Consider the following 72,089-nt stretch of genomic DNA (forward strand, 5'->3'; position numbering starts at 1 on the left):
GTCTGGGAAAATTTCTTATAGATTTTATCTTTTGGGGATCAACTCTAATGCATTTGGCTGAAACGATATGACCTAAAAAGGCTATTGATCTTAGACAAAATTCACACTTGCTGAATTTGGTGAACAACTGATGATCTCTAAGAGTTTCCAAAACAATTGTCAAAGGATTCGCATGGTCATTCTCAGTACGGGAGTAAACAAGAATATCATCTAAAATCACTATGAAAAACATATCAAGATACTTCTTAAACACTTTATTCATGAGGTCGATTAAAGCCGCTGGAGAATTGGTTAGCCCAAAAGACATGACTAGAAACTTAAAGTAACCATAACGGGTTTGGAAGGATGTCTTTGAGATATCAAACTCCCTTACTCTAAGTTGATGATAGTCGAATCTAAGGTATAACTTTGAGAAATATCTTGTACCTTGCAACTAATCAAATAGGTCGCCAATTCTTAAAGAATAGGTGTTCCCAAAGGTGACACACTGGGCCTTATAGAACCTTTGTCTAAAAGATGTTTTTGTTGCTCTTTCAACTTCTTAAGCTCTGCAAGTGCCATACGATAGGGGGAATAGAAATAGGCTGAGTATCAAGAAGAAGGTCAATCCCAAATTCTATCTCTCTATCAGGAGGTAAACCTGGGAGATCTTCCAGAAAATATCATGGAACTCATTAACAATGTTGGCTGATTGAATACTTAGAGCCTCGGACCTAGTGTCCTTAACTCGAACTAGATAATAAATGCAACGTTTAGATATTAGCTTTCTATCTTTGAGATAGGATATAAAATAACTCTCGGGAGATACTGAGCTCTCGGACCACTCGAAGACTAGCTCATCCAGAAACTAAACCACATAGGTACGACAGTCTATAGACATGTAGCAGGAATAAACCCAATCCATACCTAGAATAAGGTCAAACTCAACCATGTCCAACTCTATCAAATAAGCAAGTATGACTCTATGAAGAATAGTAACGGGAGACTTTTTATACACTTGTTTAGCAATAACTAACTCCTCCACCAGAGTAGGAACTATGAAAGGCTCAGGAATCTTTTTGGGACTTATTTCAAAACTTACAGCTATAAGTGGTATCACATAAGAAAAACTTGACTCGGGTTCCAATAACACATAAACATCAAAGTGAAAGACGCAAAGCGTACTAGTAACAACATTGGGAGAATCCTCCTTCTCTTGATGAGATGATAAGGCATAGAACCTATTCTGGTGCTGACTACTAGCAATACAGGAAGAAGAACTCTGAGGAGAAGCTAGACAGGGTAAAGGAGTTGGGGTACTATTAGGCTGAGTCTGACGTCGCATATCTCTGTTCCTCTACCTAGAATGTGGACAGTCTTTAAGTCTGTGGCCCAACTTGCCACAACCAAAAAACCCCTCTTTTTGGCCAAGCACTCATCGGGATGGGTCCTACTATACTTAGCATAGGGAGGATAATTAGTCCTGTTAATTACACTATTCTGGGAATTGGACATAGAAGGCTTGTTCCCTTGCTCCTACCTATTTCTGGGCATGGGAGCACTAGCTGACAAAGGAGATGGCATGGACAAATGGCTCTAAAACTGTGGATGATTCCCACCATGGGACCTAGCCTGACCATACTCACGCTGCTCGGATCTAGCCCTCTTTTTTCCCCTCACTCTATCTCTTTCCCTTATCTTGTCTCCCTCTATTTTTTGGGCATGAATCATCAAACTAACAAGTTCCATGTCCCTATTGAGCATAGCAGTGCTATATTCTTTCAACACCAGTCCAGATACTCCAGTCACAAACTTACTCATACTAGCTCGAGTGTCAGAAATCAAATCAGGACCATATTTGGCTAACTGCTTGAACTTCAAGCAGTACTCCTTAACAGTCGTGGAGCCTTGACTTAAGTTCATGAATTAATCTATCTTTGCTTCCCTCATCTCTAGCAGGAAGAACTTGTCCATGAATGCACCTTTGAACACCGGCCAAATAACGGGAGCTTTATCTTTCCCTCTATTCTTGTTCCATGCAACAACCCTATCATAAGCAATGTCCCTCAATCTGTAAGACACCAGTTCAACACTTTCTTTCTCTGAGACATGCTTCACTTGGGTGATCTTCTTTATCTCCTTGAGATACAACTGTGGGTCCTCACCTACCTTCGACCTATAGAACTTTGGAGGGTTCATCCTCACCAAATCACGGATCCTAACAACGGCGAAATTACCTCCTTGCAGAGGTGGAACTGTGGCCTAGTTATTCTCCTAAACATTTGTGGTAACTACTTAGGAAAATGCCTAAAAGGACACCCGAAACTCAGTATGACACAGTCTCATTAAAGGGATCAACAGGCTCGGGTTGCTCTTTATTATTTATATGGGTATTCACTCTTCAAGGAGGCATTTTCAAAAATAATAAAGAATGAATCAATAGTTGGGAGAGACAACTGTAGGCACGATAGAATCTAAAAGAAAGAAATAACGTTTTCCTAAAATGTCTTGTAGCCTCTATCTCATAGATATGACGCGCTACACACCGATGATCAATACTCTACTTAACGCGGCTTGTCAGACTCCCTAGGACTCCTTAAACCTTAGGATCTGATACTAAGTTTGTAACACCCTGAAATCCTATCCCAGAGAGTCACACAATGCTTAAGGCTACAAGTAGCCCCAAGCTAACAATTTGAGCCCGCTACTTTGTATAAAGCTTACTTAAAGATAATGAGAGCAAAATAAGGAATCATATCATATCATGTCCAACAAAAATCCAAATGAGTACAGTAAAAGTAAAAAAAATACTACAAATGTAAATATACTGACCATTTAGTCCGACAAAGCCTCTACTACTCAACAAGCTAGAGAGACATTGGGAAAGATTCCCAACTGACTCGAACTGAACAGAAAGCAATAGAAAAACTACTAAAACTATTGAAGTGTCTAGAGATAGATCCTCAAACCATGAGGAATCACCACAGTAAAGGTCTAGATAATGGTACTCGGGACCACTGGCACTTCTGGGACTGAGCATTTGAACCTATATTATGAGACAATATAGCACACAGACATGTATGTGGATCAGCACTTGGGAATGCACTAAGTATATGGGGGTGTATGAAACTAAATACCAATACAATAAATCTTAATGGAAAACATACATAGTTTTAGATGAATCACATAGCTAGAATAAAACTCTCATAAATCATTAATAATGAAACATGTAGTATAATTCACGTGAGCCATTACACTTTATTCTAAATCTGTATTCATTCTTTGATCTCAAGCTTGTAAACTAGTTGAACACTTAAAACAACAACTTTTTGAACATGCACTTTAGTCTTTTGAGAACAAGGAACTTCCTTGAAACTCAAGGACTTAAAACCTTAATAACTTGAAGACTTGAAACTCTAGAAAACTTGGGACTTTCTTCTAACTGACATAAACCACATGAGCTACATGGAGTCCAACATCTATCCCATGTTGGGGAGAGCTGTTCTATCCTTGCCATCAAAGTAGAACCTTTTACTTTTAGGGATTCCTAGCTTAACCCACCTGGGGTAAATCAAATCCTACGGTGGGTGATAGTTTTGGGGCATGATACCTTGAAATCAAGCCCAACTCTTTCTAAATACTACTCCCCTACCTAAGCTCAGAACTTTTAAGAAAAATCCACCTTAAGCAACTCAGAAATATACAATGGAGGTCAACTATGTTTCCCTTTAGCTTAAATCAAATGGTGTGGATTTTCTTTCTTAGCTTAGGATTAAAATCAACTCTTTTCTTGAAAATTTGATAGGCTATCACCAAAAGTCTTTAAAACTATAATAGCATGGAAATATCAATACACTTCTTTAAATACTTTAGAAAGTATCAACAATTCATTCTTGGACTTAAGTCATATATATTCTTAAAGGATCATATTTCACAATAAAGCTTAATTCATGACACCAATCTTGGAAACCCTTGAAAATATCACATCAATATAGGAATGCATAACTTATAGCATGAATTATCCATTCAAATCATAAATAAGCAAAATAATCATGCAATTCAAAGCTTGAACAACTTATCAATTCATATTCTCCAAAATAATATAATTTGGGTATAGATCCACTTGGAAAAATATGAAATTCATTAATAAAAATTGAATCTTTGGGCACAAGAACGAAAGAAGTGTTCTTGATCAAATCCCACATACCTTGAATTAGGAGCTTTGGATGAACTCTAGCCCTTGGGACTCTAGTCATCCACTTGAAATGATATTCTTGTTGCTCTTGGTTTGAGAAATCTAATTCTTGAATCAATTTGAAGAATTAATGGTGAACTTAGGAGATTATTGGAATTGGGTTTGGATGCTTACGGTTTTTAATTTGAGAGAATTATTGAGAAAAGTTGTATAGAATGCTTGGAATGATCTTGGATTAGGTGTTTGGACGATTTAAGGGGCTTGGAAAAAGTCCAAAGTGCCCTTTTTAAGTTCTGTACGAAGATGGAAAGATTGTGGTGGAAAAACCCACTTTTATAGGTTACCGTGATGCGCCACTATCATAGTAGCTCACTGGAATTTGACAAATGGGATTCTGGGGTTACCGCAATGCAGTGCTATCGCGTTGTCCTACTGGTTGGGACCTAGAACTTTAGCACGATGCGACGCTATCGCAGAGTTCCACTGGAAATTGAGAATTGTCAAATACACCCTTTCCTTATCACGTCAAGCACTAAAATAACGTTGTTTTACGACTAGGACTTAAATTAGGGAAATTCTCTTTGGTTTAAACAATACTCACTTAGGAAGTCATTCCTTAACTTTCGCGAGGTGAAATTAAGATTATGAAAAGTTTGGGGTATTACACTTTGTCTTTGGGAGATCACTATATTAGAGACTATGACATTCTAGTGCCATAAAGCATATATGGTCAAAATCTCCCATTTTGGTGGCTAAGTACCTATATTCAACACAACAAGGACCATCCTCTGTATTTTCACACCAAAACCATGCTAGGAAAATCATATAAACTCATGGGTCAATGTCAAAGTGGATTTTGGGTTAGAAATAGGCAAGAAAATTTTTTGTTCTAAGCTGGAAGCTACTCTCAGATGTGGAGATCGCAGACCCTTGACCGTGATCATGGTATTTGAGATGAATTTCGACCCAATCTGAAATAGTACCAAACACTAGGTTTAGATACCAATTTGTGTTCCAACTTATCAATAGATCATTATTCTCATGAACTTAAACCCTTAATGATTGATTGTGCTCTTGAAATGTGAAGAATTTTACAATGAGTTCATTGGAACATTCAATCAAACACATGGTGTACACATTAATTACAACTTATTTAGGCCAAATTTTTGGTACTCAAGACTTCCCTATTGGTGTGTACATCAACTACAACAGCTTACCATACAAATAATCACATTCAAGCATCAGTTTCCAGGCCTACTCCTGAAGTAAAATTTTTAGGACAATAAGTGATACAATCAAGGGAGTTACACATATATCATAGTGTAGGATGCACTGAGATGCAATGAGCAACTTGATTATTTAAAAAATTTCTACTTTTGGATGAATTTTTTGAGAGAAAAGTGGAGAAAAGAGTGTGGGAGGACTGGGAACTCAGATTGTCTTTTAAGCTAATTTAACCACGATTGCGATCAGATTTCCGTGATCATAGTAACTCAACAACTGTGATCCCGGTGGCATGGGCCTGTGATTGAGGTACCTAAGACCAATTTTGGGTCCTCTACACTCTCTCACTCAGTCCATAACATAATAATTTCACACATTCCCTTTCTTGAACTTATTCCACACACACTTCAACACTCAATTTTATAGGTTATGCATACATAAAAATAAAATCTACTCTATCATGCATAAATAAAATGATACGTACCACTTTTGTGGCATGATGGGATGCTTCCCATATTTTGTGGCAAGACACCTCTTCAAATATCACTTGTGTTTCCACTTAGAAGGTTTGAATATCCATCCCAACTTTTGCTCACTTCTAATTGAGCGACAGAGTGACAGGAGATTCAAATTTTCCAATATGAAATGTGATACAAATGAGGACATGGTGATATAGCTTTTATCTCACCCTTTGAAGACTTGAATATTTTACACAGTTACACATCAAAATATTTATTTGGCTCCTTAGTTAATGGTAGGAATATCATTAGTCCACTCGTTAAACATCAGAAGTTGAGCTCCTTGGCCTTTGAATGTGGCGTTTCCATGTGCTCTTTTGGAATGTCAAACTCCAAAATGTGGGGATGGTGCTCTTTCTCCCCAAAATTCATTACTTTCTTGGGTAGGTGGACTTTTGTCACATAAACTAAGGACAATGTTGAAAAATGGTTTGAAGCATGTCTATCCTTTAATTTCAAAATTTCATCCCTATTAACATCCTCACCCCAAAATGAACTAGAGTCTTCATAGGGGATTCGATTGGCTTTTTTTTTTGAGTCTAGGAATATTTCCTCAAATTTGGCATGTTCAACTTTATGAAGTTTGTTTGGTAGGGAAATCTCTAAGGATTCTTCACTACCAAGCTCATAATTAACCACATAGCTTGGTCTTTCTTTTTGATCAGCCTTATCTTGGAAAGTGGGCAAGGTCATGGTATTTGAAAGATTTGTTTCCTTTCCTATTTCCTCTATATTTAGAATCACTCTTCCAAATGCCTTATTAGATTGATGCATGTGGTGCACTTCCTCCTCTATTGTAGTTACATAATCTAAAAGAGTTTGAAACATTGCTTCGACTCTATTGTATCCAGTATGTTGCTCTTTGTTTTCCGCATCATGACACCTATCAAACTTATAAGAAGAACTAGCATTTTTGGTAGCATAACTAGGGGAGGGAGTATTTGTAAAATCACTCCAATGTCCATCGGAACCACCATACAAAGAATAATCATACTCTCAATAGGATTGAGATGGTACTTTTGTCTCTCTTCGAGGAGCATATCCACAATCTTGATTAAAGTGGGGTCCTTCCTAATATGGACATGGATCATCAAAATAGGATTTCCAACTACCAAAATCATATTCATTTGAAGATTCCATATTAACAAGAAAATAAAAAACAAAAGAATATCACAAACAAATATTTACAAGTTTGAAGCAAAGCATGTAAGCTAAAATTTCCAAACTAACTCAATACACCAAATTGTTCCCTGGCAACGATGATATTTTTGATAACGTTCAACTCACACGTCAATTTAAGTACAAGGAGATCGTTGTTAGTACTTTATACAACTTTGAGTTGGGGTTGAATCCATGAGGAACAATGTAAGTGGTGATCGAGTTAGTTCGAAATGAAAGCTTCTTGCTAAAATCAAACCTAAGATGCAAATTTTTATAGGGGGTTGTTAAATGTTTCAAAGGTCTAACTGCTTTCAAACTTCTAAAGGACTAATTCAAGGCTACTAATTATTAGAATATAGTCAATTAGGAATGGATCATAGGGTTATGTTTTACTAAGGGAAAATAGTATGTGGGTACATAAAAATAAACTTTTAATCTTAGTTAAAGTATGTGTGGGTAGGCACGGTTAGGGATTTCAATACTAGCCTTTCAACAAAGTACAACACTATTAGACGGATTCTTTGAAATCATCGTGGGTATGGTCAACTAATTATTACAAAGCCTCAATTAGGCATCCCTATTTCTAGGATGAAGCCTATGATATAGCAGTTCCATAAATTATTCTTAATTCTAAGACAACAAAAAGGGAATAACTATTATCTAATCTGTTGTTCACAAATACTCATGTCACCTATATCCCTTTTTCAATGATAATTGTAGGATCTAGGTTACCTATATCCTCTTTGTCGAGGATGATGTAGGTGTTTAGGAAGTTTTAGGCTTTCACCCACAAATTCTATTTTACAATCAAGCATTTGTGAAACCCAACAACATGAACTAACAATCGCAACCCACATTCACTTTAACCCAATTCTAACATAGCCCCAAGAGAAAGAACAATCTATACATAAGATTAATAAGCAAAGATATACCCAAAATCTCCATCAATTTGATTTATTTAAAGATAAAGAGAATGCAAATCAAAATATTACGTTCAAAAAATCATCAAAGAAAATTGCCAGTACTCCACTTGGAAGCTACTCTAATATATTCTTCACCCTAAATTTGTACAACAAAAATGTTCTCTTTAAATCGGAAACAAGATAGTGGAAAAGTTCCACAAAAATTGGGATCCCTTTCAATGAGATAGGTTTTAGCCTCTTAAGGGAATTTAGGAAAAGCTTTGTGCATTTACATTTCTGACCCTAGGCTGTATTTTTTCTAGGCCGCAATCCGAGAGCTTATCCATGATCGTAGCTACCGTGACCGCTATCAGAACCTTCTAATTGCAGTACTTTGACCTAGCTTCACTGATCGAGATAGAGGTCCTCTGACTGTGTTCACGGTAGTCGAGGATTGTTTCTACTTCAGGTCTTCTAGCTGCACCTCTTTTCTCATTTCTAATCCTTTTCGCTCAAATCCATATCTTTCCATATCATGACCTATATTCCTGCAAAATGTGGAAATTAGTGCAGTTAATCACAAATTTGTCTTACTTATAATCATTGTAATATGAACACATGTTAAGTGAAAATGGGTGGTAAATTTGCCACTCATCACCTCTTATTGCCAACTCTATAAGTCTCAATATATGCTCACTATGTGGCCATCGCATGGTCAATAACTTGAGAGAAAGTAGACCCAACTACTATTAAATGCTCTGACCAAACAGAGTGGCAAGGCTAGTCCCCTAATAAAACCACACACCATCTTCCACTCTAAAGATATAACATAGAAATATGCCTAGCCCTCTCAAGAAACCCAATTTTATACCCTAAAATTGATAAAGAACTCTACTGAACACCGAAAACCCTAACCCAGGACTAGGAACTTCTCCATGAACCAGAAGTTATCTCTGACTATGAGTTACTCATAAAAAATCTTGGAATCCCTAATACTGAATCTTGAAAGGTTGAAGTAATCATGAGCCCTACTGGATCCTGGGTTGGCCCTAAATTCTCCAACCGATGCTGAAGATCTTTAACATCCACCCCTAACTCCCTAGTTTACTGCTGAATTGAAGCTTAAGAAATATGGGCCAAATTTCAATCGTCATCTATCAATAACCTCGTATTATCCATCTGGGACAAAGTATAGTCAAAGAATGTACTTGAGGCTCATAGAAATACAAACATACGATAAGGAGTCAAGAACAAAATTTCCTAAGAATGCCATATTCCTTCCAAAGATAGGTTACAGATGTCTTTGCATTAATTTATAGGACTCTACTAGACTCTTACCTCTTGTACCAACACATCAATAAACCTGGCTCTAATACAAATTTATCACGGCCTAATTTCTTAGGTCATGATGGCACCTACTATAACTCACCAATAGGTAAGCCAACATGTAGTCTAAAACTACTAGTAACTGACTGCCAAGAGAAACGATAGGAAAAATGCAAAAAAATTATGATAAAATATTAATATATATAACACAACCCCAAAACCTAGTGGAATCAGTACAAGAGCTTCTAATATAACTTGAATACAAAATGAAGTACTAAATAAATATAATGATATAAACCATCTTAGAATACAACATCGAGACCAGTTTGATCTATAATACGTAGAATAGTAATACTCTGAATGCTATGAGCTTACCCAAAATTTCCAATCCATAGCTACTCCATACGAGGCACACAACAATAGTGAGAACCCGTACTATGATATGTAGTCTGTAGAATTGTAGTATACCACCCAACACATGGTACAAAGTAGGCAGCTGCCTACTGAGTTTCAAAGATAATGCAAATATATAAATAACATGCAAGTAGGAATGTAAAGTACAACCAAATGTCTAGAAACTAACATAATTAGAATAATGAGATAATAAGGATGAATTATCTAATTCTATCCATACTCAAATACCTCTGCACTATTCCTTATATCACTAGCCAATATATAATAAAAGGTAGAAGAGGAATATATAGTAGTATAAAAGGCCAAGGGGTGGATATACAACATGAAAATAAAGGAATGGAGGGATATGAGGTAATATATACATATATATATAAACTAACTCAGAGGTACAACCTAAGGTATTCAATCTAGTATCCCAACCCATCCTAATCAAGTAGGAAACTAGTGCAAGGATAATGAAGGGTCCCTAGTTCAAAAGTCAAAACATGAGATAATTATCCGTAATAAAACAATCATAAGAGAAAGGAATCAGAATCATACCCCAAATGTTAGTATAAATCCGTAATCAACTTGCCATGAACTAACCATATTAATGATAATAAAGTAACCAGCTAGTCCAAAAAAATAATACCTAAACCAAGCCTAGTAATACAAAATGCTTAATCAGCATATAACACACAACAAATAACACTCATAACCCATACCTATGCAACCCCTATAAGGCTGACAGATATAGGAATCAAATAATATGCTGGTTATAGGCAAATGAATATGAGTAAATACATGATACCATAACCGATCCTAGTTCTATAGAGTGACCCATTGTATACACCTCCTCCAGCTTAACAGCTCATAAAGGAAGGATCTACGATGACCTCTCTTCTCTAGCCTGAAAGATCACAGATGAAGGGGCCTCTAGAGGGTTCAAAAGTACTCATATACATCAACCTGGTATATGTATATATATATATATATATATATATAATAAATGCACAGACAGAAATCATGTCTAAAAGAGTGTAAGTTCATAAATCCACTGTTGGAATCAATTTTTAGGCTAAATAATCATAAAAGTGTAGAAAAGATCAGAATATCTCTCGACCAAAGTAAATAGAAGTAATAAAAGCGTAGACAAAAATCTATCCCGGCCAAATATCTAAAACATCATTTTTAATGTCATAAGTCGGTGAATTACTTATTAAGGTGGTACGACTCCCGTTATGAATGAATCAGCTTAAAAAGTAAAAATTGGGTATAATTCCCTTTTTTGAAAAAACTGTAGTAAAACTATGTTTTTAGTTGGAATCATACCATTTAGTGAGAATGAATCTACCTATTCTATGCAAGGCCATCACTAGTATCCAAGAAATACAACTACAAGTATCTAAATGTCAATAGACTAAACCACGTCCTTTACAAGGATAAATCATCCCCCCCAATCCAACTAATATCATAATCATGGCCTTAGGCCCAATAATATATATATATATATATCCGGGATAACCATATAATAATTTGGGAAACTAGCCTTATACATCGAGTTAAGTAGTAAACCTTGTACTAAAGGTGTTATAAGTCTCAACTATATCCAATATTCTAGTAACCTAGGGTAATAGGATTTTAGAAGTATAATAAGTATTTCATATTAAGGGCCGATTTATACTTCTAGTGCTTGAACTCATAATTTAGGTTAAGTCATGGTGTTCTACCCATAATCACATTGCACCATCCCTATCTAGCATGAAACATATATAATACACTATCTCATAAAAAAGAGTAGGTATATGCCTACCTCGCTACTGAACCACAAGTCCTCGAATCACTCATAAATCATCCTCTTGTACTCTAATATTTGAATGCCACCATACTATCTAAAACGTAATCTACAAGTCAATATGAGTAAAACAAGCCTTATATTAATTTATAAAAAATTAGGCCAAAATTTAGGTAAGAACGAGCACTTGGGGCCCATAAATACAATCCAAATTGGATCCATCACAAGGTCCCTCAAAGGATAAAGAACGTATGATAAAAATTTGAGCGCCAATAGTTCATGAATCGGAGCCCAAATCAACCCTTAATGTTTAGGAATTTAAGGGACTAATTTCTAAGAAATTCCCTTGTAATAGGATATAAATTGATGAAAAAATTAATTTGAAATGACCAAGTATTGTTAGGCTAGTTTACCCTAGCTTCAATGGATGATTTCCCACTCTTTCCTCTCTTTGAGCTCTCAAATTAGTGTGAAAGTGGTTAAAGAAGTAATGGGAAATCAGGTGGGGAAAGAGGATTAAACAGACTCTAGGTGCTGCTTAAGCATTCACCTTAGTGCTAAAGTACCTGCTGCTAAAGTGGTCTGGCTACTCTATACGAGTACCGCTAAAGAGGCCACCTCTACACTAAAGTAGGGTTCGCTTAAGCGAGCCCTTTACCGCAAAAATAAGACTTATCCAATAGGCCAAGGCTACTTAAGTGTCTCATGGATGCTAAACCATTGGCCACTAAAGCAACTCTATGAGTGCTATTATAGTCATATCAACTACCAGGTACCAGATTTTGCTAATTTCAAAAACAAACTCCGATTAGGTGCTTGAGATTGGTTCAGAATCCCATGCACATAAACAAACTATGCCACCATACCCAATTCGACATTTTATACTCAATGGAACCATCAAAAATTTCATATGAGATCATTTTGACTAAATATTGAGCCCACACCTATAGTTCCATTTTTTATATAATCCACCCAATATCCTAAAACGTGTTTGGAAGCATATTGACCTGAACCAAAGGTCCTTCTAGCCTAAATTAATAATTCAAAGTTGATGGCACTATCATAATTTTTATCCAAGGTCATAAAATAGGTGTTTTGGTCTGAGACCATGTCCTAAAGAATAAAAGCTCTAAAATAGAAAAATAATTCTAACCTAAATGAACTATCTGATAACTAAATCGACAGTTTTAACAAGTTATAAAAGACCTATAGCCATTATGGAAAGGTTTACAATATCAGATAGGTATGTAAATCAAGGAAATAGTCTAGACAATCATTATAAGAAAGAGAATCAAGCCATACTTAAAAGGGATAGAATGAGAAGAAATAGAGGTCCACTACACATCTAGAAATATCTACCAGTGTATGATGATCCAGATTAGGATCTCAGATTTGTTAAATAGTAGAAACAGGTATAATCATTCCTTCATAAGTTCTCTAAGGGACTAAATTTGATAACATGAGTGTAATAATCCAGTTATTAAACTTAAAAGGGGTGTTTTCTTGTCTTCCTACTGATGATGAAGATATACACCTAATAAACTTTGATGGGATTTACACTTTGTATAATTTGCCTAGAGTTAGTCAGGAATTTATATGCCTGAGGTTGTTCCCATTCTCTCTAATAGGAGAGGCAACTTTATGGTTAGGAGAGATGCTTTATAGATCTATCACCACTTTTAGTGAGTTGAGGATAGTTCTTGGACCAATTTTTCCTGCCTTCTAGAATGTTGCAATTGAAGGATAAGATCTATAATTTCTGGCAGTTGTATTTAGGGGAATTATATGAGGTGTAGTTGAGGTTTAAGAAGAAGCATTAGAATATTCCAAACCACAGAATCACAAGGAAAAACTTGCTTGAGATATTCTATGAAGCCTTGAATACTAATGCTATGGTTGTGGCTGATACTATTATAGAAGAAGCATTTATGAGTTTTCGCTGGTAGCATGCTTTGAAAATCTTAGGCTCAATCATTAAAAACAACTGAAGGTTGCATACTTGAACAGTGGATAGATTAGCCTATACTTATTCTATTGGTGCTTATAGTGAGCAGAGAGAAATAGATGAGTCAATGGCTTAAGAGGATCAAAATTGAGAATTGATATTGGCCTATTTATGAAATAATTTACAGTAATTAGCGTAGAAAAGGTAAATGTAGTGGGTGCTCGAGGTAAGGATTTAAGACATGATAAGTTAAATTCTGAGAAGAAGCTAAGTTTTGATAGAGAGATGATGGGTTATCGAGTCAAGGGCCAAAGGTCTAATCAATATACTTAGAACTCAAGGCAGGAAAATCAAGATTGGAACTACTATAAACATAGGTACAGGGATAAGAGTATAGAGCGTGATGGTGACTGAAGAAAAAAAGATGACTACAAGGATAAGAGTGGACTTTATGTTCCACAAAGAAACTAAGATGTTGAGTCTACGAGTTTGAGAATAGAAGCAGTGCTTGCAACTCTTGTGAAGGGTTCAGAGAGCCAAGATAGTTGCCTTAAAAAAATTAAGGCAAATATTTTAGGATTGAGACAAAAGGTAGAGTCACATGCAACTGCTATTAAGCATCTTAAGTAGAAGTTAGGATAGATGTCTACCATATTAAACCAGTATCCACCTATCACTCTTCCTAGCAATACTGTGCAAAATCCTAAGAAAAATAGTCATTGTCTAGATATCGCTACTTGAAGAGGTAAAGAAACTATTAATCCACCTATGACTGTATTGATAAAATGGGGAAGGATTCCATAAGCATTGAGGATGAAATAAAAAATTGGTAATGAATAATGAGGCCTCTCAGAAGACTCTAGTTATATAGAAGAAAGCTAAGACTGCTAAGACAAAGGGTAAGGACATTAAACTAACATTGAAGTCCATCGTCTAACCTCTTTCGCCTTTTTCCTACAGATTAAAATGGAAAATATAAAAATTTTATTTCTATACTAAAATAGCTAACTGTGAACATCCCTCTTATTGAATCTCTAGAGTTGATGCCTGGTTATGATAAGTTTATCTAGGAATTGATTACTAATAATAGAACTGTTAGTTATGAACCTACTAGTGGCTTGCATTATTATAGTGCAATTGTATCTCATTCTCTTAGGCAACAAAAATGGCGACCTCGATGCCTTCACAATCTCTTACATAATTGGGTCATATAACTTTGCCAAGGCTTTATGTGGCCTAGGAGATAACATTAAATTGATGCCATTGGAAGTGCTCAAACAGCTGGTTTTACAACCTCCCAAACCAACAACAATGTGGTTATTAATGATAGATCATATGGTGAAGAAGCCTGTGGGCATATCGTTTGATGTTTTTGTCAAGGTAGACAACTTTACCATTTTGTCAACTTTGTGATCTTGGGTTGCAAGGTTGGTTTTGAAATACCTGTAATTTTAGGGAGACTATTTTTGGACATTGGTAGAGCGTTAGTGGATATGGAAAAAGGTGAGCTAAAGTTCAAGTTAAATAATGAGGAAGTCACATTCAATATTTGCAAAACTATGAAACAGCTAACAAACATGAGGATGGTTATGGTAATAAATACTTTTGATGACTCTAAAAACCAAACAAATGGCTATCTTGATGAATCCTGAGTAATCAAAAACCCCAAGGCGTATTACAATGTTAAATCAAGCATTGCTTGAGAGGCAAACCAAGGTGTTTTATTATTTCTGCATTTATTTTGATTTTCTTAGTGTGATTGACATCTTACCTATGCACCAATGGTGCCACAATTATGTTCCTAACTCCTTTGATTTACTTTGGCCTAATACATTGCGGATAGTACATAGTTTTTTAATGGGGGTTGGGCTTCTTATGGGTCTAGATGTCCACTTAGGGTTTTTGTTATTGTGTCTCATTTCCTCAAATTGTGTTATCATTTTAGAGATGACATTTTTAGTATATTGTATTATTCATCATATATGTTATGTTTTTTTTTAATTATGAGAAAAATAAGGAACCTTGGTGAAGTCGAACATTTTGATTTTTTATGATGAATAAAATGATACCCTTTCTATTTTTGTTATGATCTATATGTTGTGAAGTTATGAAACTGTGACCATTGTTGAATCTTGTGATGGCATTAATATTAGTGACAAAATAACCTTAGATTAGCATTGCATGAATTGAATAGGTGGTAGTTAATAATGTAAACTTATGCAATGTGTGTGAGAGGTGTTTACTTAGTTCGCTTTGTTTGTGTAATTCAGAACATGTCCAATTAGTCTTGCCTAGGATGTAGGATAGTGGATTGGAATAAGATCATATACCATGTTTGAATAATTTCACTTTTATCCTAAAAGACCAAACAAATGAAAATAAGTATCTCTTGGTCCCAAATTTTAGCCAAAAGTGACTTATTTTCTTGTTTTATCCATTCACCTTCTCGTTTTAATTACAATGAACCTATTTTGGCCCTGGTACCTCCTTAGTTATTATACACCTCAACTCAGGAAAATCTCCAAAGTTAAAAGTGGCTATCATTAAGGTGCATAGTTGAAGATGAGTATGAAGAAGAAGTTGAGAAAAGAAAAGAATGTAGGGTTGAGTGAGGTAGAAAAAATTGAAAGAAAAGGAAAAAAAAGATAAGAGAAAAGAAATTAAAAATAGAGAGCATGAAGAAACCCACACCCAGTCTGAAAATAAATAAAGGAGAATAAAAATGTGGTAGAATAGTGGAGCCAAAAATATAAGTGTAGCATCAAGGAGGGTTGAGTAACTATCACATATATGCACTATAGCTGCCCCCAAACATACATTACAAAACAAGGAAAGTCCTATAGTGATCCGAGTCCAATTTTCCGATAAACTAAGACGTAGAAAATAAGGGCAAGCCTGTGGTATTTCATGCAAACTGTTTGAACTTCTTTGTGAGCATGAGTAATTTGATAAAGTCCCTACATCGATATTAATTATTATACTTTGAGAGTAGGGGACTTTTTTGCTGTAAGGGTACGTGGGTTGGATTGTTAGCGGCTTATTTGTTCAAGTAATGTATTTGCATACATTTTTGGTTGTTTTTTGCTAATCTATTGCCATCACTTGATTTCTTTGATGTCATGACATTGTGCTATATATACACAATGGTTTTGAATTCGTGCAAAGGATGGGGTTGAAAGTTTAAACTGAATAGTAAATTGACTGTAGTAGGGGCCTTAGATTTCTCTTAGTTAAGCATCGTTCTTGTTTAGTATATTTTAGTTGCCTGAGGACATGTAAACATTCTAAGTGAGGTTGTTGATGTTTCATGGTCAAATGACACATTATATGCCTATATCAAGGAAATTATGTAGGAACTTAGATCTTTATGATAGATAAATTATGTTTTTATGTTTGCTGTACTGAAAAACAGGTTTCAAAGCAAAAACAGAGAAAGAAGGATGAAAACTGAGCTGAGTGGTGACCCAAGAGCTGACTGATGTCGCTCAAATTATACCTCAAAATGAATTATAAAATGGTCATCAAATAAATATAGAACCCAACTAGGTTGAGGTCGATCCCATGAGGAATATGATTAGGACCTAGGTCAATATTGTTTATTTAGACTATTTATTAACTATTTTTGAAAGAGGGGATTAAAAAGAACAAGTTAATAATTTTTAATTTGAAGTAACAAGCAAACAAAGACTAGTTTATGTTGAAAAAATTAATGAGAATGATGAACTAGGACTGTGTTCCCCATGACTTCATAATTACATAGGTTGTTCGTGCTAGCAATCTATTCTTATGCTTTGCATGCAAATTCTAACAAGATGTGTATCACCCTACAATTTCTCGACCTTGGTTTAGATGAATTTCACTCATCTCCTCTTGGACTCAGAGCATCACATTACTAATCCTTCTTTTGTGATCCCATATTAACTATCCCAGTTACGGCTCAAGTTAATTAGATGAAAGTTGGTAGCTTGAAATTACTGTTGTTATTTTTTTTCTAATCTCTACCTCTCTCTCGAGCAAGTGTTGAATAAAGGTGAATTCCTAACATTAACCACCATCAAGAAAGCAACAAACTGAAGGAAATACCAATACATGCAAGAACATCAATCTAGAATGACTTTGAACTTAACCCTATTTTGTTAATTCATCATGGTTACCACAATCTTAATTGTGGGATTTAGCTACTCTTGACTTCAAAATCACAATTAGAATTCGTAGAAAAAATCGTAATTATGAACTTATAAAGTGAGTAGAGTAAACATAGAGTTTTGAATTATTAAAGAAAAACTAATAAAAATGGAGAAAAAAAAATAAAGAAATTTTTCCTTGGCCTCCACAACAGCTCCAAGAGTTCACTAAATGAAAGTTTACAAGTTACTTCTTTAAAGTTTCAACGTACTAATAATTATCAACTAAGAAATAAAAAGTAAATCCGAATTAGATTGGATTTCATCAAAAAACACATAACCGCCTTAACATTTCTATTGAGTCCAGATGTTGCCACGTGGAAATGCCCAGTCGCCTAACATAAATTTGGCATTCCAATATTTTAGTAAATTTAATCTATTAAGCTGCCTACTTGATTCTCTTATATAATTTCTTCATTTTAATTCTATGTTTGCTCTAAATTTCTTCATCTTCACACTAATTTAATTCTATAAATAAAAATATACTATTAAGCATAATCCATAAAATCAATGTTCAAAAAAAAAAAAAAAACTACTAAATATGAGGTAAAAATTGACTAAATATATGTAATTTTGGCCTTACATGAACACACTGCACACTTATACTCTTGTTAGTCCTCGAGCAAGCATTAAAACACATCTCAATTAATCAAATCTAGAGATTCCACCACTTTGATTTATACAAATAATTAGACCATATAACAATTCACAATATCAAGTACACTTTTTAATCATTATTCAAGAAATACAACCATACAACAAACATCTAACCTCATAACCTCAAAGATGCACTCTAAGTTATCAAATTTAAGTTCAGTTACCCATTCTTGTGAGAGAAAGCTAATAATATCCCTTATCTTTCATGAAACAAGTGCCTTCACAAGAAGAAATATTTCACACACTCAAATAAAAAATTGAATATACATTAAGGACTTATCTTCAAAGAACAACTCTTACACTTACCAAAAACTTATATGTATGCACAAAGTACCATAGGCTTCCCCTTTATGTACATCTCCACTGATTAAACATGCTCTAATAGAAATAAAAAGGACTTTAACGGGTTGTAATGTAGGCTAAGGGACGGGTTGGATGATTATATAATAGTGACTTATACTTCACTAAGCACTTTGGACTTTTCAAACTTCATCAACCATTATTTTCGTCACTTTTTTCTTCATTCCTATTTTCATCAATTATTTGCACAAGTAATACTCATCTTATCAAAGATATTTCAATCATTTTTTCCTTAAGATCTTTTTTCCACTTTTCATCACTTTGTAGCTATCATTGGTCCCCTTTTACACTTAACCATCTACTTTTCTCTTTGGTTTAACACTTTCAACATATTTTATGCTATAGTACTTAAGGAAGCAGGGTGCAAAAAATAAGAAATAAAAAAATGGATCAAAATAAAAATATGACTACAAATAAATAGGCTACATGCCCAAACGGACTAACTAGTGATATAATATCTTAAAACGCTAAAATTTATAAGACATATCAAAGAACACCTATTATCATATTCAAAAAAAAAAAAAATACTTTTTATTTCACTTCAATGACATGCAAGAAAAGTTCTAGACTAAGATGCAAAACATGGAATATATGCAAAAAATCTTCACCATACATATCACAAGTATCATCAAGATGGATCAATTTCACTTCTATGAGAAATAGGGTCATAGCAAACTATAAAAATAAGAATAAGGTATACATACAATGTCATAACCATGAGCCTAACTATCAAAAAGTTTATTATTTTATTTATACTGAAACTTACTAAAACATTCTGCTCAAGATTAGGTCTAAATTGCTAGTATCAATTAAAAAATCATTTCTTCTCTACAAAAAAAAAATACTCCTACAAAGAAAAAAACATACAAATAAAAAAATTATTTCCAAAAATGTAATATTGTTCAAAGAGCCCCTTTTTCAAAAAATAACCGAAAAGAAAATCAAGGGTGGACAAAGTATGCTCTACTAAATATATACAAAAAAACATAATAAAAAACTATTTTAATATAAAGAATAAAAATAATTTTTTTTTTTGTATTTTTTGGACTTTCTAAAAAAAAAAATCTATTTTCAGCTAAAAATAAATAAATAACTAAGTAAAACATATAACATACTTTATCCTTCACAAATATTGAAAGATACTTCACTCCACACTTAAAATTATGCATTATTCCTAAAGCAATAAACCAAATAAAACAAGGATTAAAGATACTTCCTGAGACCCTCTAGTGCCAAGCTAGCAACGCGTTTCTTCAATTTTAATCAAGAGTCGTGCGCTCTCCATATTTAAGTTCAAACATGCTCCTTATCTTTGAATTCACGTACTCAGACTTCCCTTAAATCTGCAAAAACAAATCAGAATAAAATAAAAAAAACAAAACAATGATATTATATAAATAAATAAATAAATAAATAAAAAGTTAAACTACTAGTAGGGTTGACTTCCACATTTCTCTCCACTTTGAACTTATGAATTTCACCCCTAATTTTTTTTTAAAATTTTCTACTTTGCTCAATGGGAGATGGTATAAAAGTAAGGGAACCAAGCAATAGATATGAGATTTTGCAATTCTTAGCCACTAAGTTAAAAATGTAATTTTTCTATTGTGGCACAAGAAATTCAAGAATATAGACATATTTTTCCTTCTCTCTACACTCTCCTATAGGCTCGGATGACTCGATTAATATCTTAATATCCAAATATAATATGAAAAAATGATTAGAATGAGGTCCAATATATCCCAACTCATTAATTGTATTATTATTTACATTCTTACATAACTCTAGTGTATCAATAAAGTATGATCAAGTAATTGATCTTACAATTTTAAATCCTCAATTTGGCTTATAAGAATATTTTCAGTCTCACACAACTCATAGCTAAATTGGTGGGCATAATACACATCAACATTTGCATTTAAATTTTCTTTTAAGTTGTAAATACCCAAATCAAACCTTTCAACATGTTGAATGAACTCACATATTTCTTTTGTGAGGAGTGTCAATGAATATATCATGCCCTCATTGTGATCCCACAATATATCTATCAAACTCCTATAGTAATGCACTATATCAAATGGATAAGGATCAATAAAATAGGAGTCCTCATCACTTTACACTTTCTCTTGTAAAGCTATCATATCAAGAAGAGTAGAAAAATATAAAAAATAAGAAACTAATAAAATTAGACAAAATAAGTTTAGTAGTCAAATAAACACAATTGATCTAACTCTCAACAGTATTCTTTAGCAACGATGCCAAAATTTGATGAGGCTCAAATTACACCTCATAATGAAGTATAAAGTAGTCGTCGAACACATATAGAACCCAACTAGGTTGAGGTCGATCCCACGAGGAATATTATTAGAACCTAGGTAAATTCAATTTATTTAAACTATTAATTATATTGGATTACAAGTCATGGGTTGCCCATGTGACCAACCCAAACCTCAACCCGACCCGACTTATTTTTTATTTTTAAATTATTTGAAAAGCAGGGGAAGAGAAGAGATAAAATTGAGTACTTGAAATTTAGGGGAACAATTGTAATGCCCCAAAACCTAGTCCCGAGATGTCACACGGTGCTCAAGACTACGAGTAGACTTAAGCTAATCCTATCTGCCTTTTACTAAGTATGAATGTCATAATAAAGGAAACATAGACATAAGAGTCATACTATATGCAGAAAACTAACTGAATATAATATCTAAAAATAATGTCTAGCACCTCAATATTGAATAATCTGAATCAAAACTAGAATTCTAAAAAGCCTCTACTACTAATATCTAGAGAGTCACTGGGACAAACCCCCAGCTGACTTGAACTATCTGAAATACTGAATCATCTAACTAGCTAAGTTGAAAATAAGTTGAATAACTAAGTCCCTGAACTATAAGGACTCACCAACTATCAGATATAGATGGAGATGCTGAACTACTCACGGTGCAGATACTGAGCACCTGAACCTATATTATGAGACAATACAACACATAGACATATATGTGGATTAGTACTTTGAGGATGTGATGACTATATGGGGTGAAATGCATAAGTAAAATATTATCTCGTCGTTATAATTTGTAAAACAATGCATGCTAAATATAGAGGACTCACATAAGCGGAATATTTAAAATACTAAAATCTGTAATCATGAATAACAAATCATAATTTGTAAATCTAGTGAGTCATAACATTTAGTTCTGAAAGCTCTTTTAATATTCTATATGTAAATCATACCGTCTAAGTGTAAAAGGGACTCATTTTCTGTATCTAAAAATCTTAAAGCTAAAATCTGTAGCTAATATCTTTTTATAAAACATAATTTGAATAAAGATGTAAGCCTTTACACTTAGTTTTTTAAAAGCATTGCTGTTAAGATTCTTCTTTTCTGAAATCTATAGTCTATAGGCTTTAGGAAGGTACTTCTAACTGACATAAACTATATAAGCTATCATGGAGTCCAACGTCTTATTCCTCTATGGGGAAAACCATAGATGGGGAGAGGTGTCATACTCTTGTCAAGGATTATAACCTAAACTAAGTGACCACATCTATAACTGTCATCTATATAGAAATGGAAATAATTTGATAATCTGTACCTACGCTAGTTATGTAGTTCTATGTAAGATAGGGCACGCTAATCCCACACTTCCTGCTAAGTGCTAAATACTACTCCCTTTCAATCTGTATGCTCACTATGTTGGAAATCCACTTTAAAAACTAGCATAAGGGTTGATACGAAACCAATTATGCTTTTATCTGAGTCATTCTATAAATAAAGCTACTCTGAATTCTGTAATCTTAGATAAATCTATAAAGTGGATTCCAAATCTTATCTGAGGATCAAATGATCAAAACTTTATTGAAAATTTGTAAATAATCTGATCATAGGATGCTTAAAGCATCATCTTTCTTGAAATATTAATATATAAACTTAGGCTTAGTAATCCATGCATCAGGTTCATGTTAAAACATCATAATAATCATGTTTGATAATGAAGACAATGATAATTCATCTCAAATTTTTGGATTTACAGCAATAGGCATGAAAATATGAAAATAAACATACAGTTCATCTTCAAAATCTCTCAAAAACTCATAATCTTGCTAATAACAATAATGGTTATGAACTCTAATTCAAATCTCATGGATATTCATTCAAAATCATATGAATTTATAATTAAAACTTGATTTTTGGCATAAGGATGGAAGATGATCCTTGTTTATAAACCCCACATACATTGATAGATGATTAGATGATGAATCTTGAATTATTGATTCCTATTCGAGTTCTTGATTATCTTGTCTTGAAAATCTTTAAATCAGTGCTTTCTTGGAGAATCAATGGAGGAATTGTTTTCTTAGAGAATAAGCTTTGGAGCTCTAGGGTTTTTCTTTAAGAGAGAATGGATGATAATAAGCATAAAGTTCTTTGAATATGCTAAATTGGGCCTTGGGAATTGACCAAAGTGCCCCTTTTAAAACTTTAATCTGAAGTGGAAAGGGAACAACAATCCCGATTAAGCATGCTACCATAATAAGCCACTATCTCGGTGGCTCGCTAGAAATAGGACAATTGGGAACTGCAGGTTCTCCGCGACGTGGAGCTATCATGGTGTACCTTTGGATTGCCATTCTGGCCACCAATACGACACGGTACAATTGAATTGGCCTACTAGAAATTGAAAGTTGGGAAATTAGGCTTGTCCGTAACATGGGGCAATCGCGGAGGTGCAATGGATTTTGACAATTAGGAATTTACCTTTCACCGTGATGTGGTGGTTGCTTGAATGGCATACTATCAATACTAAAAATGCCATAACTTCTCAAACGAGTATCGAATTTGGGCAATATTGATATCGATGGAAAGCTTATTCAATTTTCTACTCAATGGAGGGTCTAAATCTGAAAAATTCTTTATGTAACAAAAGATATTCATTTTTAAAGCTAATCCTTGACATTCTAGGAGTGAAATTAAACTAGAAAAAGTATGGGGTATTGCAATATCTCCCCCTTTGGAGCATTCGTCCTCGAATGTTCCTAGTTAAGCTGAAAATATGGAAGATTATCAGGCTATAAGCTATTATCCACAACTAAAATAAATTGTATGAATAAATCTCAAACGTAATATGCTACTGAACTAATCTTCAAGTGCATGAGTTTCCATGAAAATAGCTATATGGTTAAATCTGAGACAGGAAAAGAACTGAAAGAAGAAAGACTGTTACCTTCCGCTGAATCTGAGTTTGTTAAGAACTTTGACCAAAGGGAACTTTTTTGTTCTTTAGTCTACAGATCTGGTGATCAAGAATATATACTAGGACTTCATCGTATGAGAGGCTATTCTGAATAACTGTACTTTCTAGAGGAACTATAATGGATAAATCATCCATGCACTTCTTCAACATGGACACATGGAAAACTGGATGAACTGAGGATTAATCTGTGGGTACCTCAAGCTCATACGCTACTTTTCCAACACAGATTAAAATTCAGAAGGGGCCTACATAATGGGGACTAAGCTTCCCTTTTTTGCCAAACCACTTTACCCCTTTCATGGGTGAAACTATCAAATACACAAGATCATCTACCGTAAACTCAAGATCTCTTCTCCTTATGTGTGCATAAGATTTCAAATAACTCTGGGCTATTTTCATCTCTCTCAAATCAACTAAATTTCTCTATAGCTTCAAATACCATATCTGGCCTAATCAAAGCGTCCTCAAACACTTTGAACTAACTAATTGGTGATCTATATCTCCACTTATAAAAAGCCTCAAGCAGAGTCATTTGAATACTAGAATGATAAATTTTATTATAAGAGAACTCAATCAATGGTAAGTGCTCAGCCCAACTTCCTTTGAAATCAATAACACATGCCCTCAATATGTCCTCTAGGGTCTAAAAAGTTCTCTCTACCTGACCATCTGTCTGCGGATGAAAAACTAAACTAAGATCAACTTGAATACTGTAATGCCCCGCGTTTTGGGCTACAATATAGACCATGATTCCGATGTGTTGATAAATCCTGAAGCCATATATCCTATGCCAATACAGCATGTTAATTATTTGTGTAGCATGTGAATACATTCAAGTTTGAATTTAGACCATAGAGGTCCTTCAACTCAAGGATGAGTTGAAACTATTTTGATCGATTAAGTTTTAGTAGACGTTGTATTTTGTGTCCACTTACATTGCCTATAACTCTCTGTATATGTTTAATTAAAGAGCCTACTATATGTCAAATGATAGTTCTTCGAGTTAGCTTTCCAACGATACTAGTTTTGCTAAAATCCAGCACTCGAGCAAGAAGTTATGGCCTTTCAAAGTGATATGCATCGACTAACCAATCGCCCATGGCCACTGGAAAGCATAGGCGATAGCTTAGGTGGTGCCTATGTAAACATAGGCGATATCCTAGGTGGCGCCTATGTAAACATAGGTGATAGCCTAGGCGGCACCTATGGAGAACATAAGCGATGGAATGGGCGGCGCCTATGTAAAGATTTCAAGTGACTTAAACACTCCGTTTTTTGGGGAAAATGATCCTTTTCCACCCTTACGTAGCCCTAAAACATGAAATTCAGTTCCAAGGACCCCAAAATACTCCTTCATTCATCAAAATTGCTCAAGGATTCTCCTTAGTGTTTCAAAATAAAAACCCAAGAAACCCAAGATTCAACCGGGGGTTTTAGGAACTAATTACATATTTAGAATCCTCTCAACATAGGCTTCAAGAAGTATCTAATATTCATAGAAATCGCGGTATGTGGGGTTATCTCAAAAATCTCATGGGCTTTAAAAATTCATGTTTTTAAAATGGGTGTTTTAAAATTACGAATATGCTATGTTTTAAACATTTTATAATATTGATTTGGTCTTTAGGCCTAATTCCAAGGTGATTAGATATGTTATATATGGATATGCATATGTTTCATAATGATGATAAATTGAGAGTATGATTTACACGAAACCCCTCTTTTGATATGATATTATTTTAAGTTTTCACGTGATATGAATCATTTGAAATCATCTTCAAATACATGTCATGCAATGTCTAAAAATGTCATAATTTGGATATGGTTTTTGACTTTTAAAGAGAGGGTTTTTTTGTTCCTATTGAAATATGTTGCATATGACAATTGAATGTATAGAATAATATGATACAGATTGATTCACATGTCGGGTATGACGATACCCTATAGAGTATGACATGTGATTGATTTGAACAAAGTTTGAATGCGTTGATTTTCATGAGAAAGATGAATGCCTAAAAAAGGTGTTTGAGTGAAAGGGCTCATCGCTGGAAACCATAGTTGTCGATGCGGGTCATATGATATTGTATCCTACATGGGAGGATAATAAAATAATTAGGACATCTCACATGGGGGGATTCCCTGCGGTGTACTCATATGGGGGGTATACCGGCTCCAAATTCTAGCAGATACTTGGATTGGAGGCCTGGCTACTGAGCACCAAAGGTGGATTCCACATAGTCGTGGAATTAGAATTGTAGCGTATTCCACCTAGCTCAATCGTATTACATTGGTATTGAAAACTATTACATTATGCCCATGTGTTTTTCAAATAATTTGATATGAAACTGCTTTATAATGTCTCTCACCTATATTGTGTAAAAATATTATATTTATGTTTTGTTTTGATATCTCTACGTATCTGTACTTTTGTATTGACCCCCTTCCTCCCAGGTTTATAGGCGCAGTCTAGGGTTCCAAAAAATCAGTAGATTCCTCGAACAGGTTTGCAGAGTCACTTGGAAAGCCTTCTATATTTTGGAAGGCCCGATTATTTGGCAGTGTCTTTTATAACTTATTAGTTTGGGGTCTACTGGGGGCCTTGTCCCAGTTTTCAGATAGGCATTTATTTCAGTCATGTAGTAGAGATTTTGTAGACGTTATAGAGGTGTTGATTTGAAATTTTGGGACATTATTCCCTATTATTGCTTTCATATGACTCTTGTCCATGTTTTTCGTAATGTTATTATCTACTGTATTTTTTTTAATCATATGAATTATGTGTGTGATTACCAGACAGATAGTGGTGTTTCAAACCTCATGGTTTGGAATACTCGTCACAGCCAAGGCCCGGTTCGGGTTATGACAAACTTGGTATTAGAGCACGGTTCATGGTCCTAGGGTGTCTGCAAAATCGCATTGGGTAGAGTCTTGTTTATGCGTTTGTAGAGCACTACACTTATAAGCACGAGACTACTAGGTGTTTAGTAAATGTTCCCCTCCTTTATGATTTAGCTCATGCTTCAGAGTCTGAACTGTCTCCTAATCGATGATCTCTATTATTTCAGAAACACAGTTATGCCTGCACGTCGTATTATCGATCAGAATGCTCAGGAATATGAGGTTTGTCCCACCCATGGGATGCAGACCCATAACAGAGCTCACACTCTAAAATTTGTTCCTACTCCGAGAGTCTAGACCACTCCTCCTTGGGATCCGCGGACTAATGTCAACCGTCCACCAACTGCTCAGGGAGATATTTCAAATGCAGAATTCAGATAGTCTATTTATATGCTAACACAGTTGGTATCTAACCAAGCTCAATGATCGGAAGATGTTAGGTCTGCATCTATTACATCTGAGGCTACTAGGTTCAGAAATTTCATGAAGATGAACCCACCTAAGTTCACTGGCACTAAGGTGGAGGAAGTTCCACAGGAGTTTGTAAATGAGATGGAAAAGATATTTAATGTAATGCATGTGGATGATGTTGAAGGGGTGGAACTAGCAACTTATTAGCTCAAGGATGTTGCGAATCAGTGGTATGCTGACAGGGAGGATGCAAAAGGTGAGAGTGCTGAGCCCACAGTTTGGTGCAAATTTTTGGAAGCTTTCCTTGATCGATTCTTTCCTCTGGAGTTGAGGGAGGCCAAAAAAGAAGAGTTTATGAATCTGAAGCAGGGCAGTATGAGTTTCTAGGAGTATACTTTGAAGTGTCAAAATCTATCCCACTATGCACCAGAGTTGACTAGTAATATGAGGGCCTGGATTAGGAAATTTGCATCTGGCCTTGCTTATAACCTGGTACTTGAGTGCCAGGGGGCTATGTTGAACAAGAAGTTAGACTTTGCTCGGCTGACCATTCATATACAGCAGATAGAAGAGAAGAAAAACAAAATTTTAGAAACAAGAGAGAGAGACAGGCAAGCAAAAAGAGCCAGAACTGTGGATCAGAATTACAACCAGCGATAGAGTGGCAACTGGGGAAATAGATGGCAAAAGAAGAATCATGGAGTAATGCACAGTCTGCTGCCAGTACCCCAGCGCCCGGACCACCAGCAGATAGATGATCTCAGATTTTCCAGACTCATCATGGATCGAGAGCCCTAGATACTCAGTCGTAGGGGAGTATGGCCCAACAGTGTCGTACGTATCCATGGTGTGAGATTTATGGGAGGAATCACCTAGGGAAGCATTTTTTTGAAGGGAAAAATTGTTATACTTGTGGTAAGGTGGGACATCTTCAGAGAGATTGCCCTTCTGCTGGAGAAAATACAAAGAGGACTAGGTCCCAAGCTGCCCCATGGTTCTTCCTCCAAAGGGTTCCCCTTCAGCTATCGGGAGCGGTCGCAATTGGTTATATTCTTTAACAAACCGCCAAGAGGTGGAAGCCTCACCAGATGTTGTCATCGGTACGTTACAAATTTTTTCTCGTGATATTTATATATTGCTTGATCCTAGGTCTACTCTATCTTATGTGAACCCCTGTGTGGCTGTTGGTTTTGGGTTCGAGCCCGAAGTCATTGAAGAACCCTTCACTGTTTCTACTCCGGTAGGTGATTCTATTATTTCTAGAAGGGTTTATAGAAAATGTGTTGTGTCTATTCTTAGTAGGGATATTGTGGCCGACCTTATAGAACTTGATATGGTAGATTTTGATGATATTCTTGAGATGGACTAGCTCTATTCATATTATGCCACCCTTGATTGCAGAACTCGAAAGGTCATTTTTTTTTGGAATGAGATACTAATTGTATGGGCAGGGAGTTCTATAGAACCTAGAGGTCACTTTATCTCTTATCTTAGAGCCCGAAAGCTTATCTCTAAAGGTTGTATGTACCATCTAATCCGAATAAAAGACTCAAGAGTTGAAAATCTTCCTTTTTAGTCAGTCCCTGTAGTAAATGAATTTCCAGAAGTCTTTCCTGAAGATCTCCCAGGGATACCACCTGATAGGGAAATATATTTTGGTATTAATGTGTTGCCAAACACCCGTCCTATTCCTATTCTGCCATATAAAATGGCTCCTGCGGAACTGAACGAGTTAAAAGAGCAGCTGGCAGACCTTCTAGATAAGATTTTTATTCGCCCTAGTGTGTCCTCTTGGAGTGCACCTATACTTTTCGTGTGAAAGAAAGATTGTTCCCATCGTATGTGCATAGACTATCGTTAGCTGAATAAGGTCAGATTAAATACAAGTTTCCTCTTCCTAGGATTGGTGATCTTTTTGACCAGCTTCAGGGTGCTAAGTGTTTTTCGAAAATAGATCTTCGTTCGGGTTATCATCAGTTGAAAGATAGGGAGTCAGACGTTCCCAAGACAGCCTTTCGAACCTGATATGGTCACTACGAATTTCTAGTCATGTCCTTCGGGTTGACTAACACCCCTGCAACCTTCATGGATGTTATGAATAAAGTATTCCATTAGTTTCTTGACTTGTTCATCATTGTATTTATTGATGATATCCTGATCTATTCTAAGAGTAAATAGGATCATGCCAATCACCTCTGAATTATTCTTGAGACCCTTAAGGATCATCAGTTGTATGCCAAATTTTCTAAGTGTGAATTTTGGTTATATGATATTTCCTTCTTGGGGCATATTGTGTCCAGTGATGGGATAAGAGTGGATCCCCAGAAAGTTAAAGCAGTGAGAAAATGACTAGACCCACGACTCCAACCGATGTTCGAAGCTTCTTGGGTTTAGTAGGGTATTACAGAAGGTTTGTAGAATGTTTTTCTTTCATAGATGCTCCTCTTACTAAACTGACTCAAAAAAAGATAAAGTTTGTGTGGTCTGACTTATGTGAAAACAGTTTTGAGAAGTTGAAGGACAAGCTGACTACTGCTCTTGTTTTGACCCTTCCTGAGGGTGTAGATGGTTTTGTGGTTTATTGTGATGTGTCCTGTGTGGGACTTGGTTGTGTTTTGATGCAGCATAGTAAGGTGATAGCTTATGCATCTAGGCATTTAAAGGTGCATGAGCGCAAATACCCCACTTATGACTTGGAGTTAGCAGCCGTGGTATTCACACTTAGAATCTGGAGGAACTATTTTTATGAAGTGCATGTTGATATTTATACTGACCATAAAAATTTATAGTATGTTTTCTCATAGAAAAAATTAAACCTTCGGCAGAGAAGTTGGATGGAACTTTTGAAAAACTATGATATGAGTCTGCATTACCATCTGGGCAAGGGAAATATTGTACCCGATGCCCTCAGCAGGTTGCCTATGGGCAGCCTTTCTCATGTAGAAGAAGGAAAGAAAGAGATAGTGAAAGATATTCACCGCTTTGCAAATCTGGGAGAGCGACTCTTAGATTTTGAAGATGGAGAGGTAATTGTTCATGCGTTAGCTAAGTCATCCCTTTGTGCAAAAGTTAAGGAGAAGCAGGTTGAAGATCCCATCTTGATCCAAATCAAGAAAGATGTGGGTCAACAAAAGGTTATGTCATTTGAAATTGGTGGTGATGGTTTTCTAAGATTTCAGGGTATGTTGTGCGTTTCGAATGTAGATGAAATGCGGGAAAGAATCCTTAATAAGGCACACTCTTTGAGGTATGTCGTTCACCCAGGCTCTACTAAGATGTACCATGATCTGAAAACCTTAAATTGGTGGAATAAAATGATACATGATGTAGCTGATTTTGTGTCCAAGTATTTGAACTGTCAACAAGTGAAGGTAGAACACATGAGGCTAGGTGGTACTTCCCAAGAGATAGCCCAACCTTTATGGAAGTGGGAGATGATTAACATGTACTTTATTATAGGACTTCCAAAATCCCGAAACCAGTATGATTCTATATGGGTGTTCGTAGATCGGTTGACAAAGGCATCCCACTTTTTGACTGTGAGGACTAATTATTCGGGAGAGGGTTATGCTAAGATGTATAATGAGGAGATAGTTCGGTTGCATGGGGCACCAGTGTCCATTATATTCGATAGAGATGCGCAGTTTTCATCTCAGTTCTGGAGATCTTTTCAGAAGGGTTTAGGTACACAAGTGAATTTAAGCACAGCTTTCCACCCTCAGATGGATGGGCAAGCTGAGCATACCAGTCAGAGCCTCGAGGATATATTGAGGGCATGCATCATTGATTTCAAAGGTATTTGGGTAGATCACCTACAACTGGTTGAATTTCCTTACAATAATAGTAACCACGCCAGCATCAAGATGGTTTCTTTTGAGTCTTTGTATGGGAGGATATATAGGTCTCCGATAGGATGGTATGAAGTTGGAGAGACCCAGTTATATGGGCCTGATCCTGTTCATCAGGTGATGGAGAAAGTGAAGATCATTAGAGAATGACTCAAGGCTGCTCAGAGTCATCAGAAGTCCTATGCTGATGTTCGGAGAAGAGAACTAGAGTTTAAAGTTGGTGATTGGGTATTTCTCAAGGTTTCTCCTATGAAAGGAGTTATACGGTTTGGAAAAAGGGGTAAATTGAGCCCTTGCTATATAGGGCCATATCAGATTCTGAGAAAGATTGGTGCAGTTGCTTATGAGCTAGAATCGGCTGTAAGTTTGGGTTCCGTTCATCCGGTATTCCATGTATCCATGTTAATGAAATGCATTGGAGATCAATTCTTGGTATTGTCAGTAGAGGGTGTCAAAGTGATAGATTTCTTGTCTTATGAAGAAGAGCCCATTGAAATTTTTGATCGCCAAGTTCGAAAGCTGAGGAGCAAAGAGATAGCCTCAGTAAAGGTACTGTGGAGGAATCATAAAGTTGAAGAAGCAACTTGGGAGTTAGAAGACGACATCAGAATTATATATCCCAATTTTTTTGATTCGATGGAGGATGATATAGAAGGTACTATTACTAACTTATCTTTCCTAGTCCTTTACTATGCTTGAAATCGTGTCTGTCTGTGTCCGGCATCATCATTCGGGGATGAATGGTCCTAAGGGGGGATAATGCAACGCCCCACGTTTTAGGCTATAATATAGACCATGATTCCGATGTGTTAATAAATCCTGAAGCCATATATCCTATTCCAATACAACATGTTAATTCTTTGTGTAGCATGTGAATCGATTCAAGCTTGAATTTAGACCATAGAGGTCCTTCAACTCAAGGATGAGCTGAAATTATTTCGATCGATTAATTTTTAGTGGACGTTGTAATTTGTTTCAGCTTCCATTGACTATAACTCTCTATATATGTTTAATTAAAGAGCCTAGTGTGTGTCAAATGATAGGTCTTCGAGTTAGCTTTCCAACGATACCAATTTTGCTAAAATCCGGCACCCAAGCAAGAAGTTTTGGGCTTTTAAAGTGATATGTGTCACCTAACCAATCGCCCATGGCCACTGGAAAGCATAGGCGATAGCCTAGGCAGCGCCTATGTAAACATAGGCGATAGCCTAGGCGGCGCCTATGTTAAACGTAGGCAATGGAATGGGTGGCGCCTATGTAAAGATTTCAAGTGACTTAAACACTCCGTTTTTGGGGTAAAATGGTCCTTTTGCGGCTACTTGGATTGGAGGCTTGGCCGCCGAGCACCAGAGGTGGATTTCACATAGCCGTGGAATTACAATTGTAGGGTATTCCACCTAGCTCAATCGCATTACATTGGTATTGAAAACTATTACATTATGCCAATGTGTTTTTCAAATAATTTGATATGAAATTGCTTTTTAATGGATCTCACCTATATTGTGTAAAAATATTATATTTATATTTTTTTTTGATATCTCTGCATACCAGTACTTTTGTATTGATCCCCTTTCTCCCAGGTTCGGAGGCACAGTCTAGGGTTCCAGAAAATCAGTAGATTCCTCGGACAGATTTGCAGAGTCACTTGGTGAGCCTTCTATATTTTGGAAGGCCCGATTATCTAGCAGTGTCTTTTATAACTTATTAGTTTGGGGTCTACTGGGGGCCTTGTCCCAGTTTTCTGATAGGCATTTGTTTTAGTCATGTAGTAGAGATTTCGCAGACGTTATAGAGGTGTTGATTTGAAATTTTGGGACATTATTCCCTATTATTGCTTTCAGATGACTCTTGGACATGTTTTCCGTAATGTTATTATCTACCGCATTTCTTTTATCATATGAATTGTGTACGTGATTACTAGACAGATAGGGATGTTTTGTGCCTCATGGTTCAGAATACTCATCACGGCCAGGGCCCGGTTCGGGTCGTGACAGATACCATGTTCCTTCTGAAAGGCTCTCTAAAACTGAAAGGTAAACTGAGTACCCCTATCTGAGATGATTGACAAAGGAACTCTATGCAATCTAACTAACTCTCTGATACACATCTTGGCATAATATTTAGTTGTGTAGGACATATGAACTGGTAAGAAATGCACTGACTTAGTCAATTTGTCTACAATGACCCAAATTGAATCATGCTGACTACACGAATGGGGTAAACTAGTCACAAAATCCATATTCAACACTTCCCACTTCCAAATGGGAATACCAAATTCTTGCAACGTACCACCCAGGCTTTGGTGCTCTACCTTAACCTGTTTAAAAGTTGCACACTTTACCAAAAAATTTACTATATCTTTCTTCATACTACTCCACCAATTATTTTCCCACAAGTCACGGTACATCTTGGTAGCACCTGGATGAATGGAATAATGTGCATCATATGCTTCCGTTACCATTCGATGCCTCTAATCGTCAACGTATGGCACACACAATATACTCTGGTACCTCAACACACCATTTCCCCCTTTGGATAAAGCTTCTACCTTTTGGTCTTTAACTGATTCCTTCAGTTTGACCAAACTAGGATCCTTATCATGCTTCTCTTTCATTTTTGAAACTAGAGAAGATTTGGAACTACTCTGAACCCAAATAATCCCTTCAGCTGAATCAACCAATCTCACACCCAATCTAGCTAACCGATGAACTTCTCAAACTAACTCTTTCTAATCATCTGGCACATAAGAAACACTACCCATAGACAATACTAAGGATATCTACCACTACATTGTCCTTGCTCAGATGATACAACACACTCATATCATAATCCTTTAACAATTCTAACCACCTTATCTGTCGAAGATTTAACTCCCTTTGAGTAAACACATACGGCAAACTTTTGTGATCTGTAAACACATCAAGATGCACACCATAAATATTGTGCCTCCAAATTTTAAAAGAAAAAATAACAAGAACTAACTCAAGATCATGAAAGAAAGAGATGATTTCCTAAGAATGTCCCGTGGCCTCTTGCTCATAAATGTGGTGCGCTTCACACCCATGATCAAGACGCTAGGTAACTTGGCTTGTCTGACTCTGTAGGACTCTTAAAAACCTTAGGCTCTGATACCATGTTTTAAACTTCCTAAAACCTAGTCCTGCGATGTCACACGGTGCTCAATACTATAAGTACCCTTAAGCTAACCCTTTCTACCTTCTAATAAGTCTGAATCTCATAATATAGGAAACATAGGCATAATAGTCATACTATATGTGAAAACTTGACTGAATATAATATCTAAAAATAATGTATAAAACCTCAATACTAAATAATTTGAATCAAAACTAGCAGTCTGACAAGCCTCTACTACTAATATTTAGAGAATCACTAGGACGAACCCCCAGCTAACTCAAACTATCTGAACTACTAATTCATCAAACTAGCTAAGCTAAAAATAAGCTGAATAACTAAGTCCCCGAACTATGAGGACTCACTAACTATCGGATGTAAATAGAGATGCTTGAAGTACTCACACTGCTGATACTGAGCACCTGAACCTACATTATGAGATAATGCATCACATAGAAATATATATGGATCAATACTTTAAGGATGTACTGAGTATATGAGAGTGAAACACATAAGTAACACTTTATCTCATCATTATAATTTTTAAAATAATACATGCTAAATGTAGAGGACTCACAATAGCTGGAATATCTAAAATACTGAAATTTGTAATCATGAATAACAAATCATACTTTGTAAATCTAGCTAGTCATAACATTTAATTTTGAAAGCAGTACTAATCTTTTATCTGTAAATCATATTATCTAATTGTAAAAGGGACTCACTTCTATATCTGAAAATCTGAAAGATGAAATCTGTAGCTAATATCTTTATGTAAATTATAATATGAATAGAGATGTGATTCTTTGCACTTGGTTTTCTAAATGATTTCCTGTAAAGATTATTCTTTGCTGAAATTTATAGTCTGTAGGTTTGAGGGAGGTTCTTCTAACAAACATAAACTATGTCAGCTATCTTAAAGTCTAACGTCTTATTTCTCAATGGGTAAAACCTCATTATAGGGCGAGGTGTCATATTCATGCCAAGAAGTATAACCTAAGAAAACTGATCTCATCTGTAACTGTCAAACATATAAAAATGGGAATAAACTGATAATCTGTACCTATATTGGCTACATTGTTATGTAGAAGATAGAGCATGCTAATCCCACACTTCCTGTGCTAAATACTACTCCCTTTTAACCTATATGCTCACACTGTTGGAAATCCACTTTAAAAACTAGTATAAGGATTGTTACGAAACCAATTATGCTTTTATCTAAGCCATTCTATAAATAAAGCTAATTTGAATTCTAAAATCTGAGATAAATCTGAAAAGTGGATTACGAATCTTATTTAAGGATCGAAAGATCAAAACTTTATTGAAAATTTGTAAATAATTTGATGATAGGATGCTTAAAGCATCATCTTTTTTGAAATATCAACATATAAATTTGGGCTTGATAACCCATGCATCAGATTAATGTCAAAACATTATAATAATCATGTTTGATAATGAAGACAATGATAATTCATCTCAAAATCTAGGTTTTACTGAAATAGGCATGAAAGTAGAAAAATAAAAATGCAATTCATCTTCAAAAACTCATAATCTTAGAAATAGCAATAATGGATATGAACCCTAATTCAAATCTTATAGATATTCATTCAAAATCATATGAATTTGTAATTGAAACTTGGTTTTAGGCACAAGGATGGAAGACGATTCTTGTTCATAAACCCCACATAACTTGGTAGATGATTAGATGAAGAATCTTGACTTATTGATTCATCTTTGAGTTCTTGAAGATGAGTTCTTGATTATCTTTTCTTGGGAATCCTTAATTTGGAGCTTTCTTGGAAATACAATGGAGGAATTTGATTTCTTGGAGAAGAAGCTTTGGAGCTCTAGGGTTTTTCTTTAAGACAGAATGGATGAAAATAAGCATAAAGTGCTTTGAAAATGGTAAATTCTTTGTTTATGACGAATTGGGGCCTTAGGAATTGGCCAAAGTGCCTCTTTTTAAACTTTAATCGAAACTAAAAAAGGGTATAAAAATCCTGATTTAATATGCCCCCGTTACACGCCACTATCGTGGTGGCTCACTAGAAATAGGACAATTGGGAACCGAAAGTTCTCTGCAATACAGAGCTATCGTGGTGCACCTTTGAATTCCATTCAGGCCATCAACGCGACACGGTACAATCGCGTTAGAATACTAGAAATTGATTGTTGGGAAACTAGGCTTCTCCACGATGTGGGGAAATCGTGGAAGTCCACTGGATGTTGACAATTGGTGATTTAATTTTCACCACGACGTGATGGTTACTTGAATGGCACACTATAAACACAAAAAATGCCATAACTTCTCAACCGAGTATCGGATTTGGACGAAATTTATATTGGTGGAATGCTTATTCAATTTTCTACATAATAGAGGGTCTAAATCTAGAAAATTCTATATGTAAAAAAATATATTCATTTTTAAAGATAATCTTTGACATTCTAGGAGCGAAATGAAGCTAGAAAAAGTATGGGGTATTACAACAGTTATAAAAAAAATTGTTCCACTTCCCTAATATATCTCAAGTTCATTCTTCTTCTTAGAGAAAGAAAAAGAGTGACAAATATTAGTGAAGACATAGAAAAATAGTGAAATTTTCAAAACATTAACAAAATCCAAAAGAAGGCATTTAATTTGTGAAACAATTTTTTTTAAGAGAAATGAAGTGGACTTGGAGCAATTCATTTAACAGCAAAATCAACACCTTCTGCTGTAACAAAAAAAGGTACACACTGATTTCTAATTTTTCTCCAAATTTAATAACAATGACATCAGAGCCTGGTTTACTATCCTATTTTTCCATCAAATATCTCATTTTAATTGTAAAATTACAAAATTTAAATTAGCACACACCTTTCAGAAAATTATCTCCGATCATACGCGTCGCTAATTCTGTCAAATGCGCCGCTAATCCGGTATGACGTGTCACTAATCTCATCAGACACATAGATAATCTAGTTAGACACACCACTATTGTATTTAAGACTCAACTTATTAAAAAAATTATTCATATTTAAATGGAGAGAGTAAGAATGATATTATGCTTACCTCCGTTGCTCCATCTTGATTGAGCAATTTTTTTAGGAGAAGATTTTTTAAGAATACTCATTTTTTTTCTTTGTTTCTCTTAGGAGAAAAGTATTCTTTCTTAAGAATGGTGAAGAAAGACGTACTGCTTTGTGCTTTGTGTCAAAATAATATTTTCTTTTTCTTTTGTATTGTTGTATGGTACTAATGTTTAAGTAGTACAAGTAAGTACTAATTGTAGTACATACAAAAAAAGGTGTAAAAGTTTTACACTATTCTCTTTCATCATCTAAATAATAATAAAATGATTGGTTGATAAAAAAATGTATGAGAATCGTATAGTGTAAATAAAATAAATTATGACTTTCCATTTTATTTATTAAATAAGTGTATAAATTTGACTTGATATAATTCTTGTCTAAATTAGTTCTTAAATTTTTCATAAATAGATTTTGTCTTCTACAATTAATTGTGACATAAGTTGTCGCATAAAATGGTATAACCATTCTTATTACTTCTTGGTTCTTATTTTAGACATGGCTGAATGATGATAAACTCGAATCACTCCAAGTTGGAGTTTAGGATGTCGAGCAAAGAAACATAGTGGAAGAGCACAACGTCGAATGACATGTTTTCGAGGTTGTGAGATCATACAAAATGGCGTCCCTAGAGTGACATAAAATCTGTTGCAAAATGAAAGGTCTATGCAAAGGAAAGAGAGAAGAAACTATAAGAGTTCAAGTCTTTTAAGATGTCCCTTAGTAATACAGTTGCGAGTTTTATACATTTGTTTGGATTAAAATGTATAGAACTAGAAAACTATGTAGAAATCTCAGATTGGGAAGTTTTAGCTATTTTAGCAAATTCTCTTTGTGATCCTTGGGGTGAGAGATTAATTAATGTTTTCTACGAGATTTGGCCCAACGGGACTTTTGGGGTTTGTATAAGTTGTCTCGAATATTTATGGGATGATTTTCATCTTCAAAGTGTCTTATAACTCAAAGTTATTTAATTAAACTTTATATATATATATATAAGTTGTTTATCTCTCCTTCTATATGAATTTTATTCATTTATTTGAGTTTTTAAGGACTTAATTGAAAGCTATCATCCTAATACACATTAAGAAATTACTTTCTAATTTTGGTCAAGTATTTAGTTCGTAGATGGTGATTGGATTCCTAAGTGTCCTTTAGATTTTACACTAAACATGAAACCTTTATGTGAAATCATTTGATTAAATGTGTAATTTACAGGCATAATTAGTAAAATAATTGTGTGAATGTCTCTTCATAACAGACATGGCATCAAAAAGCATAATTATTGACTTGAACAAAGGAGAGAAACTAAATGGAGACAACTACAACATTTAGAGTCGTAAAATATGGTATGTACTAGAAGAGCAAAATTCACTTAAAGGTATTAACCATGTCATATGTATACCAGAAGAGGGTAATACTGCACAATATAGAAGAGACCTTGAAGCTTATAAAGCTTGGAAAAAGGCTAATTTTATTACATGTGGAATCATTATAAGTTCTGTAGTTGATGAACTTATACATGAGTGTGAGGAATTTTCTAATACCAATGCCATCTGGGAACACCTATGAGGAACAACAGGGGGTACTTCAATCATCCACCTCAAACAACTGACTATCAAGTTTTACACTTACAAGAAGCATCATGATCAGAATATAAAACAACACCTTAGGGTGATGTCGAATATGATAGATCAATTCAAAAGTGCTTGTCACTTTCTATCGGATGAATAACAGGTTCAGGCAGTGATTCGATCTCTTCCCAATAGTAGGAAAACTTGAAGGTTAACTTAACCCACAATGATAACATCAAAACCTTTTCTGATGTTGTCCGTCATGTTGAACTTGAAGATGAGTTTCTTGGTGTTGCTAAAGTTTCTTCTAATACCTTTATGGAAGAATCAAGTAGTACGAAATCTTCAGGATTCAAGCATAAGAAGAAGTGGAAAAAGAAAGGAAAGGGTAAAGAGACTGAAGAAGGGCCCCACAAGAAAAATAATAAGCCAAATTCAAAGAAGGGAAAAGGTTTTTCAAGAAGAAAGACAAGAGCAAGATGAAGTGCTACAATTGCCAAGTTCAGGGGCATTTTGCTTGTGAATGTCTTCAGTAGAAAAAGGTAGCATTTCTAAACGCATATCCAAGAGTTACAAATATTTCTAGCACTATTTTATTAACTGACTCTTATCCTATGTGGATGGTAGACTCATGAGCCACCGACCATGTAAGACGAGATTAAGATATATTTGTGGAGTTTCATCGAGTTTCACCTGGATCAAGGTGAATTTATGTAGGAAATAATTCATGACTTAAAATCAAAGGGATTGGCTCTTGCAAAGTAAATTTTCCTGGAGTCCGGACAATAATGTTACATGACGTCCTATATGCTCCAAAAATTTGACAAAACTTAGTATCAATGTATGTTCTATTAGATGTTGATTTTCATTTATTTTTTAGTTGCAATTGTGTAAGAATTACTCTACGTAATATTTTTTAATGGTTTTAGACATCATTATGATCATCTTATTGTTTTAGATAGTAATCCTTCAACTTATGACTATTATGTTGACCATAGTGTAATGTCTTGTTATTCTAGTAATAATGATATTGATATACTTACATAGCATGCTATATTGGGTCACATAGGTTAAGATCAAATGAATAGATTAGCAAAGGAAGGACATCTAGGTTCTTTCTCCAAAATTGAAATGCCAACTTGTGAAAAATGTCTTGCCAACAAGATAACATGTAAACCATTTGAGAAGGCTAAACGAGCCGAATTCCCATTAAAATTAATCCATTATGATATATGTTTTCGATGAATATAAGGGTAAGGATTGCTACTTCATATTTCATTACATTTATTGATGATTTCACGCACTTTGGTTATGTCTATTGGATATCTCATAAATTTGATGCACTTGAATGATTTAAAAGATATATGAATGAAGTTGAGAATCAATTAGACAAAAGTATACAGGCATTAAGGACCAGTAGAGGTTGTGAATATTTTTCAATACAATTTGAAGATCTATATATTGAATAAGACATTATCAGACAATTAACTACTTCTTATACACCTCAACAAAATGGTGTAGCCAAAAAAAGGAATAGAACATTGTTGGATATGACAAGGTCCATGATGGTGTAGGAAAATTTACCAATCTCTGTCTGGGGAGATGCATTATTAATTGAGGCCTTCATATTAAATAAAGTGCCTTATAAATTAGTATCCTTTACTCCTTATGAACTATGGACTATTAATAAACCAAACTTTAATGATCTACAACCTTGGGTTTGTGATGCATAATATTGAATATTGTTTTAGTAAGTTTTGAAAACTATGTCCAAAAAGAAAGAAATGTATCTTTATAAGATACTCAAAAAACTTGAAAGGGTATGTGTTCATTTGTGAATTATAAGATGGAAGTACAACTTAAATTAAATCATGAGATGTCACATTTCTGGAAAATAATTCTTCAAAAAGGGATGAAATAAAGAAAAATGAGACTCTTTATAAAATACTAAATTCAGATGATGAAATAATATCACCATATATGCTTGAAAATTTAATAGATAAAGAAATGATTCTTGGTCTAAGTGGCAGTTGTGAATCCCTAAATCCCATTGAAGAATCTGAACTTCAATTACATAAGAGTACCAGAAAAGGTGTACCTAAACGATCCTATGAGATATAGGATTATGTTTTCTTGATATCTCCCATAGAATTGATGAACCTAATTCTATGAGTGAGGCTTTATCGAATCCTGAAAAATAATAAATCGATAAAAATGATGAAATAAGAATTAGAGTCCATGAAAACCAATAAAGTTTGGGATCTAGTTGAACTTCCTTCTAGGAATAAAGCTAATGGGATCAAATGGATTCTCAAAGTTAAATGCAAATCAGATGGGATAATAGAATGGCATAATGCACGATTGGTGGTAAAAGGTTTTACTCTAGAAGCTGGAATAGATTATGAGGAAACTTTTTAACCAGTTGTGAAATTTACCTCAATTCACTTGCTTTTGGCTATAGTAGCACGTTTAGATTTATAATTACACCAAACGGATGTGAAGACCATTTTTCTCAATGGAGAACTAAACGAGCAAATATACATGGAACAATCGGTAGGTTTTATTGTTAAAGGCCAAGAAAAGAAGGTTTGTCAATTAAACAGATCAATATATGGCCTTAAGAAGTCTTCAAGGCAGTGGTACCTCACATTTCATAAGTGATTTCATTTTATTTCACCATGGTGGATGAATACCATTGCATCTATGTCTAAAAGTCCTGTGAAATATTTGTGATTCTTTCACTTTACGTGGATGATATTTTATTAGCTGGAAATATTTTGGAGTATGTAAAAACTGTTAAATCATGGCTTTCAAAGTTATTTAACAAGAAAGATATGGGTGAAACAGACTATATATTGGTTGTTAAAATCTAAATAAATCATTCCAAGAAAATTTTGAGTGTTTCTCAAGAAACATACATAAAGAAAAATTTGGAACACTTTTGAATGAATAATTGAAAATCCATGGATAATCCTATAGCAAAAGGTGAAACTTTAATCCTTGAAATGTGTCCAAAGACTAAAAAGGAAAAGGATGACATGCCTAGAGTTTCATATTCTAGTGCAGTTGGGGGTTTGATGTATGCTATGATATGTACTCACCTAGACATTTGTTATCTCATAAGTCTGGTTAGGAGGTATTAATCAAATTCTGGAAGAGATTATTGGAAAGCAGTAAAGAGAATTTTTTCATTTGATATAGTGTGTCGAAAAATTCGCGAGATTGGCTATCTTACACGAGAAATCACCTCATACATTGAGGAACATAAATAGGAAAGTTCATCTATCATATCATGACTTGTTTTGTAAATCCAGATTTGCTAAGAATATATATTTGAGGATTATTAACGAAAGAAACTCAGATTAAACACTAAGAGATGTCAAGATTTAGATCTGCACAATGTTGAATGATTAAAAATATTAAGACACACACCAATATAATTTGAGATCATCGTAGCACGTGTTTCATACCACATGTGATGAGAGACCAACGTGTTAATGAAAGAATGAATTCCTGCTTCTTTATTATGTGAGACCCACAAAGTTATTTTAACTTTTCATATAAATATTCTTTGACCTTGAATTGTTTCTTGAAGTTTTTATCGGTGTTGCTACTTTAGCATGTTACGAATAGCCATGAGAGATTAGACAATATGGTGTATGTCTAGGAAATAGTTGATTAGAACAGATAGATTCGAGTTGAAAGAAAAGACAATTAAAATAAATATTTTAGATTGTCTATACAACCCGAATATTACGCTAACCATATATATCAAGTGTAATTGTGTATAAAAAGTTAATCATGAACTCGAGTTCACCTCTTTAAGAGGATGAGGGATCGGATAAGTAACTACTGAAGTACTGAATGATGTCTGGGGTTTTTTGAGTATTAGAATCCTCATATTTGTAGATAATCCTTTGTACATGGGATTAGATTCCTATATATATCTTGTATAACCTCATAGTTAAAGCTCGTGATACTTACAGGTTGCATGAACTATTTACCATATGAATAGGTGACTTGTTGATGTCATACTTCTTCGTGTCTTTTCCACCATGTGCGAAGTGGGAGATGTTGGATTATGAGTCATGGGTCGTCCATGTGGACCGACCCGAACCTCGACTTGACAATTTTTTCATTTTTAAATTATCTGAAAAAAGGGGGAAGAGAAGAGATAAAATTGAGTATTTAAAATTTGAGGGGTACCGTTAGAAGGAAAACTGTTCCACTTCCCCATTATATCTCAAGTTCATTCTTCTTCTGAGAGATAGAAAAAGAGTCATGAAAAATAGTGAAAACATTGAAAAACAGTTAACTTTTGAAAACAACAACAAAATCCCAAATGAGGCATTTAGTTTGTGAAATAATTTTTCATTTCCCACTGAAACAAAGTAGATTTAGAGTGATTCATTTCGATAACAAAATCAATACATTCTGCTTTAACAGAAAAAAGTACACACTCATTTTTTATTTTTCTCTGAATTTGATAACAAATTAATTATTTCTAGGAGGGGGGATTAAAAATACAAGTGACTAGTTTGTAAATTGAAGTAATAAGTAAATAAATATAAGCTTATATTTTGAAAAAAAAATAAGATTGATGAAATAGGACTGTGTTCCCCATGACTTCATAACTACATAGTTTGTTCATGCTAGCAATGTATTATATGTGTTACATGTAAAATCTAACAAGATATGTATCACCCAATCGCCTCTCGACCTTGGTTTAGATGAATTTCACTCATATCCTCTTGGACTTAGAGCATCACATTACTAACCCTTGTTTTGTGATATCAGATTAACTATCCCAGTTACGGATCAACATAATTAGATGAAGGTTGGTTGTTTCAAATTATTGTTGTTATTTCTATTTCTCAATCTCTACCTCTCTCTCACGTATGTCTAGAATACAACCGAGTTCCTAAAGTTTGTCACCTTCAAGAAAGGAATCAAATAGAAGAAAATGCCAATACATGCAAAAACACCAGTCTAGAATGACTTTGCATTTAATCCTATTTATTTAATTAATCGTAGTTCCCACAATCCTAGTTGTGGGATTTAGCTATGCATGACTTGAAATTCACAACTATAAATCATAAACAAATTGTAATTATGATTTTACAAAGTGAGTAGAGTAAATCTAGAATCTTGAATTCATAAAAAAAAAAGATAATAAAGATGGAGGGTAAAAGAATAAATCTTTTTTTCCTTGGCCTCCATGGTAGCTCCAAGCTTTCTCTAAATAAAAGTTTACAAGTTACTTCTTCAAAATTTTAATGTAGTAATAATTATCAAAAGTTATCAAAAGTTACATAAAAACTATTTTTTTGAGATATTTATAGGTGTAAGAAAAAACTCAAAATAAAATAACTGAGTCCAAAATAAATTACAAAATAAAAATCTAGTTTGAATTGGACAGGACTGCATCGAACAATGCACGACCACCTCAACTTTTCTATTGCATCTACATGTTGCCATATCGTAGTGCCCAGCCGCCTAACTTCAATTTGATGTTCCAATATTGAGATTATAATATTTTAATAAATTTAATCCATTAAAGTTGATTTCCTTATTTCCTTATATAACTTCTTTATTTTAATTTCGTTTATACTTCAAATTTCTTCATTTTCACACCAACTTAATCCTATAAATAAAAATATAGTATTAAGCATATTTCATAAAATTAGTTCTCAAAAAGAATAAATAAAAATATTAAATATAATGACTAAATATATGTAATTTTAACCTCTCATAACTGATCCATGAATCATGGATGGGATCCACGTTGTGTGAGTGGAGGCATGAGTAGAGTTTTGAAAGCTAACGAGTGAAGTCTGATTCCCATAATGCATCCCATGATCCATGACTCCAAGCCATGACTCATGAGGTTGATCCTTGAGACAAGTACTGAAGCTTTATGATGACTTTTGATTTCCAGAAGTCAAGTCACGGCTCATGCGTTTGATCCATGTCTTAACCCATGAGTCACAGGTGCTACCGACCAGCTTTGATACATACTTTAGATAAGATTTATTTTGTATCAATAAATACTCCCATAGAGTTTTATACTTAGTTACGCATTTCATACACTTTTTAAATTTTTTTGAGTTTCTTTGATACATTATAGATCTTGAAATTATTGACATTGGTTTTTATGGTTTATAATTAATTTGAGATTTTGACTTTTCATCTTGTTCTTGTAAGTCCAACATTATGCTTTCATCTATAAAATATTCATTATTCTTATGATCATGAGTAACTAAACCCCTATAACTAAATTTATGGCAACCATGATAAATTTACATAGCAAGTTAAGTGTGAAGTCATTTTAGACCAGTATTCTTGCATATACTGATATTTTCTTTTATTTTATTACTTACTTGATGGTGCCCAATGTGAGGAACTCACCTTTATTCTAGACTTTCTCAAGAGAGAGGAAGAGATAGGGGAAAAAATAACAACAATAATTAAAGCTACACAACTTCTCTTATTAGCTTGAGCCTTAACTGAGATAGCTAATCTGAGATAACAAAATAAGGGTTTGTAATGTGATGCTCTGAGTCTGAGAAAAAATCAGTGAAATTTATCTAAACATAGGCCAAGAGATAGTTGGGTGATAAATGACTTGTTAGATTTTGCATGCAACTCATTGGGATAGTCTAATAAGCACAAGAAGTCTGTGGAGTTATAAAATTATAGGGAACACAATCCAAGTGCTCATCTCATATTAATCATAATCCAATTAACCAAAAACTGGCACTATTACTCTTACTATTATAAACCCCTCTTTTTACGCAATTGCTAACTACATCAGTAAAATCTAGATAGATTTTCGGCCTATTGTTTGTGAATTCAACCCCAACCTAGTTGGGCTTTATATTTATTCGACGACCGTTTTATACTTTAGGGGTGTAATTTGGGAGACATCACTCAACCTCGCAACTAGAATACCTTTAGCTTGTTATCAACATATTATACTACCAAATCTCAAAAAATCAATGCTAGTCTATACACACATACAAAGGGGCTTGTTTTTTTCCCAATTAGTCATGACCTGCTGAGGACAATCTAAGTCTATATAACATATTGATATAGTACTTAATCCTCCATAAATAAGTAATATCAATGTCAATATATATCTGTAACGATATGGCACCCAATCCTCCATAACATTATTATATACATTTTATCAAATTCACACTATCTCTCAGGATACAACTCGAAATACTAAATTTATAAGTACACTTAAAATCATAAGGCAATTCAATCAAGTTGATTTTTTAATAATTATTCATACAGGTGTCAAAAATTCAACTATCATCAAATTCAAGTATGTTTGTTGAACAATCAACAAGCATCTAATTTCGAAGCATACACCTAATTAGATCGGATCGAAACTCCAATTAAATCATAAACTATCTCTGTTGAAGAATCCAAATGCAGGCTAATTTGCAAGGGCCTTGCTCTTCCATAAAGATTTTGAATAACCAAAACCTATTCAAATACATAATCCCCATAAGAGTACTAATCTAATTACACCTATTTTGTATATTCTTACTCTAAAATTCCTATGCATAAGCCTCAATTTCTCCAAATCCTGATTTACAAAGCAGATCACAAAAAAATAATAATAAACTATAAAACATCATGTTCATAGTAAACAGAGGCATATAGCTATTTATATTATCAAATCCAATGATTGGCTCAATCATATCACTTTGGTCATCATTGTGTCACAATTAAGCTATTAAGTTTAAGAAATTCGAATAGCAAAGTTATCACTTATCCATAGTTATCCACTGCCAAACCTCAAATTCATTCTCACTCTAACATAACTACAATATTAGGAAAATATTCATTCAAATTATCTAACCTTGAAGATGTGAAGGGTTTCCTTCAGAAGCAACAATGTGAAAAATGGAATAAAACTACTCTTTTCATGCCCCTCTCTTGTTTAAAACTTTATGATGTTATTATAATTACATATGGTAAACCCTACCCACTTAAATTCATTATTATATTTATTACATAAGTAAATAAATTATTTTACGACCTATTAAATCACTAATTAAATTAATTACCTAAAATACCCAAAATCTTGAATAGATCCTCATAATTTATTTGGAACCTCGTGGAAAAAAAATTAAATATGTAAATTGACTAAAAAACATATTTCAAACTTATTGTAATCACTGAAATAATCATTTGGGATTATCTTGGCCGAAGTTTGACTGTGATCAACTTAACTTTAATAACTCAAGAGCCCAACTAATGACTTCAATCACTTTTGAATACCTCAAGAGGTAGTACTAGTCATTACCGTAAGTCATAAATCACGTGTACAAACTATAGAAAGCGCTAAAATTCAGAAAATGAACAAGATGGTTGTAACATCAGATACATTTTAAACATCCATTCATCCCTAAATAGTCAAATACAAAACAAAAACTTTCAATAAAAATTTACTTGAATCAATAAAAAATATGAATACTTGCTACGCGTGTCTGCTTCGGTCTCCCAAGTTTTCTCCTCAACAGGACGATTCTTCAACTGGACCTTCATAGGAACAATCTACCAAGCCCTCAACTTATCAATGTCTCTATCAGGAACATCAATAGGTTCCTCTTTATAAGAGAGGTTTTATTTAACAAGACCTAATCCCAATGAAATATATAGCTACCCTCACCATGAAACTTCTTCAACATAGAGAAATAAAATACGAGATGAAATCCTGATAAATTCAAAGGAAATTTCAACCTATAGGACATTTTCCCCAAAAATTGAAAAATCTCAAATGGTGAAATATGATCTTATGTGGATTTATGCACCTAAGTGTTGTTAACTAACCTTAATTAGCCTAGTTTTGAGGAATTTTTGTGTGCATAATGAGTTTACATTCACATGATTTAGATCATGAGTGTTAAAGCTAGTAATGTTTAAGGTGTTTTTAAACTAAGTTTAGAGTTAAAACATGCACTTGAAGTTTATACAGGAAAGCTAGTATTTTTAGCTTGAGCTATGTGATATGCTAGTTGATCTTATCGAATTCTATTGTGTTAAAGCTCTAATTCGTATTTTTTTTATGATATAGGAAATCTTATGATATGTTAAACTCAAAGATGAGACGACACGCATGCTGATTTTGAAGTGGAAAAATAACCACAAAGTGATGGACGTAAAGCCAAATGGACAGAGCTTATTTGGACAAAAGCTGGAAAATCCAAGCACAAGGGCATGACACATCCTTGGATCTCCGTGTTAAGGGTGTGCCACACCCTTGGACTCAAACAAAAAAGATATTATCCAATAATCCTCCATGATAAAGGCTTGCCATGCCCTTATCACACCAATGTCTTAGCGTGGCACAGTCTTAGTAAAAAAATGAGCAACTTTCTCCTAATATAAATAGAACACTTGGAGCATATTGCAAACACGTTGGAAGAAATTTTGGGATTGGAATACACTTGAGGAGTCTTTTATTAGGGTTTTTATGTTTTCGTTTAGTTTAATTTTGTATTATGAACATGAATTCCTCAATTTTGATTCTTTGTAATTCCATAAGTGGCTAAACAATCTCATATGGGGTTGAGGCCAAGAACATGAGTATGTAAGCTTATAATTAAGTTGGTTTATGTTATTTAAAATTATTGGTTGTTAATATATAATCTATTTACTATTTTATGGATTATTCACCATTAGAATAAACTCATAGTTCTATCATGAGCCCGAAAGGAGAAACGATAGATTAGAATATGGGAGGTATCGAATAGGATCTTAATCATTCAAGGAATTAAAGTTAGGATTTGAATTTAGGATATTAATTTACCTAATTCACCCTATTTGGTTTATATATGAGAATAAATACAAATGTCTGTAACTTAATTCTCGCATACCCTCAATCATATAGATGTGAGGCTAAGTTAGATAGACAATAAAAGGATAGAAAGCCAAAGTTATGTTATCCAGCTTGTGAACCACCAACTAAGATAATTAACTAAACTGACAAGATTATATAGCTAAGTATAATTGTTTTTATTGCACAAGCCTGGGATCCTCCCCATTAAAGTTCAAGAACTTTTGTAATACCCTATACTTTTCTTAATTCAGTTCAGCTCCAATGGTTGGTGATCGATTCTGTAAGGGTTAAATTTGAAATGGTATAACTATTGATGTATGAAAATTTTCTAGCTTAAGACCCACCAAATTATAGATAACTAAGTCAGATTTCCAATGATACAAATTTTACCTAAATCTGATACTCGGGTGAGAAGTTATGGCACTTTTTGTGAGAGGCAGTAGCTCATCCCGATTATTCCGCATCGAGGTGATCCCCAAAATCACACTCATCCCTTTCCAGTAGCTCACAACAATTGGTCAGTGTTGCACCAGTAATCTTAATGGAACAGGTAACACATCAAAGTAGAGTGCAATTCACACTCGTCCATTTCCAGTGATGCAACGCAATAGCACCACATCACAAAAGAGTCCAGATTTGCACTCGTTCATTTCTAGTGATGTATTGAGATAGCATTGTGTCATGCTAAGGTGTAAAATATGGATTCCCATTGTGAGTTTAAGTTTTATAAGGGCATTTAAGTCAATTACCCTCTCCCTAATTCATGAAAACGTAGGATTTAACCCTATTCTATGTATATTACACTCCTTATTCACCAATTTCCTCTCCAAGAAAACCCTAGTACTTTAACTTTAAGTCCAAGAAACCCAAAGTTTCACCATTCTTTTTTCAATATAATCAAGAATTCAAGTTTCAGGTTTAAGAACTTCAAGAAGAAGCTTCAAGAAAATCATTAGGAATTCAAAGATCAAGATTTTGCATTCAAACAATAAAATAAGGTATGCTGGGTTATGAACAAGGACATTCTTTTCTTCCTAATGCCTAAAACTAGTCTTTAAAGTTGAATTTACATGAATTTACATGATTTACAATGTAGGGTTCATACCCAATTATTATTATTTGAAGATTAGGATGTTACAAGAGATTGAAATGTTGAATTGTATCTCTATTTTGTATGTTTATGAATGTGATGTGATTATATATACATTGAGAATTGAAGTTCACTAATTTGACTAGAATTATTACTGAATTTCAAGATTTTGATTATTAAGCATGACTTAGTGTTAATTTCACATAAGTTTAAAGCATGGCTTATTAATCCCTAGTTTGAGTATTGATATTTCAAGAAAATAAGGCTTTTAAGCACCTATGATTAGTTCATATCCAAATTTTGTGAAAAGATTTTATCTTTTGATCTCAGCAAAGATATGGAATCCACTTCACAGTTTTGAGTATAGTTTAAAGTAAACAGATACACCACTGGTTTTCATTATAAACCCTTAGACAAATTTTAGAGTGGATATCCTACAGAATGAGTAGATAGATTAAAGGGAGTAGTATTTAGCACCAAGTTGGGTATGTTCACATACCCCTAAACTACAATCTAATGTGGGTATAGATTCAAATTATTCCCATTTATATGGATGGTAGATACAGATTGTGATCAGTTAGCTCAGGTTATATTTCATGGCAAAAATATGACACCTCTCTCCAATGTGAGGTTTTCCCTTAAGGAAACTAGATGTTTGACACTATGATAGCTCACAAAGTATATGTCAGTTAGAAGAACCTCTCTAAAACCTAAGTCCTAAAACCAAATAATAGAGCAACTTTTAGAAATCAAGTCTAAAGGCTCATGAATTTACTCAGATATGGTCCTACTTAAGACATTACTTACAGAATTTCAACTTTTAGTTTTCATATGATAAAAGTGAGTCGTTTCTACACTTAGTATGCATGATTTGAAAATGGATTTCAAGTACAGATTTGGAACTAAATATGGTGGCTCACAGTATTCATATAGTATGTTTTACCATTCATGATTTATCACATCATATTTTAGTTACTCATGCCAATGTGAGCCATTTACACTTGGCATACATTGTTTATGCAAAATATATACATTTCGTCACTATTTTATTTATGCATTCACCCCAATATGCTTAGTACATTCCAAAAGGACTGATCTATATATACAGCTATGAACTATATTTTGTAATAATGTAGGTTCAGGTGCTCAGTTCCAGTAGCGTGATTGATCGATAGCATGACTGTAACACCCCAACTTAGGATAAGGAGTCCCATATCGGTAAAATACAGGAGGGATGCTAGGTATATAAGTAGGCAAACCTTACTCCCTAGTGACATATTTTAAAGTTGTGCATGATTGGGACCAAATTGGACAATATCACTAGTTGGTTAGCATGTCACAGGGGTCTCTCGAGCCTTCATGGTTTGGGATGCCCGTCGCGGCCAGGGTGTCAGCTCGGGTCGTGATAGAATAGTATCATAGCTGCTCCTGTGTCAGCCCTTTTGATATGGGAAAGAGTTCAAACTGAGTATAGGTGAATCCTAGTAAGGCAAGCCAAACCTTATTCCTAAGTATAGGTAAATCCCATTTGGTGGGGCAAACCTCAATGAGAACGTTGATTCCATAAGTGGTGTATCTAACACCCTAACTTAGGATAAGGAGTCCAACATTAGAAAAACACAGGAGGGATGTTGGATAGATAAGTAAGCAAGTCTTACTCCTAAGTGATGCATTTTGAAGCCATACGGGCCTGGGCCCAAAGCAAATAATATCACTAGTGGGTTAGGACATTACAGGGGTCTCTCGATCCTTTATGGTTCAGTATGACCATCGCGGCTATGATCTTGACTCGGGTCATGATAATCTTTAGTTACATCTTGGCAGTTGGTGAGTCCTCATAGTTCGGGGACCCAATTATTCAGATTTCTAGCTTTTCAGAGTAGTTTATTCAGTTATTTTTAGTTAGTTTGAGTTAGCTAGGGGTCTGTCCCAGCGACTCTCTAGTTAGTAATATTAGAGGCTTGTTCGGCTATTTGATACATTTTAGACATACAGTGTCGATTATTTAAATTTCCTAGTTAAACATTTTCATACTTTATGTTTAGTTAATTCTAGTTCAGCTTAGACATTATTCAGTAGTTCAGTATTGTTTGGCATGCTTAGATCCCTGTATTATGAGTTACAACTTTAGTAGGAGGCTTAAAGGGTTAGATTGAGACTACTTGTATATTGAGCACCGTATGACGTCTCGAGGCCCATTTTTGCGGTGTTACAAACCTGGTATCAAAGCATAAGGTTTAAAGAGTTCTAGGGAGTCAGGCAAGCCGCGTCATAAATAGCCTTGATCATAGGTGTGAAGCATTCCATATTTATGAGCAAGAGGCTATGATATGTTTTAAGAAACCATCCTTTTCTTTCATGATCGATTATTCTTTTCTTATAGTCTTGTAACAACCTGAGACTACCCCCTAGTCATCACACGATGCTTATGATCTTGAAGGACCATAAGCTAATCCATGAATGATGTCTACTGTGAGTACTGAACAACAACACTGAAATAAATATGAAATAATGGGCTAAAATGCCATAAGTTTCAAAACATCTAAAATACTAATAAAATATAACATCTCAATCTGAAATACTATCTGAAAAATCTAGTTTGAAAAGCCTTTAATTAAATTTGTCTGAAAGTGGAGTTGATGGGAAAATCCCCTAACTAATGCCATCTACTAAAATACTGCTAAGCTAAAGTACTGAATAAAAATATATCCTCGATAGATGTGGACTCACTCTAAATCTACTACTGTTGGCTTAATCTAGCTAAGTGCGGTCAGGAACCTGAGTGTCCAAATCTAAGATATGAAATATCATAGTGCAAAAAATAAGTATACAATCTGTATATAGGAATGTATTGGTATGCTAAATAAGGAAAGGCTAAATTCATGAGTTTATATGCATTTACAATAACTAACTGAATGATATGAAAGAGCTAGATTAGAATACATGGAGGATCTGTAACTACTAAACATACTGTGCATATTGTAACTGAGTATAATGGAAGTGAATCTGATAACTGATAACTAAATATACTAATAATCTGAGATCACTACTAATCCAAATTACTGATAATTGAGTAACTGTATCTGACAGTCCTGATTCTGTAGAACTAAAACTAAAACTGTGGGAGCTCTCACTTAACTGACATACCCTTCAGTAAGCTAAGTAAGGTCCAACCTGTAACCCTAGTTGGAAGGGTTCTAGTACCATGCCATGAGTAAAGACACTACTGTAGTCAAGCCTATCTGATGGGTGACCCTTGACAGGAAGTCAAGACTAATCTGATCGATGGGTGACTCCTCACATCCTATGCTGGCTACGTATTTATGTAGTGTGAGACTATTACTAATGACTCTACCTGCCTGATGGGAGAAGTCGTCACCTCTACACTCTCTCGGTGCTAGTTCCTACTCCCAACTGAAAGACACTGAACTGAGTATACTGAACTGGACTGGACTGATACTGGGGTTATTGAGTTTTGGTAAGTTCTATGACTGAATAAATTCTACTAAGTTTTGTAAATAACTAAGAGAAGGACTAATTGTGACATGACCGATAGTATTCATAAATGACACAAACTCTAGGTAAACAACTAAATTATCGGGTAATAACAACCCCTAGGTCTCGATAGAATGAAGAGTAAAGCAAATCACAATATTGAATAACATAACAATGTTTACTTAGTCATAATTCATTCATAGAGACAGTTCATCAAACACTTGTAATGCATTAACTTGTACGCGAATAGGGAATACATGCTATCATGGTATAATAACACTATTTCATTTACTTAGGCATTTAGACAAACACTTGGGGAGCATTCTTAGGTCACATAATAGTAAACACACATGGTGATCATAGCTACATTAATAAACTTGTACATCGTAGGGTTTATCATGAGTACCATGTAATTCAACACGTTCTAGAATCAATTCTTAGAACTTGTAATCTAAATCATGGATTAAAACTCAAACAACATCATGGACATAAATTCAATCTAATTTAAACAAAGAAATCATAAACCATAAATCTTGTATTTTGAAAAGGGATTCTCAGGCTCCATGGAAGCTAAGGATCCATGAACACACATCTAACATACCTTGAAATCTAAATTCTAGAAGTTCTTGAAGACTCTTAGAGGGATTCTTGAGATTGTTTTTGAAACTTGGGGACTAGGGGTTTTTTTTATCTTTAAGAGAGAATGTCTGAAATTGGGAAAAAGTGTGTTAATAATGACCTAAATACATTTTTAGGGATTAAATCCGACATCTGGGTGGATTAAATACATGGGAAAAGACTAATTGAACCTTGGATGAAACATTATTTTTTTGTAAAATTTTTCCGATTTGGACCCCTGGGTAACACGGTGCTATTGCACCGTGTCACTGGAAAATGAAAATTGGTAAATTGCATGGTGGCGTAATACGGTGGTATCACGTTGCCACTTTGGTTGTGAACTTGAAGTGGCACCGCGACATGGTGGAATCGCGTTGGTACACTAAAAATTGACAATTGTGAAATGAGTATATATTATGATGCATCAATATTTCAGAGCAACACTGGAAATTTACAATTGTTATTTTTTCACACTCGGCGATGTGATACTGGCCTGAATGACGATGTTTAACAATTGAAACTTAAAATTGCCATAACTTCTTACACAGTTATCGGATTTAGGCTAATTTTATATCGTTGGAAAGCTAATTGAATTTCCTACCCAATGATAGCTCTAATCTAAAATTACTAAGTATTTCAAAATTTTTATTCAGTATAACCCATGTACTGAGGGTTAATCTAGGCTAGGGAAATACGACATAGTACAATATCTTCCCCTTGGGAACATTCATCCTCGAAGGTGGCTAGTTAAGCTGAGAGAGTACGGACAGACTGAGTTTATATATTGAACTAGACATGCATAACTGAAGTATAATTATGTGACTGGTCTGATACACTGAACTTATATACTGAACATACATATCTGATGCATGGTTACATGACTAAAATTGATTCATGAAATACATTATTGACATGAGAATGATATGAGATGGTAACAGATAACAAGTTTGTAACAGTAGGGAATATGGGACTGAGTAGGTTTAATGAAGACTGTGATAATGTATGAGACACCATCTAACTGAAGGATGATCGAATGACTTTGACACACTATTGATGCCTAATAAACATATGACAAAAATTGAACTTCACGGACCATTAAGAGTGTAACACGAGTTATGGGAAATAAGCATACCGAGAAATATAAATACATGTGTCATGAACTGCATGACCTGAGTTTGGAATTTCTAAATTAATGAACCTGATTCGTACTACAGAGTGAACTGGAACTACTTATACTAGGAACTGTAAGCATGTAGGGTCTTCTACCATGTACTATACTACCATCTCCCCCTTAGATTAAAATCGTCGTTCTATATCTGTGGGTTCCTAAATCAATAACGCTACTACTATTTTAAGATTTAACCTTGGAGTGGACTGCTATGTAAAAAATTACAGAAGATAGAGAAGCTTATGGAAATAATAAGGGATAAACATATAAGTGGGAGATTTGTAACTTACCAGTGACCATATAAGGAGGACTTTCTTGATCATGTCAGGACTGAAGTGCATAAAATCTATTTAGACGTTGACCGTGAGTGGAAATGGACGGGGAGCCCTGCTGATTTAGGCGACTATGCTGAACTAGAGACTGATAAGGCTAACCCTAATGGTGCATATCCCTACCTCTATGAGCAAATACTCAACACTTCCTTAGCCTATGGCTTGGTTCCCACATCCAGAACAAAAAATTTTTGCAATCCCTACACTCTCCCTAATAGTTTTTACCATACTCTCCATAAAATAGATTAGTACGACCATTACTTACGTTATCCTGGGTTATCGGTACACTGGATGAGGATAGAGCTGGGACTGAGAACTTTGGGAAAAATTGGGAACGGTTACCCCCATCTGACTTAGGCTGATTGAAATTAAAACTACCTGTTCTAGCTCTCTTATTTTCTCTCTCTTTCTTCTTAAGCTTCTGCTCTTCAATCTGTTGAGCATGGACCATAATCCTAGATATGTCCATATCTTTAAGCAACATCACTGTTCTGCACTCCTTAATAATACTATTTGACACCTCAGATACAAACTTACTCATTCAGGACCTATTGTCTACTACTATATGGGGAGCATACCTGTCTAACAGAGTAAACTTGAGGGAATACTCTTTTACACTCATACTAATTTACTTAAGATTAATGAACTCTAACATTGTGGCTTCTCTCAGATCTAAGGGAAAGAATCTATTTAAGAAGGCAGTAGCAAACTCTTCCCACACTACGGGATCTGTATTTATACCCCTTCTATACCTTCCATAGGTTAAACCACATATGGGCTACATCTTGTAACTGATAGGCAGCTAACTCGGCACTCTCATAGGAAGTCACTCCCGTGATATCTATGACTTTCTGAACTTCATCGAGGAACTCCTATAGATCCTCTCTTAACTTAGATCCAGTAATGGAAGGAAGATTCATTCGGGTGAAGTCCCAAATCTTAGTTGTAGCAGTATTAGCCACTGGGTTGGTTGGAATAGCAGCTGGCCGTTCATTCAGGGATACAACTAAATTATCTAGAGTAGTGAATACAACTCTAAATTCTGCGTGAGAGACATATTCATCCAGGGGATCTGCCTAAACAGGCTGAGGGGCTGACTGGTTTTTGGTTCTTTTTTCGTTAGTCCTTTTGATAGGCATGTTCTGTAAATAAAAGGAAGAAGTAGATAAGACTGAGAGTTTAACTTAAGATCATGCTCACTTGCACGATAAGATTACTGAAAAAAAGGAAACTTTTCCTAAAACATCTCATAGCCTCCTATCCATAAGTGTAGCGTTCTACACACCCATCCACAAGACTCTACGCAATACGGCTTCTCATACTTCCTAAGACACTATTGAACCTTAGGCTTTGATACCAAGTTTGTAACAAACTGAGACTACCCCTAGTCATCACACGGTGCTTACAACCTTGAAGGACCACAAGCTAACCCATGAATGATATCTAGTGTGAGCACTGAACAATAATACTGAAATAAATGCGGAATAATGGGATGAAATGCGATAAGGTTCAAAACATCTAAAATACTGATAAAACATAACATTTGAATTTAAAATACTGTCTGAAAAATCTAGTTTGAAAAGCCTCTAACTGAATCTGTCTAAAAGTAGAGTAGATGGGACAATCTCCAAGTAACTCCATCTACTAAAATACAGCTAAGCTGGAGTACTGAAATAAAAGCATATCCTCAATAGGTGAGGACTCACTGCTAAATCTGCTACTACTGGCGAAATCTGGCAAAGCGCGGTCAGGAACCTGAGTATCTGAACCTATGATATAAAACATCATAGCATAAGAAATGGGTATGTGATAAGTACGTGGGAATGCATAGGTATGCTAAATGAGGTCAGGCTGAATGCATAGGTTTATATGTATGAACACTAACAAATTGAGTTATATGCAAGACCTAGATTAGCATACATGGAGGATATGTAACTACTATACATATTATGCATACTATAACAAAGAACACTGGAACTGAATCTGATAACTGATAACTAAATATACTGATAATCTGAGATCACTGATAATCTGAATTACTGAAAATTGAGTGACTGTATCTGACAGTCCTGATTCGGTAGAACTAAACTAAGTTCTATTCTGAAGACTGAGACTAAAACTAAACTATGGGAGTTGTGACTTAACTGACAAGGCCTTGAGTAAGCTAAGTGGGTGATAACACTCAAACTACACTCTTGAATGGGTGTAAGCGATCATTGTCAATATAAAACCCAACTTGGTTAGGGTCAAATCCCATAGAGAATATGATGTGAACACAAGTTGTTTACAATTTAATTCACTAATAGCTTAAAGTCTCCTAAAATGGGGGTTTAAGTTTCACAAATAATTATTTGACACTTTTATTTTGACGTTTGTAACAAAGATTTTATGAAATAACCAGAATTATGTTCACTAGGGCTTATGGTACATGACAGATGCCAAAGGTGACTCCAGATTCTCACGATGGTTGGGATAACAAGATATCTTTATTGATGATATGTTCAAATGTCTCTCAACCTATTTAAGCGTCTAATTTTCTAATCCTCTCATACTTAGGAAATCACTATTACTGCCCAAATTTTACCTCAGGTTAATCAACCTTGTTACAACGCTGATTATTAAATGAAGTATTTATGAGTCCCTATTGATAATTCACTTCCTACTGTTTATGATTTCTTTCTCAAGAAAATAAAAGTAGGCATTCCTACTATTTGCAACCAACAGACATTAATTAACATCTCAGAATTATCAAGAAATCCTGATACCTATTGAATCTTGAGTATTTAGCACCTCTTCATAACCCAACCCTAGATCCCATAATTCAGGTTAATATGGTTTATCCACTCATGATGCAAGAAACAAATACACAAATTAAATTCATTATTGAGAATATTAACTTACAACTATGATGAAGATCAAAAAGTATAACTTGTATTAATTCACAAGATAAAACTCCCAAAATATTAGTCTAGAGAGAGAGAGAGAGAAATCGTATGTTATTAATAAGTCAATGATAAGTCGATCTCTCCTTTTCAGAAAGCCTTAAACCAAGGCTTTAAATATTTAATCCTAAATAAGGGAACAATATAGAAGTTTCAGCTTTTTCTTAGAATAAATGACGATGTCCGTTACGACTTATCAGGGGGCTGATGGCTTATCATGAACGTTGTTAGATCCTCTGCACTTGTGGCTTTTGCTAGCTAAGGTTGATGACGATGGTGACTACTTATCACCAGAGTGACAACATGTCACCATTTTCATCAAGACTTCTTCTAAGCTCCCATGTTCTGCCAAAGTCTGATGGTATCCTTGATGCCATATCAGTATCCTAACTCCTTATCACAAAATGTTGTCTCAACTTCTTTTCAACTTACATTCTCTGGCTAATGATGACGACATTCATGATGGCGTATCATGCTTTTGACGTCCTATCATCGAATGTCTTCACAGGCTTTAACTCATGCCAAATCTCTTGTTAAGGATGACGACATCTATGATAGCCTATCGCAGGGCTGACAGCTTAACATAAATGTCATTAGCCACACTTCTCTTCAGATTTCTCCACACTTCAACTTCTTTGCTTCCATTCTTGGTGGTTCTCGATCCCATCATCTTAAACTGCAAGATCAGACATAAACAAATAAAAAACAACTAAATTTACTCAAGACTTCACAATTATTTAGAGTTAAAAGCTTCAAATGTGTTAGCATAGGCTCACACATCAACACCCTCAACTTAAACAATTGCTTGTCCTCAAGCAACCATACCATAACTAAGAGTATACAAAGTAAACTTTGGCAGCTAACTATTCATATCAGTTTAGAATACATTAACCATCTCCAAGGTAAGTCGAATTAAGCACAACTGTGTCTATCATTTAAAATAACCATGCAACTAACAAGGATCAAGATATGAAAAAAATTCAGCAATAACAACCAAGATCATACCCAAGTCACACTATCCAGAAAAGTCAATGAGTAGAAACATACTTAATGTGCCCTCACAACTAAAAAATACCTTTTTCCACTCATATCAGAATTCACATACATAAGTATAGGGATAAACACAAGTCTCACTCTCAGAATGAAATTCCAAACATTGCGTGTCAAATGCCATAGGATTGCCCTTGTAGTCAGTACCCAAGTCTTCAGACAGGTTAGTTAGGATCACTATAGGGCTTTTCTTAAGCTTTTAATGTAGGCCAGAGGATGGTGTGATATTCATGGGCATTTTAGAGTGACTACATCTCCTTGACACTACACTAAACTCTCGGCGTTTCAACTCTCAACCTTTTTTTCTTCCTCTCTTTTATTGATCACACATGCTCCAGATGGATACGTCTTTTTTAATTATCAACTTATCTTTTTATCATCTTTTAGACTATTTTTTTCTTATTTATTTTTCACTGTACCTAACTTTTTATTTATTTCTCATGTTATTCCTCTATTCATATTTATTTTGCACCACGCACCCCTATGATAGCCACTTTTAACTTAGTCTGGTTGCCTAAGTCAAGGTGCACAGTATCCAAGAAAGACCAGGGCTAGAATAGGTTTATTATGATATAAATGGGAAGGTGAAAGATGTCAAAGAAAGAAATAGGCTCAAAAAGGGATCAATAAATGTTATTCACATTGGGAAGGTCATTTAAGCTGAAATGGGCTTGAATCAAATACGGCCTATGATCCTTTCCTAAATCATATCCTGTAACCATGGCAAGACTAATTGGGCAAGTTCTAGATTCAACATACAACGACAACAGAGTAAGACCTTATATACACATGGCACACAAGTATCTTGCATATCACTACATGTCTGGTTCATGTACTTGTTTAACAAAGGTTATTCAGTTGCTAGACTAATGCCACAAAAAGACACATTATGGTCACAAATGGATGCAATCCACACAGTCAACAATGTATCAGATCAATGGAGAGGTACCTTAAAATTACAAAACAAGCTAACTGCCTCAAGTAGTTGTATTACTCCTAATTATATACAAAATATGCTACAACAAAAACCTACCCAATACCCTTAACTTCAAATAAAAACTAAACTGTACTAAGGGTTAGGGTATACCTGAAGATAATCAATTATATGGATCCTAGGTCTTCGAGCCTGCTACTACATCATTCGATGTCTTCTCTCCATCTGGAGCATCTGGATTTACAGTGGTTGGAGCCCTACTAGATGAGGAAACTGTAGCCCTAGCTTGGATGGCTGCCTCCCATTTCTCAGTATCAGCCAGGGACTCCAACCATGCTTTCTTCAACTCCTCCTTTTTGGCCTTATTTTTTTACATCATTTTCACTCTTATTTCTTCCTCATTATCTAGCTCTTCTCTCTTATCATTGCCCTTATTTCCCTCATTTTTGTTCTTTTTCTTTGGGGAATCTTCAGTGAGGTCAAGCATTGGGATTTCTTCCTCAGATTCGTGCATGGTCGACCCTGTTGGCATCATAAAATGATGATGCTGTAATACCCCAATATTTGTCTTTACCTTATCTAATGCCTCTCTAAATTTAGTGAGATCATCTTCAGACATTTCTCTTTCCCATGCATCAAATCGGTCCTCCAAATATACAACCCGCTCAGGAAAAGTAACAAAAGGCTCAAGGGTAGCCTTAATTCTCTAATCAACTACAGAAGCAAACTGTTTGGCAAAGGCATGCAGCTGTGCCTCACACCACTTGGCTTGTTTAGCCACTTTCCTAATATCAACTAGATGAAATGCAAACCTTGCTGCTGCTGTAGGAACTGAGGCATTTTGCACCCCTTCAGGCACTGAACCTGCATACTTCCACCTAAGGTGCTGCTCCTACATTTGCAACTGGAGGGTCTGCTGCTACCTCTACACCTCTATCAAGTTCAATCCTAGCTAATTCTCATCTAACTATATGGGGTTGTAAGTCTTTCGGGTAGGAACATCATCATCTATTCTTGCAATCTTTGGCACATTAGTAGCTCGGCATAACTCTATGATAAGACAAGGAAAAGGATAAGCAGTGTCAGTTCTGAACATCCTAATTTACATCTCATCGATAATGATTTCCCCAAAGTTTAAGGGGAGCTATTACACCATGCTTGCTACGCAAATGGCTCGATCACCATCCAAAATGTTGTCTCCCTCAGTGGGTATCAACCAGACACACATTATACCTCACTAAAAATTTACCTCCTATGTCAAATAAGACTTATAGATTCTTTCATTTGGGTTTGTCACCCATACTAGTTCTCCGCCAGCTATGATGTTGGCCAACCACGAATATTGTTTTTCCCAGTTCTTAATCTGAGCATATACTGATGATGAAGTGGCCTGAGAAGTGAAGTTGGGGATATGCAAGAATTTACTAATAGTTCTGATCGAGACATCAACCCTCAAGACCCTCATCTGAACTCTATCTGATAGTGGCTGGTTTGCTGCTCGTTCACCTGGCCTGCACATATTTTCTAACTAAGCCTGGTAGTTCATGTAGAACTCCCAAACCAGTACAGGACAAAATAATCCTCCTTCTTTTATGGTCCACCCCAATCCATACTCTTGGAACTTCTATTCTACTTCTGGGTACCTGCTTAGCCCTTTTGTGATAATCAGTTTTTCTTCCTGAAATAGCCTTTTAGCTCTTCTTCTGTTAGTTCTGTGAAGCCCAGTAGTGTGATACTTTATGCTCTAGGAATCTTTCATCTAGCAATGTCTCGCACTTCAGGGTTCTTATATTTCATAAGTGCTCCCCGATGTGGAGAATCTTCATCATCTTATTGATCAGTGGATGGGGACCCCGATGTTGTTTTCTCAGATTCATACTTCTCAGACCCTTCCTGCTCCCTTTTTTTAGATTTAATATGTTCAAACTCATGTTGTTCAAAACCCTCTTGCTCAGAAGCTGTTGTTGTTTCACTGTCATCACTATCCTCCACTTTAATGGGTGGAGGTGGTAAAGGTTTCTTTGGACTTGGCTTTTTTTTTGCTTCCTGAGCAAGGGTTCCTCTTCCACGTAATCAGATTCCTCATTGATGAGCTTATGATGTACACTTTCTTTGCCACTTTATTTGGTATTGTAGGACTCTTTCTTTTTGGTGCCATTATAAAGGTCCTCGAGACAATAGAAGAACATTAGTCAACCCTCAAGACCACAAACACAAATACATTAATCAATTAAGCTCATTCGTGCCTCAGGTTCCAGGTGTGATGATATTTCTTGATAAGCCATCAAGACCGTGATAACTTATCATAATTATCGTCAACCTTAGAAACAACCTTCAAAATTTGAACAACTTTTGATGACATCCTTGATAAGCCATCATAATTATGATATCCTATCACGAATGTCGTCAACCCTAAACAGAATCCAATTTCTTTTCAGTAGCTTCTGACGACATTACTGATAAGCTGTCACAATTGTGATAGCCTATCATGAATGTCGTCAGCTCTTATCAGAACCCACTTTAGATTTTTACTCAATTTTTTGGTCCCTTTTATTTCTAAAAATTCACTTGAATTCTAATTTCTGAGCTGATTTTTAATCCCTGGGGTCTGCACAGCAAACCCTACGTGCGATTTTCAGTTCTTTTCCAATTTGAACTTGCTTTAAGACTCTTGGGGAATTGGGTTGACATTCTTCTATCACTTACAACAAGAAAAGAAGATTTAAATTAGAGTATACCTGATAGAGCCCTTAAATTGATTTCACGCATAAGAGGAGGAAGAAATAGGAAGAATTCCTTGATTGTGCAGTGCAAACCCACACAAAAAACAATTTGTTTTCTTGGAGTGTTTGAAAAGAGTAGGATATCAACTAACTAAAGAAATAAATAACTAAAGAAAAATAAATAAAACTAGCAGAAATTTAAAAGGGTTTCACAGTTAGGCCGGGTCGGATCTTCTTTAAAATGGGCCCAGAATTCAGCTTTTAAGGTTATGGGATGATGATGATTTGTGATGGCTTATCACGAGTGTGATATCCTATCACGATTGTTGTCACCTTTAATAGAGAATGCCTCAAGACTGTCCTATCTAACGATAATTGTGATAGCTTATCACTGTCGTGATGGCTTATCATGAATTTTGTCATGGCCTTTCAGCTGACCTCCTTATTTTTCCACCTTCTCTGTACTAAATCCTAACTATAAAAATAAAAACTCTTACTTAAACATAAAACTTTGGGTTGCCTCCCAATAACACCTGATTTACTGTCGCGGCATAACTTGGTTATCTTGACTACTCAGGCTTTGCCAGGACAACCAGTTGATACCCTTTTACCATCATCGTAGAAGACGTCAACAATTGAGAAAAAATTCATCTCTTTTGGATGAATCATGGATGGGTGTATTTTGAAGCTTGATTCTTTGTCGTTGAACCTAAACTTTAGCTTGTTTGAATCCATGTATACTAGCATTCTCCAAGTTGCAAGTAATGGCCTACCTAAGATGATAGGCATTTCAAAATCCACCTTGCCTACTAAGACCGTAAAATTAGCAGGCTGAACAAAATTGGCTACCTTTACTAAAACATCATGCAGTATGCCCACAGGCCTCTTCACAATCCTATCTTCCATTACCAACTGCATATTTGTTGGGGTAGGATCCCCCAAACCCAATTTATTATACACAGCCAGTGGAATTAAATTTATACTGGCTCCCAGATTGCATAGTGCTTTTCTGAACTTCAGGGGGCCAATAGTACACGGGATGGTAAATGTTCCCGGGTATGCCTTTTTCTGCACTAAAGACCTTGTAGAGATAGCGCAATAATGGAGAAGATTGTCCTCTGGCTCAAAGGTAACCTTCATTTTGTTCGTTACAAGGTCTTTCATGAAATTTGCGTAGCCTGGAATTGTCTCAAGTAACTTAACAAAGACACATTAATTGTCAATTTCTTGAGCATTGCCAAGAACTTGCTGAATTTTGCATCATCAGCCTTCTTCTTAAATCATTGAGAAAAGGGAGGTAGTGGTCTAGGGATAGTTTTCAACATCACTTCCTCTTCCTTTTTCTTTTTCTTCTCCAAAAAGTCAACAAAACTATCTAGCTTCTGAAACTCCACTGGATTACTTTCTTCGGATTCATCAACAATCACCTCATCATCTACAGATTTTTACACAGAAAGACCAAATAAGATCTTACCAATCCTAGTGGTAATATCCATACATGAGCCATCATTTCGCAGATTCTGAACCATATCACTAGGTAAAGTACTACTTTTTCTTTGGTTCAGTGTTGTGGAAAGTTGGCTCATCTATTGCTCGAACTACTTGATAGAAGTGAAGGGTGAACTAACCAACTGACTCAGGGTAGAGAATTCACTCTTCATATTGGTTACCCCCGAGTTGGTAGCCTAAAATCCTTTTAATAATTTTTCTATCATGTCCTCCATGGACATCTTACCAGAGCTAGTTGGTGCAGCATCCCGACTTCCAGGATAAACATACAAACTACTCTTGTCATTATTGTTTCTCCAGGTCCTTTCTCCCTATCTTTATAATTGGGCTTGCATAAAAATTCAAACCTTGATTATCTTGGATATTGCCTTAGAAACCCTTCTGATTACTCACATAGTTTGCCTCCTTATCTGCATTAGTAGCAACAGTGCACTTAGATTCCACAGCCTTAGCCTTTTCAGTCTTTCCTAATAGAAAATACTTGGTCAGCAAATCCATCTGTGTTTTCAAATGGGCCATGTCTTGGTCTTGCTCCTTATATCTTCTGCGCTGCTCTGCGGTCATACTAGCTAAAACAGTTGGACTCGCTACCATGAAATCCTTGGTATGCTAGGCCTGACTCTATCAGGTCATTCTATTCAATATGTTTGAAGCCTGTAGAAAAAAGAGGTCAATGAATGAACCACCTGTAGCATTGTCTACAATTAGTTTTGTCACAAAGTTAAAAGCTCTGTACAAAGTCTTCATCAAGTATAAGTCTGTCATGTTGTGGTTCGGACATTGTGCCAGCTTCTTCTTGAATCTCTCCTAAGTTTCATGCAAGGCTTTAGTTGGGAGCTTCCTGAAGTTACTGATTTCGTACCTCAACTATACCCTCCTAGAGGGTTAAAAGAACCATTCTAGGAATGCCTCTTTCAACTATCTCCAGTTGGTTATAGAATCGGGCTCCAGCTCATTTAACCACATTGTTGCCTCCCTATACAGAGACAATGGAAACAATCTCAACCAGATTGCATTCTTAATCACTCCCAGATTATCAAAAGATTTGCATATGGTGATAAAGTTCACCAAGTGCATGTTTGCATCATCACCAGGCAAGCCTCCAAACAATCACTTCAGATTCAGGAGTTGGATCATGGTACTTATTATGCTGAATTTTGTACCAGGTGACAACAGTAGAGAAATGATAGAACCTATTGCACCTGTTTCATCCATTTCCTCATCATCATCATCGCCTTCGTATTGAACAGGCTATTAACCATACCTTCCTCTGACTGGATAGTTTCTATTAAAATTTCACTGCACTGGTGCAGGAAGTTGCTTAGCTCACCTTGGCTTTTGAGGATTCAGCAATTCCTCATCACCCAAGTCTTCATCATCAGGTTTTGAATGATATACTTATTGACCCAGATTCTGTATGTTCACCTGAGCCATGTCTAAAGCAGCTAATGTTTCTGCTTTCTATTGTTCATCCATTCTCCCGATTAGCTGAGGTTTTAGATTAATTGGCAATAATGGTTCTCCAGAACTTTTTTTATTTAGCATAAACAACAAAGAACCTACAATTAAAAAACCTAAACTAACTGTCAATTAGTACACACAAACTTTTTGTTTACAATCGTTTTCCTTGACAACGACACCATTTTTGATAATGTTCAAACTACACTCTTGAATGGGTGTAAGAGATCATTGTCAATATAAAACCCAACTAGGTTGGGGTCGAATCCCATAGGGAATATGATGTGAGCTCAAGTTGTTTACGGTTTAATTAACTGATAGTTTAACGTCTCCTAAAATGAGGGTTTAAGTTTCACAAATAATTGTTTGACACTTTGATTTTCATGTTTGTAACCAAGATTTTATGAAATAACAAGAATTATGTTCACTAGGGCCTATGGTACATGATAGATGCCAAAGGTGACTCAAGATTCTCGTGATGGTTAGGATAACAAGCTATCTTTATCAATTATATGCTCAAATATCTCTCAACCTAGTTAAGCGTCTAATTTCCTAATCCTCTCAGACTTATGCAATTGCTCTTATTGCCCAGATTTTACCTCAAGTTAATCAACCTTATTATAGCACTGATTATTAAACAAAGTATATCCGAGTCCCTGTTGATAATTCACTTCTTACTGTTTATGATTTCTTTCTCAAGCAAATAAAAGTAGGTATGCCTACTGTTTTCAACCAACAGACATTAATTAACATCTCAAAATTATCAAGAAATCATAACACCTATTGAATCTTGAGTATTTAGCACCTCTTTATGACCTAACCATAGATCCCATAATTCAGGTTGATGAGGTTTAGCCACTCATGATGCAATAAACAAGTACACAAATTGAATTCATAATAGAGAAGATTAACTTACAACTATGATGAAGTTTAGTAAGTATAACTTGAATTGATTCACAAGACAAACCGCCCAAAATATTAGTCTAGAGAGAGATAAAGAGATAGAGAGAGAGAGAGAGAAATTATATATTATCAATAAGTCAATGATAAGTCAATTTCTCTTTTTTAGAAAGCCCTAAACCAAGCATTTAAATAGTTAAACCTAAATAAGAGGTCAAAATAGAAGTTTCAGCTTTTCCTCAAAATAAATGATGATGTCCATGATGACTTATGAAGGGGCTGACGGCTTATCACAGATGTCGTCAGATCCTCTGCACTTGTGGCTTTGGCTGCCTAAGGTTGATGATGACGGTGATGCCTTATCACCAGAGTAATGACATGTCAGCAATTTTGTCAAGACTTCTTCTCAGCTTCCATGTTCTTCCTAAGTCTGACGGTATGCTTGATGCCTTATCACCATCCTGACACCTTATCACAAAATGTCGTCACAACTTTTTTTCAGCTTATATTCTCTGGTTAATGATGATACCATCTATGACGGCGTATCACGCTTTTGACGTCCTATAACTATATGTCATCACAGGCTTCAACTCATCCCAAATCTCTGGTTAAGGATAATGACAACTGTGATAGCCTATCATAGGGCTAACGACTTATCATAGATGTCGTCAGCCACACATCTCTAGATTTCAACTTCTTTGCTTCCATTCTTGTTGGTCCTCGATCCCATCAGCTTAAACTATAAATTAGACATAAACAAATAAAAAACAACCAATGTTGATCAATACCTTTCAATTATTTAGAGTTAAAAGCTTCAAATATGTTAGCATAGGCTCACAGATTAGTGGGGTCCATACTGTAACCCTAGTTGGAAGGATGCCTGTACTGTCCCATAGATAAAGACACTACTATGGTCAGGCCTATCAGATGGGTGACCCTGAATAGGAAGTCAAGCCTAATCTGAAGGGTACCACTGGGAGGTAGCCAAGCCTTAATTTGATGGGTGACTCTTGCCATCCTACGCTGGCTACGTAGTTCTATAATGTGAGACTTATACTAACAACTCTACCTGCCTGACGGGAGAAGTTGTCATCTCTACACTCCCTCAATGCTAGTTGCTACTCCCAACTAAAAGACATGAACTAAGTATACTAAACTAGACTAGACTGATACTTGGATTACTAAGTTGTCCTAAATTCTATGACTGACTAAGTTTTGCATCTAACAGAGAGAGGACTAATCATGATATAACCAATACAACTCATAACTGATAGTTGCTTTAGGTAGACAGCTAAATTTTTGGGTATTAAATACCCCCAAGACTCGATAGCATAAAGAGTAAAACAAAACATAATATTGAATAACATAAAAATGTTCACTTATTTATATTTCATTCGTGGAGACATTTCATTGTGATGCATTAACTTGTACACGAATAGAGAGTACATACTATCATGGTATAATGACACTATTTCATTCAATTAGGCATTTAGACAAACACTTGGGGCGCATGCTTTGGTCACATAATAGTGAACACACATGGTGATCATAGCTACATCAATCAACTTGTACATCGTAGGGTTTATCATGAATACCATGTAATTCAACATGTGCTAGAATCAATTCTTGTAACTTGTGATATAAATTATGGATTAAAAGTCAAACAACTTTATGGACATAAATTCAATCTAATTCAAACATGGAAATCGTAAAACATAAAACTTGTATTTTGAAAAGGGATTCTTGGGGTCCATGGAAGGTAAGGATCCATGAATGAACATCTAACATACCTAGAAATATAAATTCTTGAAGTTCTTGAGATTGGTTTTGAAACTTGGGGGCTAGGGTTTACTATCTTTGAGAGAGAATGTCTTAAATTAGGGAAAAGTGACTTAATAATACCCTAAATACATTTTTAGAAATTATATCCCACATCTAGAAGGATTAAATACATGGTAAAAGACTAATTTAACCTTGGACAAATCTTTAATTTTTTGTAAAATTTTTCCAATTTGGACCCCTAGTGCGATGCGAAGTTATTGTGCCATGTCACTGGAAAATGAAAATAGGGAAATTCCATGGTGGCAAGATATGATTGTACCGTGTTACCACTTTGTTTCTGAACTGGAAGTATACCACGATGCGGTTGAATCACGTTGGTACACTGGAAATTGATAATTATGAACTGGGTCTATGGCGCGATATGCTAATATCACAGAGCAACACTAGAAACTAACAATTGCTATTTTGACACACTCTACAATACGATACTGGCCTGAATGATAATGTTTCACAACTAAAACTTAAAATCTTCATAACTTCTGGATTTAGGCAAATTTTATATTGATGGAAAGCTAATTGAATTTCCTATGCAATGGCAGCCTATAATCTCAAAATTATTAGGTATTTCAAAATTTTAATTTCGGATAACCTATGTACTGAGGGTTAATCTAGGCTAGGTAAATACGGGATATTACAAGTGTCTCTACCTACTTTTAACTCATGCTCTTATATGATAGTTGAATATGCCTCCTCACGAGTTAATGTATGCAGAAATGATAACTAGCTACCCCAGCCTACTTTCCGAATGAGAATGTGTCCCATGCTGAATTTTGGGCTGTCTTTTTGGTGTTGGCCCAAGGTGTGACTGCCAATGTTCAGGGAATCCATCAGTCAGCAGTCCCACTTTAGTAGGATGGTGATTTAGTAGCAGCCAGAATTTATGACTTCATAAGAATAAATTCGCCTGAATTCTTTAGCTCAAAAGTAGGTGAGGACCTACAGTTTTACCTAGATGATATGAGAAATATCACCCAAATTATGCATGTTACTAAGGAGAAAAGTCTAGAGTTGTTAACTTATATGTTGAAAGATGTGGCGTATGATTGGGTGGTTATGTAGAAAAATAGTAGAGGTAAGAATATAGCTCCTATAAGTTGGCAGGTTTTTCAGGATGCATTTCTAGATAGGTTATTTTCATGTGAATTGATAAAACCTAAGGTAGAGGAGTTTATAAACCTGAGGTAGGGCTTGATGACAGTGAAAGAGTACTGCCTTAAGTTCAATCAGTTATGTAAGTATACCCCTGGCTCGATGGCTGACCTTAGATTAGGCATGAGTAAGTTCATTACTGGAGTATCTAGTTTGGTGGTCAAGGAGTGTAGGACTTCTATTCTTATTAGTGATATAGATCTTGCTAGGCTGATAATTCAAGCTCAACAGATTAAGGTAGAAAAGTTGAAGGGGAGAGAAGGGAAATAAGAAGGCTAAAACTGAGCACTTTAACTATGGCCAGGCAAGGTCTAGATGGGGGAATTGTTTGCAGTTTTAGGGTCGCTTATCTATGCCAACACCATCTTCAACTAGTGCTCCCACCCCTTGAGTAAGGCAGGAGCAGTAGGGTAAAACTTCTATGCCTAGGTCTCAGAATAGTGTGAGTGGAAACTAGTTATCCTTCATTGCTAAGTATGGTAAAAATTATCTTGGTGAGTGCTTGTTGGGACAGAAAGGTTGTTATGGTTGTGTTAAGTTAAGTTATGGAATCAAAGAGTGTCCACATGCTAAGCAGGAAAGAAGGGATGGTCATCCCCAAACTCAGGTTACTAGTGCACCAGCTCTTCTAGGTCACCTAGTCCTCCTCAGGGTGTATTTTCCAGTACCGGTGGTGTTCAGCGCCAGAATTAATTCTATTCCTTACCATCCCAATGGGAGTAGAAAGGTTCACTAGATGTTGTTATCGGTATTCTTCATGTCTTTTATCTTAACATTTATGTATTATTGGATCCCGGGTTGAATCTCTCTTATGTGACCTCATTAATTAAAGTAAATTTTGGGGCGGGTCCTAAAAAACTCCCTAAGCCATTCTAGTTTCCACCCAAGTGGGTGAGTCAGTTATTGCTAAACGAGTCTATACAAAGTGTCCTACCACTGTTCTTCACCAGAATATATTAGCAGACTTAATAAGGTTACACATGGCCAATTTTGACATTATTCTTGGTATGGATTGGCTCTATTCCTATTATGCGTATATCGATTGTTGCACTCAAGTAGTGAAGTTTTAGTTTCCTAATGAGCCAGCCTTTAAGTGGGAAGGTAATTCAGTATCTCACAAAAGTCATTTCATATCCTACCTCAAAGCTAGAAAGTTGATATCAAAATGGTGTATCTATCATATATTTCAAGCTAAAGACACTAAGTTTGAGGCTCCAATAGTTTAGTCAGTCCGCGTAGTCAATGATTTTCCTAAAGTTTTTCTCAAAGATTTGCTAGGGATACCTCCCGATAGGGAAATAGAATTTGGTATTGACCTTCTTCCAGATACTTAGCCCATCTTTATTCCTCTATATCATATGGCTCCAGAAAAGCTTAAGGAGTTAAAAGAATAGCTTAAAGACCTCATAGATAAAGGTTTCATAAGGCCTAATATCTCTCTATGGGGAGCTCCCATCCTATTCATGTGTAAGAAAGATGGTACTTTTTGAATGTGCATTGACTATCGTCACCTGAATAAAGTCATAATCACAAACAAATATCCTTTCCTACGATTGATGACTTATTCAACCAACTCCAAGGTAAAATTTAATTCTCCAAGATAGACCTTAGATCCGGCTATCATTAGCTTAGAGTTAGGGAATATGATATTCCAATGACATCTTTCAAAACCCATTATGGTTATTTTGAGTTTCTAGTCATGTTCTTTAGGCTAACTAATGCACCAGCAGCCTTCCTCAACTTGATGAACAGAGTGTTCATGTTTGTTACAGTCTTTATCGATGATATTCTTGTCCATTCTCGTTGTGAGGACGACCACACAGACCATCATAGAATTGTGTTGCAAACTCTTAAGGATCACCAGTTGTTTGCCAAATTTAGAAAATATGAATTTTGGGTAAGATCTATAGCTTTCCTCGATCATATTATTTCTGGTGACGGTAAGAGAGTCGATCCCAAAAGACTGAAGTAGTGTGAAACTGCCTTAGACCCATCTCCCCATCAGACATTAGGAGATTCTTGGGAGTATCTGGCTATTTTAGAAATTTTGTTAAAGGGTTTTCATTTATTATGTCCCCCATATCTAGATTGACCTAAAAGAAAGTTACGTTTTAAAGGTCAGATTCTTACGAGAAGAGTTTTCAGGAGTTGAAGGCTTGACTCTCTTAAGCTCTAGTTTTCGTGCTACCGAATG

The 72,089-nt window shown here is 35.2% G+C and overlaps 1 long non-coding RNA gene across 2 annotated transcripts; it reads right to left on the bottom strand.

Annotated features, from left to right (window-relative positions):
* Nucleotides 1–8,015: 8,015 nt before the first annotated feature.
* On the bottom strand, nt 8,016–37,408 carry LOC107842108. 2 transcript variants are annotated; one of them, XR_001665615.2, is made up of 3 exons: nt 37,239–37,399; nt 37,044–37,118; nt 8,016–19,982 (listed from the first exon to the last, which is right to left on the bottom strand). It is a non-coding gene; the product is annotated as an uncharacterized LOC107842108 (long non-coding RNA). The 2 variants fall into 2 exon arrangements; XR_007044796.1 differs by lacking the exon at nt 37,044–37,118 and having other exon boundaries at nt 37,239–37,408.
* Nucleotides 37,409–72,089: the final 34,681 nt, after the last annotated feature.

This window comes from Capsicum annuum, chromosome 9 (assembly GCF_002878395.1).
Source record: "Capsicum annuum cultivar UCD-10X-F1 chromosome 9, UCD10Xv1.1, whole genome shotgun sequence".
Taxonomy (NCBI): domain Eukaryota; kingdom Viridiplantae; phylum Streptophyta; class Magnoliopsida; order Solanales; family Solanaceae; genus Capsicum; species Capsicum annuum.